The following is a 72,089-nucleotide window of genomic DNA, read 5'->3' on the forward strand; positions in this document are numbered from 1 at the left end:
TATGTCTGGAGGCTAATTTTGTAAGCTTTTCTCTCAGATTCATTATAATTACTCCTCCATCTACGTTCTTCCTGCTTACAAATAAGCTTTTGAGATCTAATCTCCTGTGAGTACCAGGGAGCAGAAGGATGTGCTCTATTAGGCCGCAAAATTTTAGTAGGAGCTAGGGTATCACAAGCTTGCTGCAGCCAACCTGTATAATTATGACATGCTATATACACATCTCCTAGGAACAAAAATGGGTGTGGCTCCCGTCAGCAAGGCTGAGCCAATAAACATGTAAAACTAAAGAGAATGCCAATGCTGACAAATATTTATAAAATTATAAAATATTTGTCAGCATTGGCATTCTCTTTAGTTTTACATATACACATCTCCTGGCTTAACGGCAGCGGAGGGGGACAACAACTTAATCAGAGAGTCTCCCTCCAAATTGTTCCACGCTCGCGTTCTTATCCTGTCTTTGTACCCTGTAGTTTTCTTAACAGGGTCATCTAGTAAAATTTCAAATTGGACAGCGGAATGATCCGACCAAGCCAGGGGAAGAAGACTCTGGAAATGTATATTACATTGGTTGGAAAAAATCCCATCCAGAGTGTGTCGTCCCCTGTGTGTTGGGCCCACGACCCGCTGCCTAAGATCTATAGACAGCATCAGTTCCTCCAAGGCCCTAGTGTCAGCATCCTCTGTGCGTTCCAAGTGAAAATTAAAATCGCCCAAAACCTTAAATGCATCAGAAAGCAGCCCCTCTTCCAATAGAGTACCCACGGAAGCCAGGAAAGCATTTCTAGTTCCAGGTGGCCTGTAAACTAAACAACCCTTAAAGGATTGGTGATGAGTTAACATAAGATTGAAAAATAGGGCTTCGCAGGTATCCATCATAGGAATAAGCTGAAAGGATGCTTTGATAGAGTGATGGAAAATCACCGCCAGGCCTCCGCCTTTCCTTAGTGGCCTATGCTGTGTGTAACAGAGAAAATCCGGGGGGTAGCATTCACAATATCTGGCCCAGCGACCGGATCGGTCCAGGTTTCCGTGACGAAAGCTACCTTAGCCTCAAGTTCTTCCATAAGTCTAGCACACTCGAGGCTATGCTTGACTAGAGATCTTGCGTTTAGCAAAATGCAAGTTAGGGAGAGATCCTTCTTGATTTCCGCCCTTCCCCCCCTCTCCCCCTTAATAGCAATGGGAAGGTTTAGAATCCTTGGGATACTGGACAGACATCCAGGGCAGTAGTCCGGGGCGGTTAATGGCAATGCCTTCGGTACAAGGCAGAGACAATTGAAGGAGCACCTCTCTTTCCTAAGCCTCAGCAAAGTAGAGGAAACATATCTTAGTGCTGGTCTGGTGGCCGGGTCGATACTGGCAGGGCTCCTGGTGCTGGGCGCTGGCCTGGCGCGGACAGGCGCAGACGGGCGCAGACGGGCGCAGAACGGCTTGCCTTGGGTGCGCCAGCTCGTGCTTAAATACGCTGTCAGGGATGCTAGACCGCTGACCTGCATACTTCTAAGATGGCGGCCCCGCTTATTGCTCAGCCTTCGTCCCCCGTGCCCCCGAGTCCACTGTATGATGAATAAAATCCAATACTGCTAAAAACAGCTTAAAAATAGTGCCCCACTAAAACCAATAGCAGCAATATGATAAAAATTAGGAACTGTGCAAAGTGCGATAGCGGCTCACAAATCACAGTAATCTGGGAACTCTGGAATGGGCTAACACCTTTTCTGGCTTTGATGTTATTTGTTTACAGGAAACATGGTGTATGACCTTTAAATATGTTGGGGGGGTTTCCCTCTCACTTCCTAGGTGCTATGCCTTCAAATGCTGGGTGGCAAAAGGAGGGCTACAAATTCTTATTTCTAGGAAGCTTCCAGTAACCAGCAGAAAGCTTTCTCTAGCAGGTCCACATTCACAGTTATTGGGGCTATCCATTAAAAGGGTCCTGATTTGGTCTTGGTCAACTTCTATAATAATGTATTTGACACCACACGTAGTGAGGTGGCTTATGCACTAGATTCTGGTCTGGATGTTTTTTATGATCCATACATACTAGCTTTGTATTATTGTGGGCAGGGAATTTTCATATTCAGTAGTGCCTTTTTCCAGCTAAATATGTATGTGGCAATACTAACTCGGACGGGGCCGGTTCCTCACATTTTTGCCATAATGAGTATGGGAGCTCTTTAAATTCGATTACTTCTATGCCCGATCTTCTGTTAATGGAGTGCTAACATGGTAATAATGGGGAACAAAGTAATTCCTTTATAAGTAGAAATTCTTCATCACTAATTGATCATGTGATGGTATCTGCTTCTGCTGGTCATCTGTGTGGTACCCCAAGGATTGCTCCCTCTGCAATGAGTGACCATGATTTATTCATGTTGTCTTTTTTCTTTTGGGGTAAAAAATGTGTAGTTTTCTCTACAGCCAATCCGACTAGGCCCGATAGCCATATTAAATGGGAAGGAATTGACCGAAATAGAATCCTTCAAGAATTAGTAAACAGGATCTTTGCTGATATTAGTTATTGCATGAAGGGTGATGTGACTCCCAACAGGTTGCTGACTAGTTTCAATCATATTACCTGTTCTATCAATTCAATTTGACACAGAAAGCGATGTCTTCCTGAGTCAGGAATAAGGGATGGTTTGACCACTCATGGATTAAGGCTTGTCATCAACTTAAAGTGGCATTACACCGCTACCCACAGAAAATACACTAATTAAATCCCTTCACCTTGAAAATATTGACGGACCCTTGTAGCATGAATAAAAATAAAGGCCAGCAACAAGCAGAAAGATCCAGAACAAAGGGCAGAAACAAGCAGAAAGAGACAAAATAAAGACGAGCAACGAGATGAAAGAGGCAAAAAAAGTGAGAAACCAGCAGAAAGAGGCTGAATAAATGTCAGAAATTAAGAGAATGGCCAAATAAAGGTCAGAAACAAGCAGAAAGAGGCAGAATTAATATCAGAAGTGTAAAAAAAGAGGCAGCAGAAGGATCAAAATCAATCAGAAAGAAGCAAAATAAAGGTGAGAAACGAGTAGAAAGATGCAGAATAATGGTCTGAAACGAGCAGAAAGAGACAGATACATGATGGCAAAAAGCAGAAAGAAGTAAAATACAGGTGAGCATAAAGAGGCAGAATAGAGGTCAGAAACGAACAGAAAGAGGCAAAATAGAAGTCAGAAACAAGCAGCAAGAGGCTGCATAAAGGTCAGACATGAGCAAAAAGAGGAAAAATAAAGATGAGAAACGAGCTGAAAGAGGCAGAATGATGGTGAGAAATTAGCCGAAAAAATGTCAGCAACGAGCAGAAAGAAGTAAAATAGAGGTCAGAAAAGAGCAGCAAAGGAAGAATAGAGGGCAGAAACTATCAGAAAAGGGCTAAATAAACATTAAAAATGGGCAGGAGGCAGAGTAAATGTCAGAACTGAGCAGAAAGAGGCAAAATAAAGGTCAGAAGGGAGCAGAAAGTGGCAAAATAAAAGTCAGAATCGAGCAGAAAAGGCAAAATAAAGTTGAGAATTGAGCAGAAAGAGGCAGAATAAAGGTCAGAAATTAGCAGAAAGAGGCAAAATAAAGGTCAGAAACAATCAGAAAGAGGCAAAATAAAGGGGAGGATGAGCATAAAGAGGTAAAATAGAGGTCAGACACATGCAGTAAGAGGCAGAATAAAGATCAGGAGTGAGCAAAAAGAGGAAAAATAAAGATGAGAAACGAGCTGAAAGAGGCAGAATGATGGTGAGAAATTAGCCGAAAAAATGTCAGCAACGAGCAGAAAGAAGTAAAATAGAGGTCAGAAAAGAGCAGCAAAGGAAGAATAGAGGGCAGAAACTATCAGAAAAAGGCTAAATAAACATTAAAAATGGCCAGAAGGCAGAGTAAATGTCAGAAATGAGCAGAAAGAGGCAAAATAAAGGTCAGAAGGGAGCAGAAAGTGGCAAAATAAAAGTCAGAATCGGGCAGAAAAGGCAAAATAAAGTTGGGAATTGAGCAGAAAGAGGCAGAATAAAGGTCAGAAATTAGCAGAAAGAGGCAAAATAAGGGTCAGAAACAATCAGAAAGAGGCAAAATAAAGGGGAGGATGAGCATAAAGAGGTAAAATAGAGGTCAGACACAGAATGAAAACAAATAACGATCAAAAAGAGGCAACATAGAGCAAGCAGAGAAACAAAAGAAAAACGTGCAGAAAATAAGCAGAGGAGACACAAAATTGAAGGCAACAGAGGGTAGCTGAATGCAGGCAGGTTGAACAAGAGGGCAATCACAGGGTAAGCTGGCATGAGGGCCTGCTCCCGTGTGCCCCCTACTTTTTTACAATGCACCCAATGACATACCCACTCACATATCTACTCACAGACCCACTCACACGTGCACCTACTGACAGACCCACTCATACACTCTCACACCCACTCATGTACTTGCACACACACTCATAGACCCACATACACACTCATGCACCCACTCACAGACCCACTCAGGGACTCACACACCCACTAACACACACAGACACTCATGTACCCATTCACATAACCATTTAATCACTCATTTACCAATTCACAGACCCACTGAGACTCACACATACTCTCACAGACCTAAAGATTCACATACACACTCACTAACTCATGCGCCCACTCATAGACCCACTCAGACACTCACATACCCACTCACACACCCACTCAGAGCCCCACTTAGAGACTCTCAAACACTCTCAGAAGCCCACTCAGAAACTCATCTACCCACTCACAGTTCCACTCAGACAGTCATGTTCAAATTCACAGTCCCACTCAAAGACTAATGAATCTACTCATATACCCACTCAGACACTCACACACCCACTCACAGATCCACTCGGAGACTCATGTACTCACTCAGAGCTCCACTTAGGCATACACACACCCATTCACACACTCACTCAGAGACTCATGCACCTAGTCACTGATCCAATTGGAGACTCATTCACCAACTCACAGACCCACTTAGACACTTAGGCACCCACTCATATTACCACTCAAAGACTCATGCATCAACTCACAGATACACTCAGAGCGTTACACACCCGCCTACAAACCCATACAGAACTCATGCAGCCACTCACGTACCCCACTCAGATTCTCATACACCCAGTCACAGTCCCACACAGAGTCATAAACCCACTCATAGTTCCACTTAAAGACTCATGCACCCACTCATAGACCGACTCAGAGACACATGCACTAGCTCACATACCCACTGAGACACTCACAAGCCCACCAACAGACCCGCTCAGAAAGTAATGCAGCCAGTCACACTCATAGACTCACAGATGAACTTACCCACCCCCTGACAGCCCCACTTAGACTAGGCCTGGGCGGTAAATTCCGTTCCGCTCGCGGAATTTGCGGAATTTGGGTAATTTTGCGTTCCGCGGAGAACGCGAAATTGCGCAAAATTCTGCATTCCGCGACTTCGCGAAATTCTTTGCTTGTTCGCGTTCTCAAGATGCGTGTTCACGAGATATTTCTCCCCGAGCACGCAAACAGCGATTGTGAACAGGAAAAAGCATCGCGAACAAGCAATTCCGCGTGTTCGCGGAATTTCTGCGTGTTCGCGGAGATTTTTTACCGTTTCGCAGAGATTTGCGTAACGCGATTACACAAATTCTGCCCGCCCCACACTCACCCAACCATTCACAGATCTACTCACTCATGCACCCACTCACTCACCTACTCAGAGGTTCATCCATCAACTGACAGACCATCAAACACACTCACACACCCACTCAAAGACCCAGTCAAAGACTTACACACTGACTCGTAGACCCACTCAGATGCTCAGATGCTCGTGCACCCACTCACAGACCTGCTGAGACACTCATACACCCACTCATAGATCCGCACAGATACTCCTACACCCACTTACACAGCCATGTACACACCCATACAGTCACTCCTACACCCACTCTCAAAGGTTGCAGGTTACAATTCGGATATAAAACAAAGGTTACAGGATGTTATAGCTAGTAAGAAAAAAAATGTTAACGTAGAAATCCACTGCATAAACCAAAGGATACAGGGATTTTATAGTTAGGCTCACATTTTACTCGTACAAAGCCAGTGAAATTCAGCAGTTATAGTTACCTGAGCTAACTATAATGTATGCCAGTGCAATGCACTGCTTATGCCCTCATACATCACTCATGACAACTAAAATGACATCACTGATGACATCATTGATTACATCATTCACAGACCCCACACATCTACTCATACCCCAATACAACCTCTTATACTCCACTCACACACCCACACAACCACTCACATACCTATTTACAAACCCATACAACTACTGCCATACACAGTCACATACTCATACAGCCACTTACACCACCACTCACTCATCCATACATTCACTATACAGCCATTCACAGACCCATACAGCTACTCACGCACCCACGAAACCACTCACACACCTTTAATGCCACTCATACACTTACTCACACACCCATACAACTACTCACATACCCATTCACACACCCACACAGTCACACACACAATCACTCACTCACCCATACAACCACTCATACACTCACTTACACACCCATACAACCACTCACATACCCATGCACACACACACAGCCACACACACAACCACTCACTCACCCATACAGTCACTCACACATCCATTCACTCATCCACAAGACAACTTATATACCCAATCTCACATCAATACAGTCACTCATGTGCTCACTCGCTCATTTAGACACCCAGTCATACAAATACTTACTGTGCAAAACAGTACACAACCACACACTTTACCTGTACACCCAGTCAAACAGCCACTCACTTACCCATGCATTTACTTACACAGCTAGTCAATCAATCAATCAATCAAAATAAGCTTTATTCGGAAAGTTAATTTCAATCCATAAAAGCATGTACAATGTAACAAAACATTTTTGAATACAAAAAACATAAGAGAAAATGTATAAAAACCTGTATATACGTACTATAGTTCCAGAAAGCTCATTTCCATGGTTCCGGTTTATATATATATAAAAAATGGTAACAAATGAGCCCAAAAAGATAATACTTCAAGAAAGAGATAGACGTTTCAAGGTACTGAAAAGCGGTAACAACAATACAGCTAATAAATATGCAGGTCATTATTTCGAATTAGTCTACCAGATTATTTGGTTATTAAAATTAGGTGAGACTGTGGATCAAGAACGATGAAACGTATGCCCCCTACTGCATTATTAGGATGCATTGGGGGATGAATCCAAAACAACGTTTGGAACTATGTCTTTGTATCAGTGGTACTATTTGTTCCTCTGTTCACCTCATGCCCAACTAAAAGCTATAACTTTGTTTGATCATATACATGCATAAACAGAGTGCGTGTATGCATAGTAAAAAGGAACATTTCATTTTCTATCAAAAACAATTAGATGTAATGTATAGACGATAAAGGTAATCCACCCAATAGGTATACAAGACAGTGTAACCAAGTTTAAATATCCATATGTAAAAAATGATAAAATAAGTTTGCAGCTTTAGAGCAAAAAAAGAAGAAACATTTGACCCCAACTGCGTTATTAAGATGCGTTGGGGAATGGATCCAAAACAACGTTTGGTAACAGATATCTATCGTTCTTCTAAAAGTTTGCTTTGTTCACAATAAGCATAAATCAATGCTATTTCTACATTTAATCAGATTTTTTTAAAAAGCGATAACGTTTTAATTTGTGCAATCATTATCGAGACATTGAAGAGCCAAGAATGCTGGTCGACATTGACGGATTCTCCATAATTTAAAAATTGGTTTTAACCATTTCTTTCTCAGTTCTTCATAAAATTTACAAAATAAAATAACGTGAATTGTTGTTTGCTCAGAAACGGAGTCACATGGGCAATGTGATAGTTCGTTTGACCAATTGTTGACGGTTGGAAAAGTCACCAGTCTATGAAAAACATTCAGTCGAAAGCGGGTGAGCACAAATCTATCGTATCTTTTGTCTGTTTTTTGTAGATACAGTTGCATGCCAAATGAAGTTGATATCAATAGATTATGACTCACTGACAATTTTGTGACTTCACTAGTTAGTCTCAGACTCTCCATGTGGTTCATGCAGCGTTTCTTAAAATCTTTCCTTGCGATTGCTAACATGGAAGAAGGATTATTAAAATATTCAGGATTACCAATATCTGTCATAAAGTCCTTCACATACTTGATCCATTTTATTTCGAGGCAGTAGTCCAGTTTGAGAACATCTTGGAGCACTAACTGATTAAAGTGGTTTATTTCTGACTTCCAAATGCGGTGCCACAAAGTTATAGGTTGAATTTTTATAATGTCCGTGATGTAGGGGACTCCCAACTCAGCGTGGCAAACAAAGGTGGATGTGGAAGCCGGAACCGCCAATAAATATCTAAAAAATGCATTTTCCACTTTCTGCAGTTCGGAAACATTCCGGTGTCCCCAGATCCCTGCCCCGTATGTTGCTACACCCATACATTTTGCGTTATATATTTTGATCATTTCCGATGGTGGTCTTTTTCCTAATTTTTGGGAAAAATTGACAAGGGCGGTAGTGGCTCTCATAAAAAGAAGTTTTCTTAGTGTAATTGCTTGATTCCATGAGCCCTTATCGTCTACAAGTATTCCCAAGTATGAGTAGGTAGATGTAGTAGCCAATTTATTCCCATTTAGGTAGATATCTTTACTCTTTTTGCTACCTTTGCCACAGTTCATCACAAAAGTTTTTGAAATATTAATGTTTAAATCAATGCCTTGCATATATTTATTATACAGTTCCAGTGCCTTCTGGAGAGCTATGGGCGTCCTAGCTAGAATCACAGCATCATCCGCATACAATAATGCTGGTATGCGTCTGGGGGTCAGAATATGTTGTACCTGGGGAACGTCCTGGGTTCCATCCAATAAGGCCTTCTCAAGTCCATTTGTGTACAGAGTAAAAAGGAATGGAGCCAGGACGCACCCCTGTCTTACCCCTCGAAGTACTTTAAATGATGAAGTACATTCTCCCGCTTTTCCAAATCGGACTCTCGCTGAGGCATTGCTGTAAAGGGCTTTCAAAAAATCTATTAGGGGTTCCTCTACTTTCATTTCCTTTAAAATATGCCACAATTTACCATGAGCAACGCAATCGAAGGCCGAAGAGAGGTCAACAAACGCAAGGTAAAGTTTTCCTCTCTTCGCCCTCGTATATTTGCCCAACAGAATGGCAAGGTTTAGTCCCTGGTCTATTGTCCCCAGGCCTTCTCTAAAACCAAACTGTAGATCGGACAGTATGTTCTTGTCTGTGGCCCAAGTTTGCAACCTCGTATGAAGGATCCTTCCTGCTACTTTTCCTAGTGAATCTAGAAGTGAAATTGGTCTGTAGCAGGAAGGATCCTGTCTATTGCCCTTTTTGTAGATAGGGACCATGATGGATTCCGTCCAGGTGTTAATGAGGCCCTGCGAGGGGGTTGCATTAAGAACGCGAGTCAAAATTGGGGCCCAAAGATCTGTGTTGTGTTTATAGATATCTACCGGGACCCCGTCGGGTCCAGGGGCCTTAGAGCCTTTACTTTCATTAAGTGCTACCAGGACTTCCTCGAGTGAAAAAAATAACTCGATAGTGTGAGGAATGGAGTATGCATGTAGAGATGGCGGTAATGCGGCTATGCTATTTATCGGGTCTGAGGAGCCAAAAATTCTTGTAAAATGATTCACCCATTGGGCCTCGTCTATCGCTATCTCTATAGAAGGAGAATTATCAGTTGAGAGAAACGGAGACCTAATTACTTTCCAAAATGCATTAGCATCGTTCTGGCTACACAGCTAGTCACTCGCCCGTAGTGCCATTCACTCAGCCACTCAGTTATCCATATAACCACTAACACACACAATCATCCGCCCATCGAGCCACTCACACAACCACCACAGTCACTGACACAGCCACTAACACACACACTCACCCACCCATACAGTCACTTACACAGTTACTCACTCACCCATGCAGCTGCCCACACACTCACCTATTCACCAATACAGCCACTCACAAACCCAATCACACGCCTATATAGGCACTCAGACACCCACTCCCACACTGATACAGATGGTCACAGTGCCACTCAGATGACATATATTAAAAACCGTATCACTCATTAGTAGTACAAAACAAATAGTAATTTAACTTAGGCAGTAGCTTAGTATAGATCTTTACTTTTATGAAACACTTACACTCACTGAATGATGTCATCAGTGATGTCATTTGAGATTTCATCAATGACGTCATCAGTGATGTTACTGACCATATCATGAGTGATGTAATATGTGAGGTCAAAAGCAGTGCATTACGGGGGCGTAAGCTGTAACTAGCTCAGGTAAATATAAGGGCTGCATTTCACTAGCTTTCTACGAGTGAAATCTGAGCCTAACTATACAGTCCCCGTAACCTTTGTTATTTCAGTGAATATAAAAATATATGTAATACACTTACTTGCAAAATACTTACTTTTTCGTTGTAAAAGCTTGTATGGTAAAGATGCATGCATTTTAAAATCTGTGTGGTAAAGGTATGTGTGGTTCCGATTACTTTGTAAATGCTGTTTCCAAATTTTTGCACATCTAGTTATTACTTTAATACAATGAAGAATGCCAAAAAAGCATTCATTGCTTCCAAGCATTAGGAATATTTTGTTGACACATTCCTCGAATAACAATATTGAATAATAACTGATTTAATTTATATATTTATTGGATTGCTTTGTGTAGCACCTTATCTTTCTCATATTCATTGGCAGGATGGGTGAACTTTTCCTCTAGATGAGAGAAGCATAGTATATGTAAATGAGGAAACTTACATCTAAATATTCAAAATATGTGAATTAATTGAAGATATTCCAGAACATTTGTGTAATTCAAAACGTACTTTAGTTTCTATTGCATTATCTTTTCAAAGATCTAGAATCAAGTATGACTTTACGTGGGATCTACACATTAGTGATGTCTCCATTGGAAGAAATGGAAAGAAACTTTACCCACGAAATCACTAACACACAAAATGGATCTTAGTGAGAACTGAGGTTCCAAGTTTAGCTCCTTTGATAAACTCCTTGACACACAGTAGTTGTGTGCTCTTGCTAACTAATCATGCAAAGGTATACAGAGTGACTTGTCTCCTGTGCTTAGGCACACACTTTAAATTTACAGAAATTGTGTAAAACAGAGATTGAAAAATTTGGATGGTGCTGACAACCCCAAAACGTCTGTCACTGTCTAATAGCTTCTGAACGTACTTTTACGTCTATCTTGAAGGAGGAGCTGGGAGTTTAATGTGTACTCACGTGTGTAAATTTACTCTGAACAAGATTGCTCCTTTTAGTGGTGCTTTATGTTTCTAATGTGCTAGTGGCTGTGCGATACTACGAGCGTGCTTTGTGATGTCAATACATGCCTCCACAAACAACAACAGTGTAGGGACATTTGCATGTTCAGCATAATGTCTTGGTTATATTCTACGGTGCTCTTGCAACGCGACCCTGCCAGGATACGAGTGACGGCCACGAGGCGTGCCCGGTTGTGTGCTGGCAATGCTTTGCATGTCTTACTCTCATCTGCCGTGCTTACGTATGATTGCAAGTTCCAGGCATCAAACTGGATTCGAGGTCTGGCATTTTTCTGACGCTCACAACAAGGCAGATTGGCTCATTTGCACACGTTCTGCGGAATCCTGGCAAATGATTCTGAACAAATACTGATTCTCTTTTCAGATGTGTATCTCTGAAATTGCGCCAGATGTGTTCCTCCATCCTTTCAGTTGTCTGAGGACATGAAAGCCTTGGAGGAGAGAGGGACAGATGTTCTTGTGGCATGCATAGCTTTGAGAATGTAATTATGTACATTTTTCGGTGAGCGTGAGCCCAGCCAATGTGGATATCGGAGATGCGCGCAGCAGGATATTAAAGCATTAATATATGACTTACAGGACTTACACTTGACGAGAGCATGATGAGGCAGTCTCCATAGATGTCATTGTAATGAGAGGGGGGTAGGGTGCGACGTTAATGAGTTAGTGCTTTCATAATAGTGACATTAAAAATCATCCATTGTCTGATGACACATCTTTGGAGCCGTTTCTCATCATTATTTCTACACTAATAAAACTCATGCAAGAAAACAAATTACCAATAAGCATTGGAAAGGCCAAAAAGTCTCACCTTTGGGACCTTTAGGCTTCGCCAATGGTTCTAGCCATGCTAAACATCATCCCTGACACTATGCAGCATGACTTTAAAATTAAAAAGGGTATAACAGCCCATGCTGCGTCATTTTGAAGGCACATACATGCATGAGGAATCGGCCCTGGAACAAAATGACCCAATCACTTTTTTCTTTGAGTTTGCGAATCCGAGAGGGGTCGGTAAACAAAAAGAAAAAAAGCAACACGGAGGGATGAGGATTAGTCGAATCTCAGAGGGCTGGGGTGACAATCGTAGAGTAAGGTGTCTAAGCAATGTGGGGCATGGTTGGGGAAGCAACACTGATGGAATAAGTGCGGGGAAATAAAACAGAGGACATGGATTGGGGTAGGAACATTGAGAGAAAGGAAGTTGAGGAACAAGTGAATCAATCAATCAAGCAATCAATCAATCAGGGTACTTGTAAAGCACGCTACTTACCCGTGAGGGTCTCAAGGCGCTGAGGGGGGGGGGGGTGCCGCTACTGAGGAGTCTTCTGAAGGCGAGTAGGTCTTGGGTCTGTCGTAGGTGGGTTGGGAGGGTGTTCCAGGTTTTGGTGGCGAGGTAAGAGAAGGATCTGCCGCCAGCGGTCGTACGTTGGATGAGGGGGACATCTGCGAGGACGAAGTTGGCGGAGCGGAGCTGGCAGGTGGGGGTGTAGAAGCTGAGTCTGCTGTTCAGGTAGGCTGGTCCGGCGTTGTGGAGTGCTTTGTGTGTGTGGGTGAGGAGCTTGAAGGTGATCCTCTTGTCGATGGGGAGCCAGTGCAGGTCTCTCAGGACGGGGGTGATGTGGCTGCGGCGGGGGGCGTTGACGATCAGTCGGGCGGAGGCGTTTTGGATGCGTTGTAGCCGCCGTTGGTGTTTGGCTGGGATTCCTGAGTAGAGTGCGTTGCCGTAGTCTAGTCTGCTGCTGACGAGGGCCTGTGTCACTGTTCTTCTTGTTTCGGTTGGGATCCATTTGTAGATCCGGCGGAGCATGCGTAGGGTGTCTTAGCAGGAGGAGGAGACGGCGTTGACTTGCTTGGACATGGAGAGGGAGGAGTCGAGGATGAATCCTAGGTTGCGTGCGTAGTCGGTTGGTGTCGGTGCTGTCCCCAGAGCGGTCGGCCACCAGGAGTCGTCCCAGGCTGAGGGGGTGGGTCCGAGGATGAGGACCTCCGTCTTGTCTGAGTTCAGTTTCAGACGGTTGCTCCTCATCCAGTCGGCGATGGCCTTCATGCCCTCGTGAATGTTGGTTTTGGCGGTGTGAGGGTCCTTGGTGAGGGAGAGGATGAGCTGGGTGTCGTCAGCGTAGGAGATGATGTTGAGGTTGTGGTGGCGGGCCACTTGTGCGAGGGGGGCCATGTAGATGTTGAACAGCGTCGGGCTGAGGGATGAGCCCTGGGGGTCGCCGCAGATGATGTCGGTGGCTTCTGACCGGAAAGGTGGGAGGCGGACGCTCTGAGTTCTGCCGGAGAGGAAGGATGAGGTCCAGTCAAGGGCCTTCTCTTGGATTCCGGCTTCTTGGAGGCGTGTCTTTAGGGTGCGGTGGCAGACCGTGTCGAATGCGGATGACAGGTCCAGGAGGATGAGGGCTGATGTTTCGCCGTTGTCCAGTTGGCGACTGATGTCGTCTGTGGCAGCGATGAGGGCTGTCTCGGTGCTGTGGTTACGTCTGAATCCGGATTGGGACGGGTCCAGGATGTTGTTGTCTTCGAGGTGGCGGGTCAGTTGAATGTTGACGATTTTCTTGATGACCTTTGGCGGGAACGGGAGCAGGGAGATGGGTCGGAAGTTCTTGAGGTCCTTGGGGTCCGCCTTGGGCTTTTTGAGGAGGGCGTTGATTTCGGCGTTCTTCCAGATTTCCGGAAATGTCGCTTTTTCGAAGGAGATGTTGATGACCTTCCGTAGCTGGGGTGCGATGGCTGCGTCTGCTTTGTTGAATGCGTGGTGTGGGCATAGGTCTGACGGAGATCCTGAGTGGATGGAGTTCATGATCTTGCGTGTCTCATCATCGTTGGTGTTGGCCCAGGAGGTCAGGCGGTTGGCGCTGTTGGTGATCGCGGGGCGGGTGGAGTCGTGCATCGTTGGTGCGGTCGTGGAGTTGAAGCTGTCGTGGATGTCAGCGATCTTGCGGTGGAAGAAGATGGCCAGTGAGTCGCACAGTTCTTGTGAGGGCGGGATGTCGTTGGCGCTGGCGTCGGGATTGGAGAGTTCTTTCACGATGCGGAAGAGCTCTTTGCTGTCGTGTGCGTTGTTATCCAGGCGGTCTTTGAAGGAGGATCTCTTGGCAAGTCTGATGAGGTGGTGATGTCTGCGGGTGGCGTCCTTGTGGGCTGCGTGGTTTTCTGGCGTTCGTTTGTGGAGCCATTTCTTCTCCAGCTTACGGCAGGCATGTTTGGAGGTCAGGAGCTCGTCGGTGAACCAGGTGGCTCTCCTGCTGGCATGGCTGTTGGATGGTCTCTTGAGTGGGGCGAGGGTGTTGGCGCAGTCGTCGATCCACTGTCTGAGGTTGCGGGCTGCGGCATCAGGGCAGGTGGGGTTGATAGGTGGGTTTGGGGCGAGGGTGGTGGTCAGCTGGTCTTCGGTGACTTTGTTCCAGCAGCGGCGTGGCAGCTGTTGGGTGCGGTGGTGTGTGACTGGTTTTTTGAAGGTGAAGTGGATGCAGCGGTGGTCGGTCCAGAGGGGTTCGGAGGTGTGGTCGAAGGCGACGTGGGTGCTTGTGGAGAAGACGGCGTCCAGCGTGTGGCCTGCGGCGTGGGTGGGTGCGGTGACGAGTTGTCTGAGGCCGAGGTTGGCGAGGTTTTCGTTCAGAGTGGTGGAGTTGGCGTCATTGTTGTTCTCGAGGTGGTAATTCAGGTCCTCGAGGAGGATGTAGTCCGTGGAGGCGAGTGCATGGGTGCTGGCAAGGTCGGCGATGGAGTCGCTGAACTGAGCCTAGGGTCCGGGGGGTCTGTAGATGAGTGTTCCTCTGAGGGTGGTGTTGGGGTCGGTGTGGATCCGGAAGTGCAGGTGTTCGGCGGTGTTGAGGGTGTTGTCTGCGTGGGTGGTGACCTTGAGGCTGGACTTGTAGACGATGGCTATTCCTCCTCCGATTCCATTGGCGCGGTCCCTGCGGGTGATCTTGTAGCCGTCCGGGATGGCTATGGCGATGTCTGGTGCCAAGGAGTCGTTCCACCAGGTCTCGGTGAGGAAGGCCACATCTGGGTCGGAGGTGTCGAGCAGGTCCCAGAGCTCGACGGCGTGTTTGCGTGCGGAGCGGGTGTTGAGTAGAATGCAGCGGAGGTGGTTGGGTCCAGTTCTTGGAGGTTTGGTGGGTCTGTCGCAGGTGAAGCTGCAGGTACGGCAGGAGAAGGGTCTGTGGGTCCGTTTCGGGGCGGCCTGGAAGCAGGTGTTGTGTCAGCCGGCGTTAAGTGCGTGGAGGGAGTCGGCGTCATATCTGAGTCTGGCGTCGTGGCGAGCGTGGGGTCCAGGGGTTCTGGCGCTGGGCCTGGTCCAGGCGCGGACGGGCTTGCCTTTGGCGTGCCTCCATAAGAGGGGCTGAGGGAGGGAGGGGCAGCTGGGATGCGGGAGCGGGGTGGCGAATGGGAAGCTCAGGGGGTGGAGCTGCAGGGGAGCAGCGGCGGGAAACCAGGCAATGAGGGGAGGGGGGTGGGAACCAAGGCAGCAAGGGGAAGGGGAGCGGGAAAAAAATGGGCAGGAATCGGCGATCGGGAGCGGGAATCAGAAATCTGGCAGCGGGCGAACCAGAGTGGCACTCAGGGGGGCAGCGCAGTGGCTGGGGAGCGACCTAGCAGGGCAAGGTATGCCCTGCAGTGGATGAAGAGAGTGAGTGAGTGAGATTTGGGAAAAGCTCAGCAGGGCAAGGTACGCTCTCCTCACCGCTGCACGGCCTCCATAAGAGGGGCTGAGGGAGGGAGGGGCAGCTGGGAGGCATGAGTGGGGTGGCGAATGGGATGCTCGGGGGCGGGGCTGCAGGGGAGCAGCGGCAGGAAACCAGGCAACGAGGGGAGGGGGCGGGAACCAAGGCAGCGATGGGAAGGGGAGCGGGAAAAAAACGGGCAGGAATCGGCGATAGGGAGCGGGAATCAGAAATCTGGCAGCGGACGAACAGAGCGGCACTCAGGGTGGCAGCGCAGTGGCTGGGGAGCGACCTAGCAGGGCAAGGTATGCCCTGCAGTGGATGAAGAGAGTGAGTGAGTGAGATTTGGGAAAAGCTCATGCGTGATAACGCAATGCAGGGGTCAGCACACAAGTGCGTCACAGAGCAGGGTGGGGTGACACACATGGCCATCAAATATAGCAGTTTGAGTGAGCACCATTGGAGAGAAGTAAATGAGGGTGACTGCTGAAAAACATGTTCACTCTGATAAAATGCTTAAACAAAAAGAAAGAAATAGTGCCTGAAAAGGGAACAGTGACAAGGGACAAGTAATGTGTCCATGCTCCAGGGGAGTTACAAACACAAGAAGTGGATGGAAAGCTCACACACATTAATGAATAACAAGCATTGGCATAGCCAATAGGTATCGCCTTTGGGACCTTATAAGTGTTTAGCCATGCAACAGTTGATGTTGTTGCACCAAAGATCTTGTGCTGCATAACTAAAAACGTATAAGGTCCCAAAAGCGAGACCTAGTAGCTATGCCAATGCTCTCTGCCCCCCAACACACTTTTTTTTTTAACTTTATTAAGCACAGCGCCGTCTTCATGGACACCACGCTATGCAATGCAATAGGTGTTGCTTTTGGTATTGTACAAAACAATGCCTTTTAATTGTTTTAAAGGCATTGCCATTTACAATGTCAATAGCTCAAAATAATGTCATTGTGAGTCCTATTACATTGCAAATGCTTGTTGTGTTTGAGGCCATTTCTTTGTGTTTCTTAACCCATTCCAATTTTAAAAACACATGTTGGCAAACGTAGAATGGCGCTTGCACATGTCCCCACATCATGGGTCCCCTGCATCCCTTTAAACTTTTACCCCAAAATCAAGGGCCTGGCAGAAAATGCGGGTACGAACGTTCCCACTGGCTTCACGCAACTGCCATGTAATGAAGCAGCGGCACTTTGAATATTATTGTGACAGCGGGACTTCTCTAAGGGACGCTCATCAATCACAGACATGCCCCTCCTTGAATCTTATCAAATAAACATATTTTGATGCCAGATGAATAACCAGCCAAAACAAAGAATGATCGTTGATCAACTCAGTAGACAAATGTGCTCCACCCCAAAGGAGGGCAGCATTGCGGAGAAACGAGAGGCTGATATACATAAACGGGACAGTTAACATAAGCAGGACATTAGCCAGTTTTCAGTATTTCACTAGTGTGAAAATTACGAAGTGAAAGCAGATCACTATCTGGGAGCAGTAGATACACTGATACACACAAGTACACAAGCGTGTGCATGAAAACGGGCTCACATGACCATCACGTGCTCAGCACACTCATGGACGCACTGACCATCTCACATGCTACCATCTTATCTCGGCCCATAAACGAACCGTCCAATAGTCTCTGCAGGTGAGGTTGCTTCATTTTGATACGTAATCAGCACTTGATTTCTCAGCAGAGTTTGTCGTTGGCAGTGGTTGCCAACTGGACACCTACCCATAACAAGCCTGTAGGTCTGCTCTTTTTGCGTTCTACCTCCTCGGCAGTAACTTCTTGCGGCTTGTAAATGCAACTGGTAAGTGTCGGTAAAATATTTTTGTTGTGCGCTACTTTAGTGCATGATACATTAGACTTTGCAAGGTTTTTTCTTTTTTCCACACGTGTTGGTTTATAGCGGCTTGGAAGGCGTTCTTGCCTTCAAACCGCCATCAGCAAATTTATCTTGTACCTGCGCTGTTTTGCCCCGGGATGTGTGATTTTAGACGAGAGTTTAACTAGTACGAAAACTATTTCATTTTGTTCAAGGTATTGTATTTATGGAGCGCTTACTAGTTACTACCTCTATGTGGAGTGCTGAAGCACTTAATTACTTGCACTTTGAAACAAGTGAGGTGGAGCGGTTTGCCAGATAGAGGGTGAAAAGAAATTATTTACGATTAGGGGGTGTTTGCAGGCGACAGACTAGATGGCAGAACAGGTCCGAGCCACAGTGGGGTTCAGAAGTTCCTGCATGAACATGCGTCTCGCCGTCTGTGCAGGGAGGAGGGGCTTGGGGTCTGTGCCAATGTTTTGTTAACTGTTTCTAGGGAAGGGGTGCGTCAGCTGAAAGCCGGAAGTGCGATTGTTCTTTTGCCTTCGATAGTTGTGACGTGAGCTTTCAGAGTAGACAGTGCAGCCTGATTTAAAATGGACTTCGAGGTAATATCTGGAAGGGAACCTTCAACCGTTCTCTGCATCATGTTTAGACCAGTTTTGAGTCACTGTTGACGATGAAAAACAAACATTGGCGGCGCAACTCGGCTGGGAGTTGTGTGCGCGCGTGCGCGCTAAAAACAAGCATTGGCCGCGCGACCCGGCCAGGAGATGAGTGCGCACGCAAAAATTAAATTAAACAAGCATTGGCCACGAAAGTCATCGTGATCACGATCGCTGTGAAAGCGAAAGTGATCGTGATGACGCAGAAAGGTGTTAATGAGTGCCGCTGGCTGGCCTAGCGCATGGTGGCTGCGCCCGTGCACGCTCACATGCACGCAAGCTCTAGGCCAGCCAGCAGCACTTAAAAAACTCACATACAAAATGTCTCTCCGAGCCAGCGCATGCGCTGGGCTCAGCGAAACCTAAAAAGCAAGTAAATAAGAGTGACAAGTCAGGAAAACCAATGGTAAATAATGAGTGGGGGGAGGGGCTCGAAGGCCACAGTAAGCAAACAATAGTCTTTCAAGAAACTAAGATGAAAAATGTGAGCCACTGGGAAGATTAAGCGAGCTATTGCCCAGAGTCAATGGTGCTGGGCTGATCTGCCACCAGCACCGGGGATCGAACCATGAGCCCCTGGGTTCCGGAGTCAGTTGCTCTGGCCGCTGTGCCACACTTCTTCCCAACATGGCAAGAGTGTGCCAAAGATCCCTCTGGGATATAACCTATTAATAAATCAACTAGACTATATGCAGCATATTTTAGCTGTCACTTTTGTGTTAACCAACTAATGGTAGCAGATATTTGTGTTAACCAATTAATGGTAGCAGATATTTACCTGGTTGCCAGGTAAATAGAGAATATCTGATGTTATTTACCAAGGTGCTGGAAAATAGCGGACATTATGCATCATTTGACCAGCAACTGTGTAAGTACGAAACAAATTTCATTCTGGGACCAGCTACCAACTAAATAACACAGATTTCTATTATATTTGGCTGGTGGCTGTGCAAACACCAAAGAAACTTGGGGCCTCATTTACAAAAAATGACGCAGTGCGGCGCCACAAACCATTTTGCTGTGATGCATCATTTTAAAAGTACAGGGATGCATTATGTTAACAACAATATGACACATCTGTGTGATTTCCCCTGTGCTGGCGCACAGCTGGCTGCCATGAGCCAGTGCAGGCACCCTTGAGTCATGTTGAAAGGGTGCCTGCATTGCGAGAATAACTGGTTTTGTGCAGGAAAGTAAACATCATTGATGGCATTTTCCTTTTTCTATGCATGCTGCACAATGCAGCATGCATAGAAAAAGGAAAAACAAGGAGAAAGAAAAGCATTTCTCCTTGTTGCACCACTCCTATGCCTCCTCTGGGGAGGAGTACGATTCTGATGCATTCTCAACTTTACAAAACTTTGTAAATCTCAGAATGTGTCAGGTTCCATTGATGTTATGTGGGAACACTCACAGCAACACCCATAGAACACCCATGTCATGCAGAGTAATGTACTATTTGGCTGGTAGCCAAGCAATTAGCAAATAAACTTCAGTATTTACGCGGCAGCAGACTAGATAGCGGGGTTAATGTACTATTTGTTTGGTGGCTGTTCAAAAAGCAAAGAAGATTCACTATTTATGCAGCTGCTGACAAGATAGCAGAATTAATGTACTATTTGAGCTGATGGCTAGATAGAAATGATCCTGTACTATTTGGCCAGCGACCGTGCAAACAATAAAGAGACTTTTTTTTTGTCTGGCTGCTGACTAAAATAGTAGAGATCATGGACTATTTCACCAGCAGTCATGCAAACATCTATGAAACATCCCTACTTACTTTGCGTCCATAGAACTAGCAGTGATTATGTAATATTTTCCCACAGTTGTTCAAATAGCAAATAAACTTGACTATTTACCTGGTCGCCGACTAAATAGTGGAGATTAGGTAAAATTTGGCCAATGGCTGTGCAAATAGCAAAGAAACGTCACTATTTACGCAGACCCTCACAAAATAGCTGTTGTTAAGTACCATTTACTGAAGAAACCTTGCAATTTATGCTGTTGCCGATTAAATAGCAAACATTCTGAACTACTGAGTCTGGTGGGAGATAACCATTGAAATTTCACTGGAGATTTGGTGCATCTGGCGACTACAGTAGTATTAAGTGAGTGGATGAAGAATGTTGTTGAAGAGTTAGGAGACTGCCACAGGGATGGTTCTTAATATGCTGGGGCACGATGCACATACCTTGAAGCCTTGGGCTCTTCATTCCTGTCTGAGTCTCTGCTATTTCTCTGCTCCCACCGGTCTTTGGTCATCCTTGTACATCTTTGCAATATCTTAATCTTTCTATGATAATCTTTTGTTTCACCTATACTTTTGTACAGTTTCTGACCTATGATTTCATATATCATACTTGGACTATCAGACTTTGTAGGAAGGGTGGGTGGTGGACACAGGATATGGCTAATCATGGCAGGCCAATTGATGGGCATCAAAGCTGATTCAGCATTTCATTCTTCCAAGATTGTTTAATTGAGCTTGGTAGTAACACTGGTAATGAAAATCATTACGTAACAGCTACTTAGTCGGAAGCCCTGTATATAGTGAATTTTCTCTGCTATTTACTTGGCAGTTGGTTAAATAGTAGAAATTGTTTATTGTTTAAAAAGCGGCCATGAAAATTGCAGAGAAACTTTGCTATTTATCCAGCTACTGGCTCCGATCTATATAGAGGTAAAGACGCTAATTTCCTGAACCTCCAACAGTCAGTGTTGTTTAAACATCTTTTTCAAATTACGCAGTTTGCATCTCAGGCGCAGGTACGCCTTGAATTCGGGATATTAAATCAGCACCATGCCAGACAAGCCGCCACAATAAAAACGTGCTGGAAACTAAGAGCAGCTCAAGAAGACACACTGATGGGTCACTGCTGGTCTGAAATTAACAATCAAACAAAAGGAAAAAAGGCTTGGAAAACAACACTGGAAGAATCATTGAAAAGTTTAGACATGCAAGAGACGTGGAACTCTAAACATACCTTTGCGGCCTTCAAAAAAATAGCCAATGGAGCTGCAAAACATAAATCCTGGATGGCCGATAAAGCAGCACTGGCAAAGAAAAAACACGGCTGGATGGTACTGGCCACGTGTGAGAGATGCGACCCGCAACCGTATATAGTTAATTATATACCACCATCCACGCAACAAATGCTACTACGGCTGGGAACCTATACCACAAAAGATCAGATCCCGGCATGGCAGCAATCATGGCCAACAGCGCTGTGCAGGCTTTGTGGTCTCTCTGAAGAAACCTTGATTCATGTCCTGTGCATCTGTCCCCTTCTGAGTAAATTGAGACGGTATTATCTCCTACAGATATTCCGCCTTTTTTAAATTAGAACATGCCGGTCGGCAGCATTGTTAGTATTGAACAGCCAACAATTGCAGAAAGCTAGTCTCCTTCTGCTGAAAAACGAAAAAAGAGGTGACCTATTGGGCAAAACCTAAAGACTTATTGGAATAAATGACTTTGAAAATAGACAATGAAAGTTGGACTTTATTTCTACAAAAAAGAAAAAAAAATAAAGGTCATCATTCCGTAAATGCTTTTTTAAATTATTTATTTAAATGGAATAAGCTCTTTTGAATTTTACTTGTTTGTAAAGGTTTTAGTTAACCATACACAATAAAATGTTACTTACGGCTTAATAATAGAGATTCTGCACTGCTTTCGAAGCTGCCGTGCAAATAGCAGAAAAACTTCACTATTTACCCAAACGCTGACTACATAGTAGAGATTCTGCCATATCTGGCCAACAGCCATTCAAATTACAAGGAAACTTCACTATTTACCTGGCCACTGATTAAATAGCTCTATCTGACAAGCAGTCAAGCAAACAGCATATAATGAAATTAAATGAAGATTTATAGAGCGCTGCAAATACCCTGGGATGTCTAGTTGCTACCTTCTGAGAAACAAAGTGAGATCATCTGAGACAGTGAAGAGGTGGGCTACTGATTGAATAGCCGAGTTTTCAGGCCTTTCCTTAATCTTAGCAAGTTTGATTCTTTCTTAAGGGTTAGGGGAAAGGAGTTCCATAGCCTAACTGTAATGGTGACAAAACTTCTCCTGCCCCATCTGACCTTTTTGAATCTTAGAACAACAAGGTTTACACTGGCGCCAGACTGGAGGGATCTTGGTGGGGTGCAGGGTTTGAAATAGTGAGAATGCTAAATAGGACCTTGGCCATGCAGGGACTTGAAGGCTATACACATGGCTTTAAATTGAATTAGTTTTGCTATAGGCAGCCAGTGTTGTTGCAACAAAGCTTTAGATGCTGACTTATACTTGGAAATGCCCAAAAGTAGTTGGGCTGCAGAGTTCTGTAAAATCTGCAGCTTGTTTATACAGCGTTTTTAGGTGCTGATAAAAAGTGCTTTATAGTAATAAGGTCTCAGAGAGATGAGTGCAGTGACTGCCTTTTTCTAGAGGTCTGAGGATATAAAAGAGAGAACCTTCCTTAGGATTTTGAGAATGAAGAAGAGGGAGGAGTGATAAATAATTTGTCCTTCAAATTAAAGCTTAGTATCAAATTTCACACGTAGATTTTTTGCTTTTACACTTGGAGAAGGAAGGGGCCTAATTGGTGCTGCCACCAATCGGCCGCCCAGAAGGAAGGGCTATTACCAAATAGTAATACCTCTGTTTTGGAAGAATTTAATTTTAAACAGTTGTTCAACATCCATTTACCAATTTGGTTTGCAAGCTGCTGATAAAATTATTTGCATGTCATCAGTGGATGACACCAGGGTGAATCCGTAGGAGTTGATCAATTTAGCAAGGGGGAGATCATAAAGGGTTTAAAAGGTAAGTCTCAATGATTATCCCTGGGGAAACCCACAAGGAAAGGAGAAAAGTGTAAGACAGAGTTGCCCAGGGTCACCGATTGAATTCAGTCAGTGAGGGAGGATGTTAGTAAAGCCAATGCTTTATCTTTAATCCCGATGGAAGCAAGACGGTCAGCCAGACGTTTGTGGTGTGACCTTATCACATGCAGCCAATAAATCCAATAGGATCAGGGCAGCATTTCTCCCACTCTCAAAGGCTTCTTTGAGTTCCTTTGTGGCAGTAATAAGGGTTACTTCTGTGCTGTAATAAGCCAAAAGATGAATTCAGATGGATTTAAGATTGAATTTTTAGTTATGAAGGTGGTATATTCTGAATGAAAGGCCCTCTCAAATAGGGGTAGGCGGAATTTGCCTAGTCGCGCTACGCAAAGCTCCGCAAAACGGTAAAAAATCTCTGCGAGCACGCAGAAATTCCGCGAACACGCACAATTGCTTGTTCCGCCCGTCCGCGATGCTTTTTTCCTGTTCACGAACGCTGTTTGGGTGCTCGGGGGGAAATATATCGCGAACAAGCAAAAAATTCCACGAAGCCGCTGATAGCGGAATTTTTGACAATTCCGCATTCTCCGCAGAACGCGAAATTACCCAAATTCCGCGAGTGGAACAGAATTCACCTCCCAGGCCTACTCTCAACTACCTTGGATGGAAATGGTAGTCTAGAGATAGGTCTGTAGCTAAGAGGATCACCAATGTCCAAGTTTTTTTTTTAAGAAGTGGGAGTATTGAGGCCTTCTTCTACTCCTTGGGAAAAGATCCAGAAGTCAACATCCAAATGAAAAGAGGAGAATGATAAGTGGCTATGATCTCTGGGGTTATATGTACATTTTTAGGGGGCAGGGATCTCATGGGGATCCTGATTTAACTAGAGTTAGTGATTTAAGATTCTGATCTTATCAAAGAGGAGAACGTTGAGAGGGTGTTTGCGGTTGTAGTGGCAGAGTCATCATTAAAGATGGTGCCTTCGGGTGCACTTAGCTGCTAGCTGGTGGCCACGGAAGAGTGATTGCCGGGTAATACAAAAGTATCATAGTCACATTTCACCTTGTCTTGAAAGGAGGTAGCCAAGATGTTACAAAATTGTTGGATTGTCATTGGGTTATTTGTTTCAGTGAATTTAGACAGTTTTTTAATTGTGTCAAATAGTTCTTTGGCAGAATAGGTAACAAGGGGGACCCGATAAAGGTAGCTTAGGACCACAGGTAATTATGTATTTTAAGAACAATGGTCCCTAGCATAATCTTGATTAAGGTAACAATTTCAACATATACTTCAATGAGACCTATGTGTATTCCTCCTATGTCCAGCCGGACAAAGGAACATTTATTCTTGAGTTTCACAAAGTTAGAAATTAGGATAATGAAGAATGATGAAACAGGGGCACAATCCTGTACCAAGTTTTCAACAAAGGGAAAGAAATTGAGATAAAAATGGAAAGAAATGGCAGGCAAAAGGCTTTGGGAGCAAACATGGGGGCTTACAATACAATAATGGACTTAAGTAAGCTCAGACCAACAGAAACCACAATACATTTTCACAATGGATACAATGTGGTGCTGTTATAGAAAGTCGACGTTTCGATCCCTAGCTCCTAGTACAGTGGGATCATCATCAGGACTCAAAATTACAAAAAAATTGCTTGGTATGAATACAATGCCTGTAGAAATGAACAAGGGAAGGAAGGGGAGAACAACACAATAGATCAGCATTTAATTAGCGACGTACAAAACAGTAACAGTTGTGCGGTCCTAGGACGTGCCTCATGCATTGAGTGAGGTTTTTGCGGCGTTTGGATGCTCTTGAACGAGTGAATGGTTTGTGATAGCGGTTGTGAGGGAAAAAGGAAAAAACGGAAAAAACGTCCTTGTAGAGTACATGCCAGAACTCATGAGGTGAATTGAGTGGTGAATGACCATCAAGGAAGTGGTAGCGTGCGAGGCAACGTTGGGCTCATGATGTCAAGTGATGGTGACACGCGGTTTAGAAACTGGTGCTACTTAGGTGAAAAGGTGCCTTGTGCTGGGCAAGGTGTCAAGGGATCGCAATTGCGGGGGTAACATTTACCTAAGAATTGGCGAGTGAAATTACTCGTGGTAGCGTCAGGGCGGTATTGCGCAGAGCGGTCAATGGCTCCAAGGAGGCACTGTAGGAGGGAGGGAGGACGTTAGAGAAAGAAGCATCCATGGGGAGGTGCCTGAAGTTAAGGGTCACCGGCTTACCTTGGGAACACCTTAGATTGTGTTCCAATCGGGGATTCAGACAGGTTCTTCCGCATTGAATGCGGGAAGTGGGTGGCAGCAATGGTGGCGTAATCAGGTTAGAATGAGCTGGAATTAGAGGGAGGCTCGTTTAAGGGGTTGGCCTCTGAATTGCGGTGAGGGGCGAGAACTAATCAACCGCTGTCAAGGGCAGGTTTGGGCAGGCTTACCTTGAGAATTTGAGCTCAATTGGAAAATATTCAATCCGCGTTTAAAATGGAGCACGGGCGGCAGCGACAGTGGCTGTCCGTGTGTTGTAACGAGCTGGATGGGAAGAAAAGAGCTCGTTAGTGGGAAGCAGGGGTGGAGACTGATCTTGGGCGAAGCTGGGGGTTGGGAGCTTACCTCAATGGAGTCTCGGCACAGCGGTGAAGAACATCCGTGGCGGCCTGCAATGGGGACTGGACTGAAAGGCGCTGGTGAAGTTTAAGGCACCGAAAGAGTGTGAAAATGAAAGAAGGACTGTGCCTGTAGAGGAAAGGTCGGCGCAAGTGCGGGGGCCATTTTGGAGTGGGGAACCAAGACTGTGTGATGCGTTCCCGGTTGTGCATATTGTGATGAGCATTGGATAGGTGAACATACATACTGTTGAAGGTGAAACATTTACAAGAAAATGCAGGGTGCTGCCCAGTCAGTGGGGCTAGTAATTAAACATTAGATAAGGATTAGGAAGGCAAATCAATGTTTTTGTAAGTTTTTAAAGTTTTTAAAGCAGCGTTGTCCAATCCTCCGTCCTATTCAAGCCATTTCGCATTGAGTCATAGGTAATGATTGATTTCAGTTTCTCTCTGTTCAGTAGCTGGGCCATATTGCCTCCACGCTGTGGTAGTTTCAGGACTTTCAGAACTGTCCAACGAATTTCATCTTCATTGTGATTGGCCTCTGCAAAGTGGTCGACAAGAGGCGCATTAGGAGTCCTGCACCGGATTCGGCTTCTGTGTTGGCAAATTCTTGTTTTTACTCTTTGCGTGGTTTGGCCAATATAGATTTTTTGGCATGGGCATTTGATGAGGTAAATTACATTCGCTGTATTGCAGTTGGAAAAAGAATGGCTAAGTGAAGTGATGTTATTAAAAGTGAAACTTTTGCCTTCAATGGTAAAAGCACAAACATTACAACCTCTACATTTGAAATGACCAATGATAGGGGAAAGGCCCCAAGCAACATCGAGAGTGGTAGCATTGACAGGAGGAGGTAGAGAAGCTCGGATCAGGTGATCCTTCAGATTTTTGTTCTTTTTGAATGCAAACAAAGGTTTATCCATTACTAGATTTCCTACATTCAAGATTGACCAATGATGGAGTATCATCTTCCTCAGTTTGTTTGAAACTGGAGAGAATGTTGTGACACAGGCTATTCTTTGTGTTTCTTTTTTGAGTTTGGGGGTCAGAAGTATTTCCCTTGGACAATACCACGCACGTTTAGAAGCGTTTTTCACAATTTTCTTAGGGTAACCTCTAGCTTTCAATTTTAAAGAAAGATACTTTGCCTCTCTAAAATAGTCAGCTTTGCAAGAGCAGTTTCTCCTTATTCTGAGGAATTGGGAGTAGGGCAATGAGTCCCTAAGGGCCCTGGGGTGATTGCTAGTGTAGTTCAGTAGAGTATTTCGCTCGGTAGGTTTGCGGTATAGACATGTGAGTAATTCGCCTTCCAGGAGGAAAATTGTAAGGTCTAAAAAGGCAATGGAATTTTTGTCAGTCCTGATAGTAAAGGAAAGACCTGAACAGTTGTTGTTCATCCAATGTACAAAACAGAGTAAAACTTCTGCGTTATGTTTCCAAATGATGAAGATATCGTCTATGTATCTTCGCCAGAAGCCAATGCAAGGAAAGAAAGGATTTGAGTCAGTGAGGATGACATTTGTTTCGAGTTGGTCCATGAACAACACTGCTAGATTAGGGGCAAAAATTGCGCCCATAGAGGTGCCTTTGATTTGTTGGTAGAAGGTGTTGTCAAACATGAAGAAATTACGTGTAAGGCAAAGTTCAAGGAGTTGCAAGATGAAGGAACTGGGGACAGCGTCTTGAATGTAGGAAATCTAGTAATAGATAAACCTTTGTTTGCATTCAAAAAGAACAAAAATCTGAAGGATCACCTGATCCGAGCTTCTCTACCTCCTCCTGTCAATGCTACCACTCTCGATGTTGCTTGGGGCCTTTCCCCTATCATTGGTCATTTCAAATGTAGAGGTTGTAATGTTTGTGCTTTTACCATTGAAGGCAAAAGTTTCACTTTTAATAACATCACTTCACTTAGCCATTCTTTTTCCAACTGCAATACAGCGAATGTAATTTACCTCATCAAATGCCCATGCCAAAAAATCTATATTGGCCAAACCACGCAAAGAGTAAAAACAAGAATTTGCCAACACAGAAGCCGAATCCGGTGCAGGACTCCTAATGCGCCTCTTGTCGACCACTTTGCAGAGGCCAATCACAATGAAGATGAAATTCGTTGGACAGTTCTGAAAGTCCTGAAACTACCACAGCATGGAGGCAATATGGCCCAGCTACTGAACAGAGAGAAACTGAAATCAATCATTACCTATGACTCAATGCGAAATGGCTTGAATAGGACGGAGGATTGGACAACGCTGCTTTAAAAACTTTAAAAACTTACAAAAACATTGATTTGCCTTCCTAATCCTCTTCGAACTTATACTCTGGATACATCAATATTGTATATACAGCTAACCAAAGTGTTTGAACACAATTTTCTTTGAATACCTCCCTCAGTAACTGGTAACTTGTTCGCTGTGCAAAAGTTTTGGATTGGTTATCTCATACTCCAAACCTATCATTTAAATGTTGCCTTAATGGTTCCTTGTAAACCGTGGATTATCTAATGTTTAATTACTAGCCCCACTGACTGGGCAGCACCCTGCATTTTCTTGTAAATGTTTCACCTTCAACAGTATGTATGTTCACCTATCCAATGCTCATCACAATATGCACAACCGGGAACGCATCACACAGTCTTGGTTCCCCACTCCAAAATGGCCCCCGCACTTGCGCCGACCTTTCCTCTACAGGCACAGTCCTTCTTTCATTTTCACACTCTTTCGGTGCCTTAAACTTCACCAGCGCCTTTCAGTCCAGTCCCCATTGCAGGCCGCCACGGATGTTCTTCACCGCTGTGCCGAGACTCCATTGAGGTAAGCTCCCAACCCCCAGCTTCGCCCAAGATCAGTCTCCACCCCTGCTTCCCACTAACGAGCTCTTTTCTTCCCATCCAGCTCGTTACAACACACGGACAGCCACTGTCGCTGCCGCCCACGCTCCATTTTAAACGCGGATTGAATATTTTCCAATTGAGCCCAAATTCTCAAGGTAAGCCTGCCCCAAACCTGCCCTTGACAACGGTTGATTAGTTCTCGCCCCTCACCGCAATTCAGAGGCCAACCCCTTAAACGAGCCTCCCTCTAATTCCAGCTCATTCTAACCTGATTACGCCACCGTTGCTGCCACCCACTTCCCGCATTCAACGCGGAAGAACTTGTCTGAATCCCCGATTGGAACACAATCTAAGGTGTTCCCAAGGTAAGCCGGCAACCCTTAACTTCAGGCACCTCCCCATGGATGCTTCTTTCTCTAACGCCGTCCCTCCCTCCTACAGTGCCTCCTTGGAGCCATCGACCGCTCTTCGCAATACCGCCCTGACGCTACCACGAGTAATTTCACTCGCCAATTCTTACGTAAATGTTACCCACGAAATTGCGATCCCTTGACGCCTTGCCCAGCACAAGGCACCTTTTCACCTAAGTAGCACCAGCTTCTAAACCGCGTGTCACCATCAATTGACATCATGAGCCCAACGTTGCCTCGCACGCTACCACTTCCTTGATGGTCATTCACCAAACGATCACAGCCTCGCACTCAATTCACCTCATGAGTTCTGGCATGTACTTTACAAGGACGTTTTTTCCGTTTTTTCCTTTTTCCCTCACAACCGCTATCACAAACCATTAACTCGTTCAAGAGCATCCAAACGCCGCAAAAACCTCACTCAATGCATGACGCACGTTCTAGGACCGCACAACTGTTACTGTTTTGTACGTCTCTAATTAAATGCTGATCTATTGTGTTGTTCTCCCCTTCCTTCCGTTGTTCATTTCTACAGGCATTGTATTCATACCAGGCAATTTTTTTGTAATTTTGAGTCCTGATGATGATCCCACTGTACTAGGAGCTAGGGATCGAAACGTCGACTTTCTATAACAGCACCACATTGTATCCATTGTGAAAATGTATTGTGGTTTCTGTTGGTCTGAGCTTACTTAAGTCCATTATTGTATTGTAAGCCCCCATGTTTGCTCCCAAAGCCTTTTGCCTGCCATTTCTTTCCATTTTTATCTCACTTTCTTTCCCTTTGTTGAAAACTTGGTACAGGATTGTGCCCCTGTTTCATCATTCTTCATTATCCTAATTTCTAACTTTGTGAAACTCAAGAATAAATGTTCCTTTGTCCGGCTAGACATAGGAGGAATACACATAGGTCTCATTGAAATCTATGTTGAAATTGTTACCTTAATAAATAGTTCTTTGGGGCAGCCTTTCGTAGCTTTAATTGTTGCTGTGAAGTATTGAGTTTTCTCTGTTATAATTATCTTTTTATGAGTTTATAAGTTTGCATGGAAGCTTTGTTTTTGTCATTATCATCGTCGTCATATTCCAGCCTCCATTTCCTTTCAAGCCTATAACATATTTGTTTCTGATATCTAAGTGTGTCACTTAACCATGGCTCAGGTGGAGTAGATTTTGAGTGAAAATGGTTATTTATTGGAGCTAGTTGATTTATTGTGGTCTCTAGCCATGAGTGTTAGTTGGAGATATCAAGGTCAAGGTTTAACTAGACATCGGACATTGACTGGCTTGTAATCCAGCTTTGTACTCTGGCATCTGTGGGGAGTTATGTGGTGTGAGGGGATGTGGCCACAGGCGCTGCTAAGCACAAGTGCTAAGAAAGTGAGAGCAAAGAATATTCAAATAGGGGTCCAACTGCCCCGGCTACGCCCCGCAAGCTCTCTTGAGTGATGTAGCTATTGTAAAAAGAAATTGAGTTAAAACAATCATGTGAAGCTAAAAACACATAAAAGTAAAGTGACATCCCCAAAATTAATTAAGTTTACTTGCAGAGGTGACTTATGATAAAGATGATTAAAACTAGACTTGTAAAACTGACACTCTTCAACAACTATGTACTTGTTCTTACTCACAAAGCCATGGGAATGTACCAGGGCCAGATATAGCATTAAAAATGCTAATTGTTATCAGAACACCTTTGTTTGATGCAGCAAATCACTGCATTCTGGAATTATTAATTCTGGTTCAGTTCAATTAAACAAATCAGTCTAAAACCTGAAAACAATGATTTGTAAAAGCACAGATCAGAACTAGAAATGCTGTATCCCAGACACACTGCACCATCTAATATTTAGGATGACCTTTAATCAGAAACAATTGCATAGGGCGTATTATGAAGTAGCCAACAAAGTGTAATTTAGATGCTTATTCAAATCTCATGAAGGAAGGAAGAATAACTATGGACCTGAATAGGAGTTGGAGGTATGGAGTTAACTCTAGGCCTGGGTAGAAATCTCTGCTCCGTTCGAGGATTTTGCTGAGTTTTCTGAACTCTACAGAGCTCTGTTCATGGAGCAGAGTTTTTTTCTCACTCGACAAAGTTAAGTTGGTGAGCGAGGAAGAGGAAAATCCAACGCTAGACCACCTCCCAGTGGGAATTCTCAATCCGAGTAGTCACGGACGGTTGCAACCGCTTGCATTGAGAAAACATCCATTTGCGTTGAGGAAGCTGGGTAGAAATTGTAACTGAACAGCAGAAAGAAGCATAACCCTCTTGAACTGCACATGGTACTGTTCACGCTCATTTTCCAGTGTGATTTGAAACACCCGGTGCTAGAAATTAGTGCAAATGGTGTGGCCTAGCGCATGTCGCCACTTGCGGAGCTCTGCACAGTACAGGTGAGTTTTTTTGTCACTTCACAGAGTTTCATGTTGTAAGACCCCATGTCCAAGCCTAGTCCTGGTAACTCTTTCAAGATGGCAGTGGAAATATCTTTGTAATCCTGAGGGGCCTACGCCCACCAAATTTAGAGTTGTCCAACTTCCATGTAGAGCATTTTCTACATTGACATGAACTGCTGTTATGGAGGCTCCTGTCTATGCAAGAAACGTTTGAAAAATACCATAAGCACATGATGGCCAGCCAGCAAACTTTTCAAAAGATTTTTGTTTTTAAAAATATTCTGGCCATGGTTGTGCTAATCTTATTTTTCATATTCCTGGTCCTTCTCGATATTATGTGCCCATTGGCCCTGATCATCATGGTCCTGATCCTTATAGCTTGCACTGCATGGATCCATCGGGCCTCACATATTTTGGCCATCCTAGCCTTTGCTCTCCTGACTTGGGTTGTCCTGCTCCTCCTTGATCTGTTACTTGTCCTCTTAGTCCTACTGATTTTCCTGGCCATAGTCCTCCTATTCCTTGCCCTCATGGTTCTGCAATAACATGCCCTGCCCACCACAGATCATCCTGGCCTTACCTAGTTCTGATGTTCCTAGACCTTTAGTTCAAGCAGTCTTCAAACTTCCTTGCTCTGTACTTTCTGGTCCGTCTTGTCATTGTTACCATGTACTCCTATGCCTAGTCCTTTTGATCATGCTCCTAGTACTGGACCTTTTCACCCCCGTCACCCGATTTCTCGTCCATCAGTCCTCCAGGTCCTGCTCCCTGGGAATATCAAGTCTCCTGGTTTGCCTGTTACCAATCCTTCTGCTCTTGGTTCCATGCAGTCTTAGTTCTGGTACTCCCTTGTCTGGTTAGCCTATATCAGGTCTTCTGGTGCTGATTCCACTGGCCATGGTTTCACTAGCCCCCAAAGTCCCTCGGTCCTCCTACCACATCCTAGCTCTACTAATTATCCTGGTATGCCTTTTCCACCTTGCTCTTGTCCATCTGACCCTTGTCTACTCTATCCTTGTCTTCCTAGTAATGGTCAACTTGGGTCTGGTCTTCCTCATCCTTCTGACACTGGTCCTCAGTTCATGCAGTCCTTGTCAATCCTGTTTAGAATACCTAGACACTGACCCGCATGGATGTTTTGATCCTGGTCCTGCTGGATATAGACTGCCTGGCCTTTTATATCCCTGGTCATTCAATCTGGTATCTCCAGATCCTGATAGCCCTCCTACTTTCTAGTTATGGTCTTCCTGGGCCTGGTCCATTTGCTTTTGGCTCCTTGGTCCTCCTTGATTTGATCTCTGCAGTCCTGGCCCCCCTAACTTTGGCCCTTCTTTCCAGTGGTCTACTAGTATTAATTCTCTTTGGTCTGTCTGCTTCGGTCAGCTACTCTTGGCCCTGGTCGTTTTTGTCACTCTGGTCATGGTCGATGGCTTCAGGCCCTCCTAGCCCTCCTTATCATTATGATCTAGGGCCTTCTGTTCCTTTTACCACTGGTCCCTGAGGTACTTCTGTTCCTTCAGGCCCTAGTCCACTGAGTCCAGCTCCCTCAGTTGTACATCCTTCTTGCCCTCCTGATTCTTCCCACCCTGGTCAGAGTACCCCAGGTTTTGTTGTTTCTTTGCCTGTTCCTCATTGTCTATTTGTTCCTGGTCCCATCTGGCACTGTTAACCATGGTGCTCATAGATTAGGTCTTCCTGGGCCTGGTTCTTCTTTTCCAAGTCATCCTGGCTCTGGTCATCGTTGCCCTCCTGGTGGTCCACCTCCTGGGCCGTGTTCTTCTAATTGTAATCATCTTCTTCCAAATGGTATTACTCCATCCTTACCCAACCCCCTCCAAAATGATTTTAGCCAGATGTACGCTCCAAGACTGTCACTCAGAAGTTTTCTTTTCTTTTTTTAGGCTTCTGTCAAGGACTGAAATGACGACTCATTAGAGACAGGACCTTGCCCACCTAAAGCACTGCTTAGCAAATACAAAATTGAAATTATCATTCCTAAGATACATTTTGTAGGTGACTAAAATGTTTGTGTGGTTGAGGGGCCTCTCATGACATAAGTATCAATGCTTGAAACCCACTCTGTTAGGTGATAATGGTATGAAAAAGTGTTTATTCAGTGTAAACAGAGTGAACTACTCCTGTGAATTACCCAGATGCATTACTTACCTGTCTTCTGCTTTCACCTCCTCATTCCGAAGAAGACCCTTTACTGTGTGTCACTCAATTTACCCACAAGTGTTCCAAAGCATTGTGCCATGAAGCACCAATTGTTTACTGAACGTGTCCCTTCCTTTGGGACCCAGGTACCAGCTGCATTCCCTGTTTTCTGCTACTTGCTAACTTCTGCTGTGTTGCCAGGTCTGAAATACTAAGCAAGCCCAATCCTCCCTAAAAAGAAGCCTAAAGCTAGCATATTGGCTTCCATGCGAAGTTCCAAAATACCCATACTCAGAATTCATTAAAAGGAGAATCATGAACATTAAAAGAATTATATGTTCTCATGAGTGAAGAAAACTGTTATGTAACATGCTTTAAAACCGTACACGCTATTCTTTGCAGACAGACAAATATTTCTAGACTGCAGTGAAAAATATGTGTGCCATATTCTGCAACAGAAGTTTGATTCCTACATTTCTCATCTGATTATTGAAATAACTTGTTTTATTAAAAATGGATTTTATAGTTTTTTTCTTCTGTGTACAGTTTAGCTTAATTCATGCATTTACTCCTGTACACACTGTTGTACATTTCTATATTCATGTACTTACAAATGCTTCAGAAATGCTGCATCCTCATTACTAGGGGTGGGCGGAATATGCGAAATTCACTTTCGCAAACTATCGCGAAAATGTTAAAAATCTCTGCAAACACGTGGAAATATTAATAATAATAATAATAATAATAATAATACTTTATTGCTTAGTTAAAATAACCTTTGCAATCCACTTCATTATACAATAACATAAACCCAAATAGATTGGCAACGTTTTTTGTGTAAAAAAAAAAAAAAAATGATTTAATTAATTACTTTAAGAGGTTGCGATATTACCATAAGACTGTACTGATTCTTAAAATGACATTCTGTGCAATCAATAAAGTGCATTAAGTGACTAAAAGTGCAGCCTTTCAGGTTCGGAGTCCATTCTCCTTTCGCTCTTGCTAAAACATTTTCAAAATTCTATAAAAAAATTTTTTGCAAAGTTTTGGTGTGGGGTGCTTTCAAGTTCATTTAACCTCGCCCCTCAAGAACAGCCACCCAGCTAAGTCCATGATGATGATTTCAATTTTTTGACCCTTTCGTTATTCTTTTGTCGGCCTGCTCCATGAACCTGACTAAGGCGTAATATAGCTCCGGGTTATGTGAGTTGAAACTTGCTAAAACTGCGGCTCTGCAGGATCTGATTTCCATTTTGGAAATATTGCGTAGACACGGATGTTTTTTCCCGCCTGTTCGCGGTATTTTCTGCGTGATCGCGGCTCGCCAACTTACCCATGCGGTTGCTCACGGGCGCGGCCATCTTGTTTTCACTTGTCCCGCCCGCTCGTGTTCGATATGATGTGCCCGCGTCCTCACGCTCTCGTTCGCGGTGGAGAATGACGTGTTCGAGATCTGAATCATCTCATACTCTCGCGATGCATGATCACGAGAAGAAAGACGTGATGGCGCGACAAATGACGTGATCGCGCAACCAATGACGTTAATGCGGGCACGAACTGTCGCGAGACAGCGCAAATGGCTACCAACAATCCAACATCTCATGGAGTTCGGGAAAACTTGTCGCTGAACGCGGGGATTCAAGTAAGGTGATCGCGCGCACGTGATAATGTATTTTTTTACAGCGCGAGCAAGAAATTAATTTCCGGTAAGATGCGGATTGCGGAAATTTTGACATTTTCGCGCTCTCCGCGGAATGCAAAAATGTCAAATTATCGCAATTTCCACAAGCAGAACGGAATTTTCGCCCAGGCCTACTCATTACTAGACGGCCAACACCCTACCATTGTCTGGAGACCCTATTTTGTTCATGGCTGCCTAAATGAAGACCTCCTTCATACTATTTATCTGACCACGGCCCATTGTCGACCTGATGGTGAATTTAGAAAATTATCGGTTATCCGCGCTGTGTATCGCGGGTTGGGGCGGTATTCGGGCAAGCACGTCATCGATGTCCCGTGTATCTCACATGTAGTATACTGCAATTTGACTGCGCTGGTCGTGGCATCGTGGCAATGTTTGGCGCGTCACCGGTGGCAGGCAGGGTTCGATCCCAATGCCTATTGGTATTTTACAAAAAAAAAAATCAAACCAGAATTACTGCAGAGGACAGTTTGGCGTTGAAACAAAGGGTATACCCAAAGATCACTGGGACCTGGGTGTAAAGCAGTATAAACAAATGGTCCCAGAGCATATATGCTTATATAGCAATGTCAAAAACAACATCAAAGAAGAATAAACAATTAAGTAATGCTGAAGTGTTATTTCCAGTTCGGGCTGGACTGTTCCCATGAGGCACAGGGTCAGACTGATTTGCATATGGCCATGTCAGAACTGGGGTGGCAGAGTGGGCTAAAGAACGGTGATGGATCAAACCCAGATCTGTTGACTGGGTGTGAGTGTTTGATTAGTTCTGATGCTCCGTCCATCACCACCCCCTTTTGTACCGCTTTGTTCGCCATAAGTTGGCAGGGTATGCTCAGACGTGAGTCCCTTGCTCACTTTGCCACTGGATTCAAGCAAGCCTGGCTGAAGATGGCTGAAATGCCAGAAACCAGTCCTAGGAAGCTTGTTTCCGGTCCAGGGAAGGCATGGCTTGGCAGTTCGGGCTGGACTGTTCCCATGAGGCACAGGGTCAGACTGATTTGCATATGGCCATGTCAGAACTGGGGTGGCAGAGTGGGCTAAAGAACGGTGATGGATCAAACCCAGATCTGTTGACTGGGTGTGAGTGTTTGATTGGTTCTGATGCTCTGTCCATCACCACCCCCTTTTGTACCGAAGTGTTATTTAATCTTACTTAGCAATTGGTCATTTGTGAATTAAATCAGCAATAAACAAGCAACATACGACAAAGAATTGAAGGTGCCCAGGATAGGGAGGGAGGTGAATTAGAGTGAGGTAGTAGGGCAAGTGACATATAGCATTTGACAATATCACAATTAAATTGTTGGGCATATTACTCTATGCCACGCAATCAAAAAGGAGTTCATTCATTAGAAATACAATCATTTACACAACCATGTACTTTTGAACAAACACAGTGCAAATTGCACTATTGATGGTACTGGTGTAAGTTGTATGTCGACGTTTCGACCCCTTAACCCAGGTAGGTTGATTGAGTCCTTACTGACGGGGTCTTCATCAGGACAAAAGTGACGGTGTAAACGGGGGGGGCACCTAGAGAAATATTAGAAAAGGGGTATTACATCATGTCCCAAGACAGCAATTACCTGGACAAGAAAGGGATGAATCACTATATTTACCGTGTTGAAAGGTTAGAACCTAGTAGGTACTGGCTTTGCGTAGACGACACTAGGGCTTCAAGGCTCCAAAGAGGGTGGAAGTGAAAGGCACCTGAAACAATAAGGTGTCAATGCGGGGGTGATCCGAAAGCAAATTAACTTGATTCTCAAATCCAAATCTAAATAAATTCAACTTACTTAGTCAAGATTAATTATCGCACCATTCTGGAGACATTAATTAATGCTGCATCGCTAGCCGTGGCAATACCATCGGTGGGAGTAGTGAAATGAATCACAGTTAACGTTGGCCTCTATATATAAAAAACACAACAAAAAAAGAAGGGAACGAATATATGAGAAATTTAAAAACGGAGGACATTCAGCGTACAGGTTAAAGAACCAAAATCTAGGAACATCAGGTTAGTTTAAAACCCACTAAGGAGTAATAGGCAAAATGCATAGAGCAGGACCAATCAACTGCATCTAGGTCTATAGGAAGACATCATATGAAAAAGTCGGGAGGAGAACCGCTAACGCACATTGTCTACAAAGAGGAAATTATATCCACGACTCAAGGGGAAAGAAACTCGTCCAAATGGACTCGCGGGGTCACATAAACATGTCCAAATGGATCAAAAGGTACGGGGTAATCACCGTAACCTTGAACTTGGTGGCAAAAAACTAACTAACACAGCCACAATAAATCAGCGACTGCTGGCATGGAGAATAATTAAACAAGCGAGCCGGAATAACAGAATATCCGTGTTCGCATACGAAAAGCCAGCGTGGAGGTCAAATTTCGGCACGAACTCCGGAGGGGCAGAAGAGGGAACAAAGGGAGATAATCTTACCCTGAATCACAGCAAGCTCATTTCTTCAAAAAATGAATGAAAGGAAGCTGCTGCAGCATGAACCCTTCATTTATGTTGTTGCGCGAGGACGCCCTACGCCACATGACGTCCCGCGTGGAGCAGCAGCTAGATGCTTGCAGTGGCACCGTAAAAAGTGTATTAGAAAAAAGACACCGGATTGGTGTGTTCGTTAAAACGGTATTGAAAAGGGGAAATGACCGTATAGTCGAATTGAGTACTACATGTTATTAGTTGTATTTTAAATAGGAGTAACAACTGGGGCAATCTTTATAAAAGGTATTAGAGGTCGAAAAACTCATGTTGTTGCAATGAACAGTACATGTTTCAGTTATAGTCAGAGGACAGTTTGGCAGCTTTTCAGGGTTTTGGACGAGCGCGATGCAAGCCGCGGCCCGCTTCAATTTGGAAGGAGGACTGCTTTTATTTGTGGGCGAAGCCTGGGACTCACGTCCCGCAACAGCTGCCGTTGGCAGGTCCAAGGCTCTCTGACGCCAGGGGGCCGCTGCGGTCATTAAGATCGGTCGCATGACCGGCGGTCCCGAGATGGAGGCATTTTGCCTACAGGGGCGGGGCTTCAGCACCTTTGGTAGTTTAGTGAACGGTGCAGGTCCTATGCTTTGTGACGCTGGGGTGCCTGAATGTGTAATGTAAATACAGTGCGCATGTAAAGCGCTCCAATACTTTCGGGTCGAGTTCGCGCTATATAAATATGCAACACAGCATGGCCGGCCGTCATGCGGGGGCGTCATCATGTCAGGGCAGTGTCCTGCCACCATTTTTTCGGTATTTGGCCTGAATTACGGGGGCTTAGCGTGCACCATTTTTGACTTGGGGAACTACCCTGGTGGGAGTGGAGTCCTCTACTTTAGGAGTTAAGCACGTGAATAGGGTGTTCGTTGGGTGAAGGGTGTCAAGTCCCACCAAAAAAAATAAAAAATAAAAATAAATGGAATGATGATGAATGCCATGTTTTAATATAGTACACATTATTTAGTTGCAGATGGTCCAGATGGGGGTATATATACAAAAATGAATAAAAAAATATTATAAATAATATAAATAAATATATATTTATCGACGAGTAGTGGCACGCAGGACGCGGTTTTCATGCATCATGCTTTTTATTTTGATGTAAGATATGTTGCTTTCTTTCTTATTAGTATGTCCAAGCATGGTGCCGAAGCGCGCTCGCGCAAATGCAGAATAACCTGCATCACAGGAGGATTGAACTCTGGAAGACAGCGAAGCGGCACGGCATGGAGGCGGCGCTGTCGAAGTTGGCAGGCGAAACGGACCATCGGTCACAAGATGGGTTACGGAAGCGACAGAGGAAGGTCCCAGCTCGTTATAGAGAGGGGCAACAGGTAGACACCGGCCCGCAGCCTGCAGCAACAGCCGCAGGGGGTGATTCAATTCCTCAAAGCATGGCCGCTCCCAGTGTGGATCAGGCAGCGCAGGGGCCTGTGATGAACATGAATGTGGGTGCTGTGGGACAGTATTTTGGCAATTTCAACAACAGCGGTGGCAAAAGCATTGTCGCAGGTGGGCGGGGCGCCAGTGGTAGCGCAAGCATCCGGGAGCACCGTTCTTCAGCCTCCTGTGATAGCCGGCGGGACGCTGGTGCTGCCCCCACAGGTGCCAGGCACATACTCCGGATTGCAAGAGGAGTTACAAGTGGCAGGAAGTGTGCCTGCACTCCAGGTTCCAGAATTGCCGAGGGGGGCAATGGAGTCAATTCCACCGGGGCAGGTATCACTCCCGGGAGTTCTCAGTACAGTGGCTTCGCAGGTGTTGGCACAGCCCAAGGGGATACCAGTAACAGGGGGCACAGGCGTGGTGCAGCCTCCCTCCACGCTACCAACAGTGGGGGCGGGTATGGTCCAATCGCCTCCGTAGTGTCCCCTTTGATATTTGGATCATCGTCCCTAGTGTTGACCCCTTCTTCAGCAATTTCATGGCATGTTCCAGCTGAGATGCGAGAAAAAATCCACAAAAAGGAATTTGTGAATGTTTTTGTTTTGATCAATGCGGGGGTGGTCCCCAGTAGGCTAAGAACAGGCAAGGTAGCTGATTCGAAGCTGAAGACGGTATGGGTAGAGCGGTCCCTGCGAAACTGGGTGACGGGGTTTGCCATTTATGCGTCCATTCTTACGGACAAAACTCCTTCATTGGCCCCACAATTATTTGGGTACATGTCGCTCATACATGGGGTGGCCTCTGAGTTTACAGGCTCAGCTTGGATGCAGTATGACACTAAGTTTATTTGGCACGCAGAGTTCCAGATGTCACAGACACCGGGGAGGGCGGTTCAGTCCTTTCGATTCAACAAAAACTTGGGAGACAAAAAAGTGGCCTGCTGGCACTATAACAGGAAAGAGTGTAGCAAAGTGGTGGCATGTAGGTTTATGCACCTTTGCACCTTCTGCGGAGCGCAAGGACGTCCAGTGTTCAAATGTTTCAAAAAGCTTGGCAAGCGCGGGGAACAAGCAACCCCCAAAGGTCGATTGCCGCCCAACTGATGGTGCGAAGCTCCCCACGCCAATTCGCCTGCATGTTCTCGCACATCTCCTCAGCCGTTATACGAACAGCAGGGATGCTCATATGTTGTACTATAGTTTCAGGGATGGCTTCCACATTCCTTCACACACCCCTCCAACATCAGTCCCTCCAAGAAATCAGTTGTCTGTTCTGCAGCACCAGGAGTTGGTCCGTGACAAAATCATGAAGGAGGTGCATGCTGGGAGGGTTGCGGGTCCTTTTAGTTCCCTGCCATGGGCGTCTCTGGTATGTTCACCACTGGGTGTGGTGCCTAAGAAAGAGCCAGGCAAGTTCCGACTGATTCACAACCTTTCTTATTCCGCTGGCCTGTCTGTCAATGATGGGTTGGATCCCGTTCTTTGCGCAGTCCGATACACTACCTTTGATGCTACTGTGGCAAAACTACATATATTAGGCAAGGGGGCCTTGATGGCGAAGTCTGACATACAGTCAGCCTTCCGCCTTTTGCCCGTTCACCCTGAGGACACTCATTTGCTTGGTTTCACTTTTGAGGGCCAATACTTCGTGGATCTATGCATGCCAAGACTAAACGTATGTACGAAAAAGCTTAGGAGGTGTACACCGCATCATTCAGTTCAGACATGGACATAGACAGATTTTCCCCGGAAGGGGTGCTGGGTTTTCTGGTGTGGCAGAAGGAAGGGGGAGGTCGCTGTCATTAGTGCGCCAGCATTTGTCCACGATTGCTTTCTTTGCTGGGCTGTGGGCAGTCAGAGATCCCACCAAAGACTTTAGGGTAAGGAAGGCCATCAGGGTTTGGGGGCGTATGGCACTGGGTGCACCAGACTGTAGGCGTCCCATCAACATGGAGAGGCTGGGAAGACTTTTATGGGTTTTACACCAGGTGTGTCAGTCTGAGTATGAGACTAAGTTATTCAGTATCGCCTACGTGCAGGCTTTCTTTGGGGCTCTTCGTATTTCTGAGTTAGTGCCACAGTCAGCAATGGTTGAAGGAAGGCTAAGTGTAACGGATGTCCGCTTTGAAACAATGGCTCTTTATATCAGGATTCGTAGGCCTAAAACACATCAGTTAGGGAAAGGCATTTGAGTAAAATTGCTTGCAGCGCACGATACAGTGGTATGTCCTGTGGCACTGGCACAGGATTATTTCAAGGGGCGCCCGATGGTGGCCTCGATCAGGTTCCTGGTACATCAGGATGGGACACCAATGAGGCGATATCAATTTACTAAAGTGTGTAGGCGAGCGTTAGCCTGCCTGGGGGAGAATGCCTCCCAGTTTTCTTCCCATTCCTTTCGGAAAGGGGTGGCCACCACAGCGGCAGCACTTGGCCTACCATCAGAAGCAATTAAAAGGGTGGGTCGATGGCAATCAGCATGTTTTCAGTGGTATGTGAGGCCGGATCTCATGTAGTTGGAGAGAGACGCCCGGGGACACAACAATTTGTGGGCAACAGCAATTCTCTCTTTCTTGCCGTTGATGCCAGTAGCCCGGTACACACATGTTGGTGTGGGCATTCCTTGATTCGCAGAGTGGAGCAGCAATTCCATGGGTCCAGTCTGGAGGAATCACAAAATGCTGCGGGGTTTATGCACCATTGGTTGGGGGTCTAAAATTGCAGGATATTTTTGGTCATTTTGAACAGGCGTTAAGATCTGGAGCATTTCCCCAACCTGACATAATAGTCATCCACGCTGGTGGAAATTATGTGGCGGGTGCGCAAGGCTTTGTTTTCAGTCATGGCTAAGTTTCAACAATGCATACCAAAGGCAACAATATTGTGGTCAGAAGTGATTCCGCGAACAATCTGGGCCGGTGGGGTTTCGGTCAATGCCATGAACGAATCGGTAAAGAAGCTGAACCACTCCATAGATAGCATTTTAGCGAAGTTCTCCATGGGCACTATTAGGCATCAATTGCTAGATCCCGGGATGAGAGAGTTGTTCCACAAGGACGGGGTGCATCTGTCCGGCAAGGGAATGGCGATCTTTATCCATACTGTACTGGGGGCTATTTTTGAGCACAGTCAGCGCACATGAGAGGGGGGAGGGCGAGTGCGCCTGGAACCTTCTCACCCTGTGGCGGAGCACTGACAGTTAACACAAAAAGGGGCATGCACAGCAATGGAGGTTCAGCGACTGGATGGACCCCAAGAGGGGGTACGATAGAACTGCCATTGGATAGGCGGGGAAGGGACTGACCTGTTGGTGGTCCTGGACTCTACTGCCGAGGGTAGGCGCAGGGATGGGACTGACCTGCCAGTGGTCCTGCCTCTACTGCCCTATCCCGAAACATATGGACTGTGTGGACTATTTAGAGGATGCCTGTTATCAGGTACCTCGGTGGGACGGTGCGCTATGCGGTTCCCTGTATTTCAAGTAATGCACTGTTTGCTGTAGTGCGTTGGGGCCTGCCGGAACAAGGTGCGCAGCTGAGTGGATCGGCCGAGTCGGCCAACAAATGTAAGTACATGTGTATGGCTAAGCTGAAATCAATTACAATGTTATGTCTAATTTCCTTACTGCCTTTGACATATGGAGGTTGCAAAGTCTAAGATATTCTTGGGCTCAGCGTGCCCTGAAGAGTGTAAGAAGTGTGGGAGAATGAGTGTTTCATTGTGCGCGTACTATGACCAGGCACCCCCCTCATTTAGAGGAGGGGCACGCTTAGTCGTGCCATGAAACCGAAGCTTAGTGGAGGGGCTAGTTGGGATGGTCCTTCTTCCCGATGACGTAGGGGGCACGATTGGAAACTGAAACTTAATGTTAGTCGGTTATATAAGGCGGCGCCCCTGGGGTCTCCTCCTCTTTGTGTCCTGGGACCCCGGGGAAGCTGCAAGAATGTTTGAAGCCACCCTCCCACCCGGCAGAGGAGCACGGTGTAGCGCGGAGGAGCACTGTCGGTTAACACAAAAAGGGGCATGCGCAGCAATGGAGGTTCAGCAACCGGATGGACCCCAAGAGGGGGTACGATAGAACTGTACATTGGATAGGCGGGGAGGGGACTGACCTGCTGGTGGTCCTGGACTCTACTGCCGAGGGTAGGCGCAGGGATGGGACTGACCTGCCGGTGGTCCTGCCTCTACTGCCCTATCCCGCAACATATGGACTGTGTGGACTGTGTGGACTATTTGGAAATCTAAGCGCACTGAATTCCTTGCAAACTTCATGCTGGAATACTTGAAGGCTGGAACGATCCCCATTGGACTAAGGGTCCGGAATATCCCTGATCTTTTTATCGAAATTAAACAATTCCTGGAGAAATGGGCCTTAATATCCAATAGGTGCTCCAGGGATTGGATGATGTTGATTATTGAGACCGCGAGAGAAGATATAGCCATCCTCAATAGGGAAATAGAAGAACTTGAGGAGAAATTGAAAAAAGACAACCAGGTCAAAATGGGCAAGAGAAAATTAGAAGAGATCTGTTTAGAACTAGATTCTTTCTCTGATTATCTTCTCAAGAGAAAAACAGATAAGCTCAGGAACGATATTCGGCTATTTACACAAGAGCGTGCATATCCATTCCTGGCTACTAATTTTTATACTACCTCAGAAGACTATGCTCCCCAGAGTGGCACCCCTAGATGGGGCAATAGATGTGTTACGACCTTCTCAGATACTACGGACTCTGATGGTGAGGGTTCTAGCAATTATGACTCCAATTATAACCCCAATTATCAGCCTAGACAGGAATCCTTTGAAAGATCTGCAATGCTGAATTGTTTATAGGCAACCGCAGGGGGAGCTTCCGTCCCAGAACACGGACCCCACAACAGAGGAACTTTCATCAGGGTCAGGGTCAGCCACAAATGTATATCCAGACACGCCACCATCAATACTGGAAAACATAAGAAATATCCCTGTGTTTAACCTGTCTACTACCAATATTGACATGGAAGCTTTGACTCTTTTATCTAGGGGCCTTTCCTTCGTCCCACTATTAATTTCAATACATTTGAATTTTTGAAAGAGAATGTTATTCGTATTTTTGCTTTCTTTGGGACACTTGAATTTCCTCTTGTGTCCATTAGTTTCTAGAGCATAGGGCGTATTACTAGGGGCGTTCTCATTTAATCTGAACTCTTAACCTGGGAACTGAACTAGTTTGTTTATCATTATAAGATGGCCGCCGCGTATACTCGGAAAGCTATGCTTCCTGTAGTTCATTTTCTATTATGCTATTCTGACGGTTTTGAGCCTCCCATTGGCCCGTCGGGGTCCGGAAAGTGTTGATAGTGCCCTCCCTTCTTCTCCCGAAGCTCTTTGCTCTATGATGGCGTTCCCGCTGTGAGCCAGAAAAATATCTCCTGACAAAAGTTACCCCTATATCCAGGTAAAATGGATTAAGCGTGCGGGAATAAAATTGTATCAGCCCTTTCATGGTTCCCTGCGAAATGGCTCCACTAGGTTCGCGCTTTATCTATTTATGTGTTGTGGTGACTTAGAAGCTTTTTCCCCTCTGAGTCTTTGATTTGCTAGGCGAATGTTGTCACCCTTTTCGCCAGCTTGTCGATATCCTTATGTGGCACGCCCTTGATAAATCTGTTTTATCCCCTATGTCCATAGAGTGTATGCTTTTTCCCCCAATATCTTTTATTGCCAGGCGGTCCTTTATGTATCCCCCCGTTAGTCGTGACTAAGTAGATTCCATGTTGAGGATGCCATGTTTTGTAACAGCAGCGGCATTGAATATGCCTCTTCCCTGATGGCATATGTGGCACGCCCCTGATAAATCTGGTTTGCCCCCTATGTCCACTAACTATGCCCCTTTCCTGATGGCATTGTATCTCCTTCTGTGCCACCTAGGTATCACAATTGTTTGTCTTGGAGACCGGTACCAAGCCCCAATCTCCGACCATATCTCCTTGTGCGGCAGTCCCGACTATCCCATCTCCGTCATGGACTCTTACTGTTCTCAATCATTGGTCAGGACCTAATTGGATATTGTTTGGTAGGTTCACTCAATTCCACGATATTATATATGTGCATTTTGTGTTTATGTTGTGGGTTTCAACCATATTTGTTCTCTTTTTCTCTTGAAACTATATTATTCTACTTGTTATCACAGATATATATTAAAGGTTACCCATCCATCCCGGAGCCTATGAAATATTTGGAAAAAATTTGTTTTTTTCCACCTGTTTGACTAGCAGGTATTTAATGGAAGTGCTTAAGAGAATGTTTTCTTGCACATTACGTTGCAGTGGATGAAACTGTGTGATATGCACTCCTTTAAATGTTCAAAAACTTCCACTGGGGTTCTTTTCTTTCAAATCTTAATCCCTTCCGTGGTCATTCTTTCTCGGTGATCTAATGGTGTGAGAGTTGAGCTCTGCCTATAACTTATCTGTAGTCGCAGCTTGAGTTTAGCTCACCTTCCTCTTTTCTTACCTTATTCTGGTGGTGCACCCTATTCCATTTTACCTTATGATGCTTATTATATGCTTGAACATTTGTTCTCACACCAGTGGTAAATTCTGAGTTACTATAAAACTTTAATTAAAAAAAAAAAAGTATTGACGTTTCAAATTCATATCACAATGTATATTGAAATTGTATATTTTTTTTCGTGATTTTAGGTGTGCCTGTCCCACACCACCTGTCCATCTTCGTCCTGATGAAGGTGTAGCCCCGGCTGGGGCTAGACACCGAAACGCGCGTTGGCGTTTTTATTGTTGTTGGGTAGTTGGATTATCACTACCCATATTCTCTGGATGATAACTGTGAATCTGTCATCCAATCATCATGTGGCAGCTCTACCATCTTGATGTATTTTGTTGATGTGAAAAAAATTGTTTTGTGTTGTATATATGATGATGTTATTCGGAATGTGTGACAGTATGACTGTGTTTTGTGATTGAGGCATGTAGGACATGGCTATTGTATTAATCTGATTTTGAATATCGCTTTGCAATGTATGTATTTGCGAATAATTGATAAAATGGTTTTTATACTTAGAAAAAAAAAAAAGATACATTATTTTGATTAAATTATCATATTGTTGGATCATTCTGATATTTGTCTCTGTCTGCACCGGTGTGTGTTTATAAGTATTAGGACCCTTCCCAAGGGCCTCTTTGAATATTTTTGGCAGGTAATCTCTTGTTGTTAGTTGTACTTATCTCCCCTGCTATACCTGCCTTCATTACTTAACAGGGGTCCCCCTTCTTAGTAGTTGACTATTTGGAGGATGCCTGCGGTCAGGTACCTCGGTGGGCCGGTGCATTATGCGGTGCCCTGTATTTCAAGTAATGCAATGTTTGCTGTAGTGCGTTGGGGCCTGCTGGCACAAGGTGCGCAGCTGAGTGGATCGGCCGAGTCGGCCAACAAATTTAAGTAATGTGTATGGCTAAGCTGAAATCGATTACAATGTTATGCCTAATGTCCTTACTGCCTTTGACATATGGAGGTTGCAAAGTCTGTTGCTGCAAATTTGATATTTATCGATTAATGTTTACTCGTTTTGCCCCGTAGTAGTTGTGTAGATTCATATGATTTGACAACATAACTGATTCTGGATATTCTTGGGCTCAGCGGGCCCTGAAGAGTGTAAGAAGTGTAGGAGACTGAGTGTTTCATTGTACGTGCACTATAGCAATTGCTATTTGTGTTCTATTGCACTTAGTGCTACTATTTAGCGCAAAATGTATCCTCAGATACATTTTTGGGCTAAGAAATTGTGCTAAATGAATACTTACACCTCACATGTTAGACAAGCATATTCTCATGGAATTCGTAGGTGATTCCTTGTGATTACAGTAGGAGGAAATACACGAGTTATGCCCACACCTATTATAATGTGTTTGGTGTGGAAAATTCTGAGGAGTGCACATCAACATCAGATTCACTTGCCTGCAAACCAGAACCACTTCTCCTTGATTGTGATCAGACCTTTCAGCCTGTAGAATCATGCAAAACACTGAATACTCAAATGTAAGGTGGTACTTCACAAAGCTATCGATTCATGTTATTTTAGTATACATGTGCACATTTTTACGAATGTAAACACTTCTTCTAGAGTGAAAAGAGCAGTGTTTTATTTGTAAAATGATTTAATTGCATAATGATTTTCAAATAAATGTCCTATTCCTGCAGCAGGGTGTAAGCGTTGGTTCAAAAATTCCCTGAACGTTTACGCATGCCCAGAGGGCATTTGTTTGCCAGTATTAACAAACCTTTCCCTAAACCATTTCCGCCATGGTAAAAGTCAGTCATTTACTCCTGTCAAGCTCAACGGTATGTTATTTCCAGGACGGATAGCAAAAGGCAGGTAAATCTAGAAAATGATTTTGTCCATAGGGAAAAGGAAAAAAAGACTTCAAATGAGCAACTATTTACTTGTATATTTGCTCTTGCAGAATATTTAATCATGCTTATATGGAACTTACAATAGGATTTCAGGAAGAGCTCTGAGAGAAATGTGGCAGTCACAGTTTCAGAGGAGCACACTGAAACTTTTGGGGATTTCCTAAAAATCATACATTGGCTCCAAACATAAGATGGAATCTATGGGACTACAGGTATATTTTTTATGATTCAGGAGCACAAAGCACACAACGTAGCTAGAGCCTTTTTATTTAGTAAACACAGGCATTTACAATTGTTGTAGTGGTGTTAATGTTATTGATGTAGTAGCAGGGCCCGACTGGCCATAGCGGGCATCAGGAGGTTGGAAGGGTGGGGGCCGGTTTTGCAGAATTGGTGGCTGTTTTGTTGTTATTGGGGGTCGGTTTTGCAGCGGTGCTCCAATATTGGCACCCAGTACCAAAAAAAGCAGTGCTTCATAGTTGCACCCCAGCTGGTCTGGTCTTACAAACCAGCCAGAGCTGCTTTGAGTTCCCAGTCTAGACTTGGGTTGTAGTAATAAAGTTGGTGGCAGTAATGGTAGATTCTTTTGTATTGCTTTGTATATTGTCTTTTAGAGTACTCTGTGGTAATATTGATGATTGTCTAGTGCCTAGAAACTGGGTATTTTACTGCTATGAGTTTTGAAAGCGAAATAAATAAATAATGGTGTTCATCGTAATGATGGTGGTAATTATGTGGGCGGCGTATGGTGGTAGTGCTAATTGTAATGGTGGAATGTGAGGAGGTGGTGAATAGAGTGAGTGAAAACTAGCAGCGAAATGTGAAGAACAGATCTGTGTTTACTGAGGAGCATGACAAAAACATTAAAAAAGCCTGGTGCATTAAAAAATCAAATATTGGCAAAGCCAACAGATCTTGCTGAGCTGTTGGATGTTCTTACTGCATTCATGAGAATGCATCAAGATTCAAATGTATGCATGGTTGGCAATCTTGATATGGGTTTTCTGTTAAAGAAAACCCATTGCATGAAGACCACAGATGCACATTCATGCATCGTGATGCATGCGCACATGTGTGTCATAATGCATACATGCATGCACAGACTACATGGTTCTGGCGGCTTTTTTTAATGTATCTATCTAAAATGGCTAACAACCATGTTAGCCTGGAAATGTAAAATGACATAAAAAAAGTTAAACAACTCGGATTAAGTGCAGAAAAGGGAGTGATAGGCTTGCAGCGCTATGCTGGTGACAGGCCCTAGTAAAATGAAAAATATATAAAAATACATGTTATCATGAGATGAGTTTTGTGACAGGAAGAGTGGGGGAAAACATTGAGGAGCAGAGGATTGGGGAGTTGAAAGAGGCATCAGTCAGGCAGCAACGTACATTTGCTGGGCACACTTAAGACATAAAAACAAATAGAAATGTTTGAAAAATCGAGGGGCGCAAGATGAGAAATGGTAGAGGGCTGGAAGCAGCAGAGAGGTGTAAGAAAGAGCTCACATCACACAGATAAAAAAAAGTGAGAACAAGGAAACACATGCATTTACATGGACTGCTTAAACCAAAATAAAAAGATGTATAGAACAAGGAAACACATACTCCCATAAAGGGATTAAGCCTAAATAATAAACTAGTTCTCTCAATTGTGCAGGGGAAGCATACACATCATCCAATTAGACCAAATGTTCTGGGTGGGACAAATCCAAGAAATTATAGAAACCGCTGTAAAAGACAACAGAGCCATACTATCATGAGATAGCAGCTGACCTAAAATCATTCTAAGTGAAATGTGTGTGTTGAAAACAAAAGGGATTGCTTTAGGTGTGCAATGAATTTACAAAAAAATGTTTGAATTGATCAAATAGCACTTGCAAAGCGCATGGCTACTTTATTGAGTGTCCTGATGCTACAGGTTCGTTCACCACTGATCTCACGAGAGAGGAGCAAGATTAAAAGGTGCAGTTACATAACCAGGTTTTTAGGCCATATTTAAAAGAACCAGCATCCTGAGTAGCACGAAGATGCAAGGGAAGAGCATTCCAGCCTACAGCAGCCAACGCAGAGAAAGAGGTACCTCCCCATCTCTTGCGATTAATGCATTAACATAGTCCAGTCAAGATGTTATGAGGGCATGGACCACCATCTTCTGAAAAGAAGCCAGGAACAGGAACAAAAACTTCCTCAGGACTAGAAGACTGCCAAAACAAGTCCCAGGTACACTCTCCACCTGAGGTTTAAATGACAGATTAACATCAAACTTCACTTTGAGATACTGAACTACTTTGGCCAGAGAAGATGGATCTGAACCAGGCCATACCTCACCACCCACAAAGGGAATGGGATACAAAAACCAGCACTCCTGTCTTACGCTTGTTGCTGTGGAGATTACTCCAGCACATTCACTGAAACACTGCTGACAGACATGCTTCAAATCTATTCTCAGCGATATAGATGTTCCCGTCCCAAGTTAGAAGGATCTGTGTATTATTGGTGTAAAAGATGACCTGCACTACAAAAGATTCCACCAGGGCTGCAGCGGAGAATATACAGACATTAAACAATGTTGGATTCTGTAAGACCTGGGGTCTCCAGGCCCTATGGGGCGGTAACGTGACACGAGCGGTCGGGCCACCAAAGGTCTGTGTGTAAAGCAACCATACAACACGCACCTCACATGGGACAAGGAACACACACAATAAGTGACGCCACACGGTAGGAGTTAGGTAAATACTCAAGTTTATCCAAGCAGAGCACGTTAGATGCAGTTCATGGGGTAGCAGTACATTTCATAAGCTGGTAATACCACAAATGACATTCAGTATACTTCAGTACTGCCTGAGGTACAATTACCCTTCACCTGGAGGTACATGCGCGCTTCGCTTTCCTGTAGCGCCTTAGGGAGGTGACGATGGCGCTAGGCGTGCTAACTGGTGACGACCTCAGAACGGGGCATCTAGCATAGGGCTACTCGTAATAGATGTCATTTAGCATTTCATTATGGAGCATGAATAACAGCGCGCTACTCGTAATCAATAGCACGTAGTACTTCAACATGGGCGTAAATAACAGCGCGCTACTCGTAATCAACATCACGTGGTACTTCAATATGGAACATGACTAACAGAGCGCTACTCGTAATCACCAATACGTAGCACTTCAATATGGCACATGGATAACAGAGCGCTACTCGTAATCACCAACACGTAGCACTTCAATATGGCACATGAATAACAGAGCGCTACTCGTAATCACCAACACGTAGCACTTAAATATGGCACATGAATAACAGAGCGCTACTCGTAATCACCAACACGTAGCACTTCAATACAACACATGGATAACAGAGCGCTACCTGTAATGGTGGGCGCTGAGTACTTCAATGTGGGGTAGGACAGTCAATGCGCCTCACGGAGCTTTTAGCAGGAAGCGCCCGGGAAGGGAGGAGCGAGTCTCTCGGCTCCGGTGCAGTTCGTAGGGCACCTCGCTTCAGAGCAGTCACAGGGACACAAGGAGAGGATCCCTCGGCGGGGTCTCTCCGTCGCGCTGGCAGGGGGAACTCCCACGGAGAGGGGACCCGGGCTGAGGGTGCGGTGCGGTTCCCGACCAGTAGGGGGCGCACCAGGGGCAATCCCAGCTTCCGGGCTTACCTCGTTCTCGGCGTCCGACGGCGTCCGCTCCAGCGACGATGGGGGAACTCGGCCCCAGGCCTCGCGCACCTTCTCTCACAGCTGCGACGGCAGCGGCGGGGCCCCAGGCTTCTCACGGGCCTCGCGACTCTGCAGGGCACTTCTTCCGGCCTCCGGGCCACGGTGGTGAGCACGCTGGCTTCCACGTCACAGGGGGGGCTCAAGTTAAGGTTGGGGACTCCGCACTCAGCGGATCACGCTGCCGGGGGTCCCAGGCCAGGTCAGGGAGCGCAGGGGTCACAGCGCTAATACCTGGTCGATCCCCGGTGGCTCTCCAACCTGCTTTGCATACGGCTTCAGGGGTCAGTCTGGACACGCAGTCCCAGTGCTTGGCATATAAGTTTAAGAGTTCAATCTGGACACGCAGTCTCAGTGCTTGGCATATAAGTTTGAGAGTTCAATCTGGACACGCAGTCTCAGTGCTTGGTATATAAGTTCTGTTCTCAGATGTTAGATAGAGTCTTGTTGGCGCAGATGTATCTGGCGCCCTTAAAGGGTTCTGTTACAGGGGGGTAGGGATGGAGAGGGCGACTAGATCCTTCCTAGTCAGGCTGGCAGAGAGTCTCTAGGTCCTCCTACTGCTGGGCAAGATCAGTGGGTTTCACAGGGTCCCTCACTCACTTAAGAGGCAGCACCTAAATCCTGTCACTCTCAGAGGCATAAGTCCCTGGCTAGGCCCTACCGCCTACACTCCTGGTGGATTCTTCCAGCTCTGCTTCACCCCAATGGCCAACTCACCACAAAAGTTTCCCTCCCACTCTTAAGTAGCCCTAGGTCAGGTGACCTCTAGCCAAGGCGGCAAAAGAAAAACCACACCTCCCTTCTAGAAGGTTCCAGCACTTTCCAGGAGCTTCCCCACTCTACCTATGGGACAAAAAGGTGGGCTGGAGTCGCAACATTGTTGTGGGGTTCCAGCCAGCTCCTGGCAGCTAGGGTGCTACTATGAAAGACCACTCTGCAGTAGCAGGGGCCTGTGGCAGCCATCTTGGGAGAAGGGAGCACCTGCACTTTAACACTGATTGGCAATGAAAAGGCGCCGGGAGACCTAGTCCAACATAAAAATGAGGGTGGAAAAAATGAGGCACGATACAAAAATAGAAGGGGAGACCACCCTAGGGCTGACAGGTCCAACAGATTCAGAGCAGATCCTTGAGGCACCCCAAACTTAAGGGATTTGGAGTCAGATGCACATGGAGGCTTCCACACAGACTGACATCTGCTTGATGAAAAAGAGCCTAGCCAGGCCAACGTGGTACCGCCTAACTGGATGCCCCGCAAGCGCCTCATAAGGAAAGCATGTCAAATACTGCCTTAAGGTCCAGTAAAAATAAAGCCGCTTTCTTAGCCTTGTCCATGGCCAATTTAATTGCATCAAAAACCTCGCAAGAGTGAATACAGTGCTGTATCCAAGGAGAAAACAGGATTGTAAAGGATGCAGCTACTGATTTGCATTGAAATAACTGGAAAAGTGAGATAACTGGAAAGTTGGACATTAATCAATTTTTCGAGGATCTTTCAAAATGGTGGCAACATAGAAAATGGCCTATAGTAAGCCAAGACCGAATTGTCTACCGAAGGTTTTCTTAGAAGTGGGATTAGCTTTGCTCTCTTACAAACAACTAGGAAGACTAGCCTACCGCAGTGAGCTATTTAACAGAGTTTTCAAGATGGGGTTAATAACCACGGCGTTAGCAGCCAAAATCTGAGGGGATAGGTGTTGTCAGAAGAACCAGACTTACACGCTTTGAGAGCTGTCTCGGAGGCCTCCGGTGAAATGGCAGTAAACTCCAGCAAAAAGCAGGAGAGTGATGTTGAAATTATTGAGGACTGACCCTCAGACCAACGAAACTCACTACTATTAGTAGCTGCTGGTACATTATGGCCTTCTAGCCCAACTGAGTCAACCCAGTTGCTAGTTCCCACTGCCTATAAGGTCTCTGCAATGCCCAGAATATTATTATCAAATAAGTCAGAAAGTCGATAAAGTTTTAAGGAGACTTCCAAGGGCTGGGAAAGGGCGGAGGGACTAACAAACTTCTTTGTGATTTAAAAAACCTCTTTAGGTTTGTTGTTAGACCTGGCAATTTCATTAGCAAAATATTCCTTTTGAGCCTTTTTTATTCCTCAATGGTAAATTAAGAGCTCTCTTCTATACCACTCGTTGTCCTCTGGTAAATAAATCGTGTGCCAGAATATTTCAAGGTTTTTACAGTGCTGCTCCATTAATCTAAGCTCCTCTCCTCATCAAACCGGGGGGCTTAGGGACACCTCAGACCACCAGACCCTGACTTAATGGGTGCCTCCCGGTCAGCCATGTTACCAAGGCAGGCATTAACTGACAAAGCATCTGCTTCAATCCTGCCTGATAACACTGGGATGCTTTTATTAAGAATAGCTGTTATTTCCTCTGTATTAGCCTTGGCACATTTACGATGAGTCAAAGAGGGATTCAGCCCTCTACATCTGGTGTCTTGCTCCAGTAAAAGTGGATTGTCGAGTGATCTAACCAGGTGTTACTCAAAACCTCTGCAAACTTGATACAATCAGTAGAAAAAACACGATCAGTCAGGTGACCTGCAGAGTGGGTAGGTTAGTTCACAAATTGCCTTCAAGTCTAAGCGGACATAATGTCCAGGAGGAGTCAGGCATGTTGATCCTCTCTCCTGTCCAAAATGAATGTTTATGTCTCCCAACACAGAGAAGTTGGAATAATATGAAAGAGATTGGACAGACAATCATCTTGTGAGGACACAAATTCGGTAGCATGACCGGGGCAAATTAGCACTCCAGCCAAGGACTTATTTACAGAAGGAGGAAGGCAGAAGCCCAAAGATTTGGTTCCCTGGAGCTCAGGAATATCAAAATAAGTAAACCTCATGGAGTGTTTTGTAATTATAGCGACTCCCCCACCTCTCTGTGAGTGTAGGTTTCAGATATAAAATAATTCTAATAAGTTGCCTGCAAGTACTTCATTCAATGCTGTGTGATACACCAAAAAAACAATAGCATGAGGTGAGAGGCAAATGCTCCTCTGAGCGAAGCCAATGCCCACTCTCAATATATTTTAAAGAACTGCTAGCAACACCCTTACTGGACAACTGTACTGTCAAGCCAGACCTAAGAAAAGGTGGACTTCAAGCAGAGGTGTCAAGGGTGGTGTAAGTGATAATACCTTACTGGATAGTCTTGTTGCTGTTCTAGAAACTCTTGTGCCACGCATTAGTTGCAATTCCTTGTAGATGTCCCTTTCGGATGTGCTTTTTCAGGTGTTCTCCAAAGAGGTTTTTGGATTTGTATTGGAATGGAGTAATCACTTTTCTTTTAGAGTTATGTGCTCTACCCAGCCCCCTTGTTTGGATCCCTAGCACCAAGATGTCTGATGGTTTTAAAAAGTGCTAATTTAATATGGTGCACATTTGTTTTACTCTGTTCTTAACATCGGTTTTAGTTCTTGATAACGTATGAATTATAATGTTTTCACCCTTTGTTTTTCATATATATTTGTTGTTACCCTTTGTACTTCTTTTATCGTTTCTTATCATAATTCTGTACCTTGCTTTTTATTTGTGTCAATAAAGCTCTCTAAACACAAGATGTCTGATGGTGTCCTTTGTGCTGTACAAATGCATCAATAAACGACTGCACGCATAATTAAAATTAAATTGGTAAGATTAAGCATTATGAATGCAGATTTGCATTGGGAGATAACGCTTAGCAGACAAGTTGTACTAAGGAACTTGGCAGTCCAATAACGTCACCCTCTCTGACATATAAAGGTGCCACGTACACTCCACTGTGAGAATTCATTTAAGGTCATGGGGTCGTGCAGTACGTCTTAAAGTATGTCGTACTCGATGGCTTAAACAATGTAAAGTATGTAGGAGAATGCTGTTTTTGTGGTCATGCAATCTAGTGTGACAAATCATTCCACAGACGTCATAATATCAATTGAGAACAGCTCACTACAAGGAGTTATAGTTATCATTTAATAGGCTGTGAAAGAGAATGTCTTACTACAAACATTTTATTTAGATTTGGAGTCCGATATAAGTGCCAGGAGAACATTCGTGTTGTATAATAAGAACATTTTAAAGCGCCGCGGGCAAACTTGGCGTGCACATGCCTTCATAACATATTCTGAAAGAAACTATTTTCTCTTGGAGCGTGAATGACCTACTAGTAAAAAAACAAAGCTGTCAAAATAACAAACAGATAGCGTGACTATTACAGGCGCGCTTTTCCCCAGATAAATGTGCAAAGAAAACACATCAAATGAGTAACTGTATCTTCAATGGAAATTGGAATATGAAATAGCTTGTGCCCCAGAGAAACTGCAGCGACAAAGTTTGACCTGAATACTGATTGCCATCAGTATTAAACGTTTGTATACAGCTTAGTGCGTAAGTGACACAAATTGAATCCTACTGATAGTTTAACTTGCCCCTTTACCAATCTTAGGGATAGTACTACCCGGTGGTGCCTAGACAGTTCATTTTAAAGGTAGAAGAAAGAGCATGTGTTACGAGGCCACACAATGCCTTAGTGCCATTATGTTTGTGAGCAGTAATTTGACTATGCCCGTGCACCAGTGAGTAAAAATTAGGACCCAAAGTGGCTTATTTACAAGCCCCTTGCACTGCCCGTGCGTCACTTTTAATATGTTAAAAAGTCACATACCGGCAGTGCAAGAGGCTTGCACATAAGCCCCAAAATCTTTTGAGCAATCATTCCCTGGTGAATTTAGGGGCATATTCACAAAGAAAGTGGAGAAGCGTGTTGTTAAGCCAAGAAGGCTAATGACACAATCCATCACTTTAGTAATGCAGGGCTGCATTTACCCCTCTACTGGAGCTAAATTTAGCTGCCTAGCACCAACACAGGCACTAGTGCAAGGGTGTGTTGAGGGGACTTATTGTTTATAAACAATCTGTAATGGTGATTTGAAACTTCTATGTGTAATGCTTAATGCATTTTTTTAATGATTTTGTTTATGTGCAGGAATGGACACCTTTCTGCACATAAACAATGAAAGGTGTTTTGCTGTTTCCATGTGTGCTGCACAGCGCAGAACAAATGGAAACAATAAAAACAAGGAGAAATTAAACATTTCTCCTTGTTTCACTAAGACCAGGTTATCCCTGGTCTTAATTTCGGAGCTGCCCCATATTTAAACCACGCATGTAAATATGGGGCAGCGTAAAAATCAATGGGTGTTGCGGAGGAACACACCTATTGCCCCTCTCCTTTCATAATTAGTATAGCATGAAAGGGTGCCTAATTTACAAGGCAGCTTTAAGCCGCGTTAGGTGGCTTAACACTGCCTAGTAAATAAGGCAAAGCCCTTATCACCACTATGTCTTTAAAAGTGACGTTGTTGTGGCAATAGGGGCTTGAAAATATGCCCCTTAGTGCCCCAGTAATCCTCCCAGACTTATTGATACCTAGAGTAGCAGCGCTACCGGGGGATTCAAGTAGGACCCTGTATGTTCCCCTGAAAGTAAGAATTTTATGGGGAAGTGGTAATTCCGTGTCTGAATCACCTTGTAATTCATCCTTTCTCCTCAGATTTTCACGTAGCTTTTTAAGATACTTTCAATGGCAAAGTCTAAGCTATGTTCCAGCAGATTTTATACTTGCGATGTGTCCAGAAGCTGCTGTTAGCACCTCATCGGAATTAAGAAGCAACTCATAATAAGGGCCTAACTTTACAAAGATGCCAAGACCTGAACTGATAGATATAGCAAAAAGAAATTCCGTTAAAAAAAAACCAAGTTATTGTTTGTATTTCTTTAATATAAGTTTGTTAAAGATAACTGAATAAAAATAAATCCTTTTTCAGGTTACAGAATTCCATATAATTCACTTTTTGTAGGGGTAATACAGGAATTAATTAAAGGGTATGCTATCTATGGGGGAGACAGAAACATTTTTGTAAGAAATCAAACAAAAATATTTAATTAATCAATTGATAAAAAATAAAGGAAGAGAGAGATAAACACATAGGTCAATTACATAGCCAGTGTCACCATTGAAACTATAACTCATTAACTCAATGTAGCCCTTATGACCGCACAAAATGTATACCAATAAATAGCAATACCTAAAAGCAACATGTAACTAAACAGAAACACAGAAACAAACCAATTAATTACATTACATTCATAGTCATCTTCGTCAAAGTGATAAGGGAAATGTGATATGTAATTTCCTCTATAAGATGATTTACAACATTTGTAATTGCATCTGTTTCATTAAGGGTGAGGTCATGAGCGTTTCATTTGAGGAGAAAGTTATGGTTTCGATGGCTGTTGTGTAAATTATAGATTCTGATCCTAACCATTGCTTTTCAATTTCATTGGTTATGGTTTTAATTTGTAACTATCATTTCTAATCCAAAAAAGACAAATAGGTGCCGATCACGATCCTGTACAAACCGGGTACGAATCGTCGGACGGAGCATTTTCTCCGTCCGACGCGTACCCGGTCGTCAAAACTTACAAACATGGAATTACGATTCGCACGGAAACTCCATTTCCGTACAAATCGTACAAAACCCCGACCGACGAAAATAAACGTACAAATGCGATCCGGGAAAGCGCCGACGTGACGTCGGGATGCACGCAGCCTGCCATTCACGAACCAGGAATTACGATTCGCACCGACGTCATCCCGCACGGTGAATATTTTCCGGCTGCCAAAAACTGCCGGGAAATCAGGACGACGCGAACAAGGAGTATTGGTACGCGACGGACAGACAGGACGACGCGAACAAGGAGTACCCGTACGCGACGGACAGACATGGACACGAACCTACGTGTCATCCCGGCCCTCATAGCAGTCGACCTCCTCTACAGGTTACGACGCAGACGCCGCAGAAGGTCAGAACAACAAAGGGAGGGGAGAAAGGGGGGGGTGGCAGGACCAGGGCAGGCCACAAAAGCCCCACCAAAGTCACACAGCACACATGCCCTGGACATACCTGACCCTCAGGCCCTGGTCACTACGAGGGGGTAGGGGCGTGTCCAGCTAAGCCAGCGACCGCCACAACGGAAGTTCTTGACGACGCGAACCGGCAACACAACCAGACAGGTACGTCCCGTACCCACGCCTTAAGAGCGTGGGTACGAGTCATACCACGCCCACACCTACGTCACCCCGACAATGGCGGGACGGCTCGTACCCACGTGGCAAAGGCCTGGGTACGGCCCGCACAAGCATCACATAGCGTGGGGACGGATATGTACGGACCGTACCCTCACCCGCGTACGCATGGAGCGTACGTCCCACCCCAACAGTGTAAGTACGACCCGTACCCTCACCCGCATATGCAAGGAGCGTACCCCCATGCCAACATTGTACGTACGACACATCCCCCCACCCGCATATGCATGGAGCATACCCCCCACCCCAACAGTGTAAGTACGACCCGTACCCCCATGGAGCGAACCCACACACGTGTATGGACAAAGCGTACATATTGTTAAATAGGAGGGGTGTGTGCCAATCACTCCCAGCAGTGCCCAGAGTCAGGAGGGGTGTGTGCCTATCACTCACAGCAGTGCCCAGAGACAGGAGGGGTGTGTGCAGAGGCCTCCCAGCAGTGCCCAGACACAGGAGGGGTGTGTGCAGAGTGCTCCCAGCAGAGAATGTTATTCGTATTTTTGCTTTCTTTGGGACACTTGAATTTCCTCTTGTGTCCATTAGTTTCTAGAGCATAGGGCGTATTACTAGGGGCGTTCTCATTTAATCTGAACTCTTAACCTGGGAACTGAACTAGTTTGTTTATCATTATAAGATGGCCGCCGCGTATACTCGGAAAGCTATGCTTCCTGTAGTTCATTTTCTATTATGCTATTCTGACGGTTTTGAGCCTCCCATTGGCCCGTCGGGGTCCGGAAAGTGTTGATAGTGCCCTCCCTTCTTCTCCCGAAGCTCTTTGCTCTATGATGGCGTTCCCGCTGTGAGCCAGAAAAATATCTCCTGACAAAAGTTACCCCTATATCCAGGTAAAATGGATTAAGCGTGCGGGAATAAAATTGTATCAGCCCTTTCATGGTTCCCTGCGAAATGGCTCCACTAGGTTCGCGCTTTATCTATTTATGTGTTGTGGTGACTTAGAAGCTTTTTCCCCTCTGAGTCTTTGATTTGCTAGGCGAATGTTGTCACCCTTTTCGCCAGCTTGTCGATATCCTTATGTGGCACGCCCTTGATAAATCTGTTTTATCCCCTATGTCCATAGAGTGTATGCTTTTTCCCCCAATATCTTTTATTGCCAGGCGGTCCTTTATGTATCCCCCCGTTAGTCGTGACTAAGTAGATTCCATGTTGAGGATGCCATGTTTTGTAACAGCAGCGGCATTGAATATGCCTCTTCCCTGATGGCATATGTGGCACGCCCCTGATAAATCTGGTTTGCCCCCTATGTCCACTAACTATGCCCCTTTCCTGATGGCATTGTATCTCCTTCTGTGCCACCTAGGTATCACAATTGTTTGTCTTGGAGACCGGTACCAAGCCCCAATCTCCGACCATATCTCCTTGTGCGGCAGTCCCGACTATCCCATCTCCGTCATGGACTCTTACTGTTCTCAATCATTGGTCAGGACCTAATTGGATATTGTTTGGTAGGTTCACTCAATTCCACGATATTATATATGTGCATTTTGTGTTTATGTTGTGGGTTTCAACCATATTTGTTCTCTTTTTCTCTTGAAACTATATTATTCTACTTGTTATCACAGATATATATTAAAGGTTACCCATCCATCCCGGAGCCTATGAAATATTTGGAAAAAATTTGTTTTTTTCCACCTGTTTTACTAGCAGGTATTTAATGGAAGTGCTTAAGAGAATGTTTTCTTGCACATTACGTTGCAGTGGATGAAACTGTGTGATATGCACTCCTTTAAATGTTCAAAAACTTCCACTGGGGTTCTTTTCTTTCAAATCTTAATCCCTTCCGTGGTCATTCTTTCTCGGTGATCTAATGGTGTGAGAGTTGAGCTCTGCCTATAACTTATCTGTAGTCGCAGCTTGAGTTTAGCTCACCTTCCTCTTTTCTTACCTTATTCTGGTGGTGCACCCTATTCCATTTTACCTTATGATGCTTATTATATGCTTGAACATTTGTTCTCACACCAGTGGTAAATTCTGAGTTACTATAAAACTTTAATTAAAAAAAAAAAAGTATTGACGTTTCAAATTCATATCACAATGTATATTGAAATTGTATATTTTTTTTCGTGATTTTAGGTGTGCCTGTCCCACACCACCTGTCCATCTTCGTCCTGATGAAGGTGTAGCCCCGGCTGGGGCTAGACACCGAAACGCGCGTTGGCGTTTTTATTGTTGTTGGGTAGTTGGATTATCACTACCCATATTCTCTGGATGATAACTGTGAATCTGTCATCCAATCATCATGTGGCAGCTCTACCATCTTGATGTATTTTGTTGATGTGAAAAAAATTGTTTTGTGTTGTATATATGATGATGTTATTCGGAATGTGTGACAGTATGACTGTGTTTTGTGATTGAGGCATGTAGGACATGGCTATTGTATTAATCTGATTTTGAATATCGCTTTGCAATGTATGTATTTGCGAATAATTGATAAAATGGTTTTTATACTTAGAAAAAAAAAAAAGATACATTATTTTGATTAAATTATCATATTGTTGGATCATTCTGATATTTGTCTCTGTCTGCACCGGTGTGTGTTTATAAGTATTAGGACCCTTCCCAAGGGCCTCTTTGAATATTTTTGGCAGGTAATCTCTTGTTGTTAGTTGTACTTATCTCCCCTGCTATACCTGCCTTCATTACTTAACAGGGGTCCCCCTTCTTAGTAGTTGACTATTTGGAGGATGCCTGCGGTCAGGTACCTCGGTGGGCCGGTGCATTATGCGGTGCCCTGTATTTCAAGTAATGCAATGTTTGCTGTAGTGCGTTGGGGCCTGCTGGCACAAGGTGCGCAGCTGAGTGGATCGGCCGAGTCGGCCAACAAATTTAAGTAATGTGTATGGCTAAGCTGAAATCGATTACAATGTTATGCCTAATGTCCTTACTGCCTTTGACATATGGAGGTTGCAAAGTCTGTTGCTGCAAATTTGATATTTATCGATTAATGTTTACTCGTTTTGCCCCGTAGTAGTTGTGTAGATTCATATGATTTGACAACATAACTGATTCTGGATATTCTTGGGCTCAGCGGGCCCTGAAGAGTGTAAGAAGTGTAGGAGACTGAGTGTTTCATTGTACGTGCACTATAGCAATTGCTATTTGTGTTCTATTGCACTTAGTGCTACTATTTAGCGCAAAATGTATCCTCAGATACATTTTTGGGCTAAGAAATTGTGCTAAATGAATACTTACACCTCACATGTTAGACAAGCATATTCTCATGGAATTCGTAGGTGATTCCTTGTGATTACAGTAGGAGGAAATACACGAGTTATGCCCACACCTATTATAATGTGTTTGGTGTGGAAAATTCTGAGGAGTGCACATCAACATCAGATTCACTTGCCTGCAAACCAGAACCACTTCTCCTTGATTGTGATCAGACCTTTCAGCCTGTAGAATCATGCAAAACACTGAATACTCAAATGTAAGGTGGTACTTCACAAAGCTATCGATTCATGTTATTTTAGTATACATGTGCACATTTTTACGAATGTAAACACTTCTTCTAGAGTGAAAAGAGCAGTGTTTTATTTGTAAAATGATTTAATTGCATAATGATTTTCAAATAAATGTCCTATTCCTGCAGCAGGGTGTAAGCGTTGGTTCAAAAATTCCCTGAACGTTTACGCATGCCCAGAGGGCATTTGTTTGCCAGTATTAACAAACCTTTCCCTAAACCATTTCCGCCATGGTAAAAGTCAGTCATTTACTCCTGTCAAGCTCAACGGTATGTTATTTCCAGGACGGATAGCAAAAGGCAGGTAAATCTAGAAAATGATTTTGTCCATAGGGAAAAGGAAAAAAAGACTTCAAATGAGCAACTATTTACTTGTATATTTGCTCTTGCAGAATATTTAATCATGCTTATATGGAACTTACAATAGGATTTCAGGAAGAGCTCTGAGAGAAATGTGGCAGTCACAGTTTCAGAGGAGCACACTGAAACTTTTGGGGATTTCCTAAAAATCATACATTGGCTCCAAACATAAGATGGAATCTATGGGACTACAGGTATATTTTTTATGATTCAGGAGCACAAAGCACACAACGTAGCTAGAGCCTTTTTATTTAGTAAACACAGGCATTTACAATTGTTGTAGTGGTGTTAATGTTATTGATGTAGTAGCAGGGCCCGACTGGCCATAGCGGGCATCAGGAGGTTGGAAGGGTGGGGGCCGGTTTTGCAGAATTGGTGGCTGTTTTGTTGTTATTGGGGGTCGGTTTTGCAGCGGTGCTCCAATATTGGCACCCAGTACCAAAAAAAGCAGTGCTTCATAGTTGCACCCCAGCTGGTCTGGTCTTACAAACCAGCCAGAGCTGCTTTGAGTTCCCAGTCTAGACTTGGGTTGTAGTAATAAAGTTGGTGGCAGTAATGGTAGATTCTTTTGTATTGCTTTGTATATTGTCTTTTAGAGTACTCTGTGGTAATATTGATGATTGTCTAGTGCCTAGAAACTGGGTATTTTACTGCTATGAGTTTTGAAAGCGAAATAAATAAATAATGGTGTTCATCGTAATGATGGTGGTAATTATGTGGGCGGCGTATGGTGGTAGTGCTAATTGTAATGGTGGAATGTGAGGAGGTGGTGAATAGAGTGAGTGAAAACTAGCAGCGAAATGTGAAGAACAGATCTGTGTTTACTGAGGAGCATGACAAAAACATTAAAAAAGCCTGGTGCATTAAAAAATCAAATATTGGCAAAGCCAACAGATCTTGCTGAGCTGTTGGATGTTCTTACTGCATTCATGAGAATGCATCAAGATTCAAATGTATGCATGGTTGGCAATCTTGATATGGGTTTTCTGTTAAAGAAAACCCATTGCATGAAGACCACAGATGCACATTCATGCATCGTGATGCATGCGCACATGTGTGTCATAATGCATACATGCATGCACAGACTACATGGTTCTGGCGGCTTTTTTTAATGTATCTATCTAAAATGGCTAACAACCATGTTAGCCTGGAAATGTAAAATGACATAAAAAAAGTTAAACAACTCGGATTAAGTGCAGAAAAGGGAGTGATAGGCTTGCAGCGCTATGCTGGTGACAGGCCCTAGTAAAATGAAAAATATATAAAAATACATGTTATCATGAGATGAGTTTTGTGACAGGAAGAGTGGGGGAAAACATTGAGGAGCAGAGGATTGGGGAGTTGAAAGAGGCATCAGTCAGGCAGCAACGTACATTTGCTGGGCACACTTAAGACATAAAAACAAATAGAAATGTTTGAAAAATCGAGGGGCGCAAGATGAGAAATGGTAGAGGGCTGGAAGCAGCAGAGAGGTGTAAGAAAGAGCTCACATCACACAGATAAAAAAAAGTGAGAACAAGGAAACACATGCATTTACATGGACTGCTTAAACCAAAATAAAAAGATGTATAGAACAAGGAAACACATACTCCCATAAAGGGATTAAGCCTAAATAATAAACTAGTTCTCTCAATTGTGCAGGGGAAGCATACACATCATCCAATTAGACCAAATGTTCTGGGTGGGACAAATCCAAGAAATTATAGAAACCGCTGTAAAAGACAACAGAGCCATACTATCATGAGATAGCAGCTGACCTAAAATCATTCTAAGTGAAATGTGTGTGTTGAAAACAAAAGGGATTGCTTTAGGTGTGCAATGAATTTACAAAAAAATGTTTGAATTGATCAAATAGCACTTGCAAAGCGCATGGCTACTTTATTGAGTGTCCTGATGCTACAGGTTCGTTCACCACTGATCTCACGAGAGAGGAGCAAGATTAAAAGGTGCAGTTACATAACCAGGTTTTTAGGCCATATTTAAAAGAACCAGCATCCTGAGTAGCACGAAGATGCAAGGGAAGAGCATTCCAGCCTACAGCAGCCAACGCAGAGAAAGAGGTACCTCCCCATCTCTTGCGATTAATGCATTAACATAGTCCAGTCAAGATGTTATGAGGGCATGGACCACCATCTTCTGAAAAGAAGCCAGGAACAGGAACAAAAACTTCCTCAGGACTAGAAGACTGCCAAAACAAGTCCCAGGTACACTCTCCACCTGAGGTTTAAATGACAGATTAACATCAAACTTCACTTTGAGATACTGAACTACTTTGGCCAGAGAAGATGGATCTGAACCAGGCCATACCTCACCACCCACAAAGGGAATGGGATACAAAAACCAGCACTCCTGTCTTACGCTTGTTGCTGTGGAGATTACTCCAGCACATTCACTGAAACACTGCTGACAGACATGCTTCAAATCTATTCTCAGCGATATAGATGTTCCCGTCCCAAGTTAGAAGGATCTGTGTATTATTGGTGTAAAAGATGACCTGCACTACAAAAGATTCCACCAGGGCTGCAGCGGAGAATATACAGACATTAAACAATGTTGGATTCTGTAAGACCTGGGGTCTCCAGGCCCTATGGGGCGGTAACGTGACACGAGCGGTCGGGCCACCAAAGGTCTGTGTGTAAAGCAACCATACAACACGCACCTCACATGGGACAAGGAACACACACAATAAGTGACGCCACACGGTAGGAGTTAGGTAAATACTCAAGTTTATCCAAGCAGAGCACGTTAGATGCAGTTCATGGGGTAGCAGTACATTTCATAAGCTGGTAATACCACAAATGACATTCAGTATACTTCAGTACTGCCTGAGGTACAATTACCCTTCACCTGGAGGTACATGCGCGCTTCGCTTTCCTGTAGCGCCTTAGGGAGGTGACGATGGCGCTAGGCGTGCTAACTGGTGACGACCTCAGAACGGGGCATCTAGCATAGGGCTACTCGTAATAGATGTCATTTAGCATTTCATTATGGAGCATGAATAACAGCGCGCTACTCGTAATCAATAGCACGTAGTACTTCAACATGGGCGTAAATAACAGCGCGCTACTCGTAATCAACATCACGTGGTACTTCAATATGGAACATGACTAACAGAGCGCTACTCGTAATCACCAATACGTAGCACTTCAATATGGCACATGGATAACAGAGCGCTACTCGTAATCACCAACACGTAGCACTTCAATATGGCACATGAATAACAGAGCGCTACTCGTAATCACCAACACGTAGCACTTAAATATGGCACATGAATAACAGAGCGCTACTCGTAATCACCAACACGTAGCACTTCAATACAACACATGGATAACAGAGCGCTACCTGTAATGGTGGGCGCTGAGTACTTCAATGTGGGGTAGGACAGTCAATGCGCCTCACGGAGCTTTTAGCAGGAAGCGCCCGGGAAGGGAGGAGCGAGTCTCTCGGCTCCGGTGCAGTTCGTAGGGCACCTCGCTTCAGAGCAGTCACAGGGACACAAGGAGAGGATCCCTCGGCGGGGTCTCTCCGTCGCGCTGGCAGGGGGAACTCCCACGGAGAGGGGACCCGGGCTGAGGGTGCGGTGCGGTTCCCGACCAGTAGGGGGCGCACCAGGGGCAATCCCAGCTTCCGGGCTTACCTCGTTCTCGGCGTCCGACGGCGTCCGCTCCAGCGACGATGGGGGAACTCGGCCCCAGGCCTCGCGCACCTTCTCTCACAGCTGCGACGGCAGCGGCGGGGCCCCAGGCTTCTCACGGGCCTCGCGACTCTGCAGGGCACTTCTTCCGGCCTCCGGGCCACGGTGGTGAGCACGCTGGCTTCCACGTCACAGGGGGGGCTCAAGTTAAGGTTGGGGACTCCGCACTCAGCGGATCACGCTGCCGGGGGTCCCAGGCCAGGTCAGGGAGCGCAGGGGTCACAGCGCTAATACCTGGTCGATCCCCGGTGGCTCTCCAACCTGCTTTGCATACGGCTTCAGGGGTCAGTCTGGACACGCAGTCCCAGTGCTTGGCATATAAGTTTAAGAGTTCAATCTGGACACGCAGTCTCAGTGCTTGGCATATAAGTTTGAGAGTTCAATCTGGACACGCAGTCTCAGTGCTTGGTATATAAGTTCTGTTCTCAGATGTTAGATAGAGTCTTGTTGGCGCAGATGTATCTGGCGCCCTTAAAGGGTTCTGTTACAGGGGGGTAGGGATGGAGAGGGCGACTAGATCCTTCCTAGTCAGGCTGGCAGAGAGTCTCTAGGTCCTCCTACTGCTGGGCAAGATCAGTGGGTTTCACAGGGTCCCTCACTCACTTAAGAGGCAGCACCTAAATCCTGTCACTCTCAGAGGCATAAGTCCCTGGCTAGGCCCTACCGCCTACACTCCTGGTGGATTCTTCCAGCTCTGCTTCACCCCAATGGCCAACTCACCACAAAAGTTTCCCTCCCACTCTTAAGTAGCCCTAGGTCAGGTGACCTCTAGCCAAGGCGGCAAAAGAAAAACCACACCTCCCTTCTAGAAGGTTCCAGCACTTTCCAGGAGCTTCCCCACTCTACCTATGGGACAAAAAGGTGGGCTGGAGTCGCAACATTGTTGTGGGGTTCCAGCCAGCTCCTGGCAGCTAGGGTGCTACTATGAAAGACCACTCTGCAGTAGCAGGGGCCTGTGGCAGCCATCTTGGGAGAAGGGAGCACCTGCACTTTAACACTGATTGGCAATGAAAAGGCGCCGGGAGACCTAGTCCAACATAAAAATGAGGGTGGAAAAAATGAGGCACGATACAAAAATAGAAGGGGAGACCACCCTAGGGCTGACAGGTCCAACAGATTCAGAGCAGATCCTTGAGGCACCCCAAACTTAAGGGATTTGGAGTCAGATGCACATGGAGGCTTCCACACAGACTGACATCTGCTTGATGAAAAAGAGCCTAGCCAGGCCAACGTGGTACCGCCTAACTGGATGCCCCGCAAGCGCCTCATAAGGAAAGCATGTCAAATACTGCCTTAAGGTCCAGTAAAAATAAAGCCGCTTTCTTAGCCTTGTCCATGGCCAATTTAATTGCATCAAAAACCTCGCAAGAGTGAATACAGTGCTGTATCCAAGGAGAAAACAGGATTGTAAAGGATGCAGCTACTGATTTGCATTGAAATAACTGGAAAAGTGAGATAACTGGAAAGTTGGACATTAATCAATTTTTCGAGGATCTTTCAAAATGGTGGCAACATAGAAAATGGCCTATAGTAAGCCAAGACCGAATTGTCTACCGAAGGTTTTCTTAGAAGTGGGATTAGCTTTGCTCTCTTACAAACAACTAGGAAGACTAGCCTACCGCAGTGAGCTATTTAACAGAGTTTTCAAGATGGGGTTAATAACCACGGCGTTAGCAGCCAAAATCTGAGGGGATAGGTGTTGTCAGAAGAACCAGACTTACACGCTTTGAGAGCTGTCTCGGAGGCCTCCGGTGAAATGGCAGTAAACTCCAGCAAAAAGCAGGAGAGTGATGTTGAAATTATTGAGGACTGACCCTCAGACCAACGAAACTCACTACTATTAGTAGCTGCTGGTACATTATGGCCTTCTAGCCCAACTGAGTCAACCCAGTTGCTAGTTCCCACTGCCTATAAGGTCTCTGCAATGCCCAGAATATTATTATCAAATAAGTCAGAAAGTCGATAAAGTTTTAAGGAGACTTCCAAGGGCTGGGAAAGGGCGGAGGGACTAACAAACTTCTTTGTGATTTAAAAAACCTCTTTAGGTTTGTTGTTAGACCTGGCAATTTCATTAGCAAAATATTCCTTTTGAGCCTTTTTTATTCCTCAATGGTAAATTAAGAGCTCTCTTCTATACCACTCGTTGTCCTCTGGTAAATAAATCGTGTGCCAGAATATTTCAAGGTTTTTACAGTGCTGCTCCATTAATCTAAGCTCCTCTCCTCATCAAACCGGGGGGCTTAGGGACACCTCAGACCACCAGACCCTGACTTAATGGGTGCCTCCCGGTCAGCCATGTTACCAAGGCAGGCATTAACTGACAAAGCATCTGCTTCAATCCTGCCTGATAACACTGGGATGCTTTTATTAAGAATAGCTGTTATTTCCTCTGTATTAGCCTTGGCACATTTACGATGAGTCAAAGAGGGATTCAGCCCTCTACATCTGGTGTCTTGCTCCAGTAAAAGTGGATTGTCGAGTGATCTAACCAGGTGTTACTCAAAACCTCTGCAAACTTGATACAATCAGTAGAAAAAACACGATCAGTCAGGTGACCTGCAGAGTGGGTAGGTTAGTTCACAAATTGCCTTCAAGTCTAAGCGGACATAATGTCCAGGAGGAGTCAGGCATGTTGATCCTCTCTCCTGTCCAAAATGAATGTTTATGTCTCCCAACACAGAGAAGTTGGAATAATATGAAAGAGATTGGACAGACAATCATCTTGTGAGGACACAAATTCGGTAGCATGACCGGGGCAAATTAGCACTCCAGCCAAGGACTTATTTACAGAAGGAGGAAGGCAGAAGCCCAAAGATTTGGTTCCCTGGAGCTCAGGAATATCAAAATAAGTAAACCTCATGGAGTGTTTTGTAATTATAGCGACTCCCCCACCTCTCTGTGAGTGTAGGTTTCAGATATAAAATAATTCTAATAAGTTGCCTGCAAGTACTTCATTCAATGCTGTGTGATACACCAAAAAAACAATAGCATGAGGTGAGAGGCAAATGCTCCTCTGAGCGAAGCCAATGCCCACTCTCAATATATTTTAAAGAACTGCTAGCAACACCCTTACTGGACAACTGTACTGTCAAGCCAGACCTAAGAAAAGGTGGACTTCAAGCAGAGGTGTCAAGGGTGGTGTAAGTGATAATACCTTACTGGATAGTCTTGTTGCTGTTCTAGAAACTCTTGTGCCACGCATTAGTTGCAATTCCTTGTAGATGTCCCTTTCGGATGTGCTTTTTCAGGTGTTCTCCAAAGAGGTTTTTGGATTTGTATTGGAATGGAGTAATCACTTTTCTTTTAGAGTTATGTGCTCTACCCAGCCCCCTTGTTTGGATCCCTAGCACCAAGATGTCTGATGGTTTTAAAAAGTGCTAATTTAATATGGTGCACATTTGTTTTACTCTGTTCTTAACATCGGTTTTAGTTCTTGATAACGTATGAATTATAATGTTTTCACCCTTTGTTTTTCATATATATTTGTTGTTACCCTTTGTACTTCTTTTATCGTTTCTTATCATAATTCTGTACCTTGCTTTTTATTTGTGTCAATAAAGCTCTCTAAACACAAGATGTCTGATGGTGTCCTTTGTGCTGTACAAATGCATCAATAAACGACTGCACGCATAATTAAAATTAAATTGGTAAGATTAAGCATTATGAATGCAGATTTGCATTGGGAGATAACGCTTAGCAGACAAGTTGTACTAAGGAACTTGGCAGTCCAATAACGTCACCCTCTCTGACATATAAAGGTGCCACGTACACTCCACTGTGAGAATTCATTTAAGGTCATGGGGTCGTGCAGTACGTCTTAAAGTATGTCGTACTCGATGGCTTAAACAATGTAAAGTATGTAGGAGAATGCTGTTTTTGTGGTCATGCAATCTAGTGTGACAAATCATTCCACAGACGTCATAATATCAATTGAGAACAGCTCACTACAAGGAGTTATAGTTATCATTTAATAGGCTGTGAAAGAGAATGTCTTACTACAAACATTTTATTTAGATTTGGAGTCCGATATAAGTGCCAGGAGAACATTCGTGTTGTATAATAAGAACATTTTAAAGCGCCGCGGGCAAACTTGGCGTGCACATGCCTTCATAACATATTCTGAAAGAAACTATTTTCTCTTGGAGCGTGAATGACCTACTAGTAAAAAAACAAAGCTGTCAAAATAACAAACAGATAGCGTGACTATTACAGGCGCGCTTTTCCCCAGATAAATGTGCAAAGAAAACACATCAAATGAGTAACTGTATCTTCAATGGAAATTGGAATATGAAATAGCTTGTGCCCCAGAGAAACTGCAGCGACAAAGTTTGACCTGAATACTGATTGCCATCAGTATTAAACGTTTGTATACAGCTTAGTGCGTAAGTGACACAAATTGAATCCTACTGATAGTTTAACTTGCCCCTTTACCAATCTTAGGGATAGTACTACCCGGTGGTGCCTAGACAGTTCATTTTAAAGGTAGAAGAAAGAGCATGTGTTACGAGGCCACACAATGCCTTAGTGCCATTATGTTTGTGAGCAGTAATTTGACTATGCCCGTGCACCAGTGAGTAAAAATTAGGACCCAAAGTGGCTTATTTACAAGCCCCTTGCACTGCCCGTGCGTCACTTTTAATATGTTAAAAAGTCACATACCGGCAGTGCAAGAGGCTTGCACATAAGCCCCAAAATCTTTTGAGCAATCATTCCCTGGTGAATTTAGGGGCATATTCACAAAGAAAGTGGAGAAGCGTGTTGTTAAGCCAAGAAGGCTAATGACACAATCCATCACTTTAGTAATGCAGGGCTGCATTTACCCCTCTACTGGAGCTAAATTTAGCTGCCTAGCACCAACACAGGCACTAGTGTAAGGGTGTGTTGAGGGGACTTATTGTTTATAAACAATCTGTAATGGTGATTTGAAACTTCTATGTGTAATGCTTAATGCATTTTTTTAATGATTTTGTTTATGTGCAGGAATGGACACCTTTCTGCACATAAACAATGAAAGGTGTTTTGCTGTTTCCATGTGTGCTGCACAGCGCAGAACAAATGGAAACAATAAAAACAAGGAGAAATTAAACATTTCTCCTTGTTTCACTAAGACCAGGTTATCCCTGGTCTTAATTTCGGAGCTGCCCCATATTTAAACCACGCATGTAAATATGGGGCAGCGTAAAAATCAATGGGTGTTGCGGAGGAACACACCTATTGCCCCTCTCCTTTCATAATTAGTATAGCATGAAAGGGTGCCTAATTTACAAGGCAGCTTTAAGCCGCGTTAGGTGGCTTAACACTGCCTAGTAAATAAGGCAAAGCCCTTATCACCACTATGTCTTTAAAAGTGACGTTGTTGTGGCAATAGGGGCTTGAAAATATGCCCCTTAGTGCCCCAGTAATCCTCCCAGACTTATTGATACCTAGAGTAGCAGCGCTACCGGGGGATTCAAGTAGGACCCTGTATGTTCCCCTGAAAGTAAGAATTTTATGGGGAAGTGGTAATTCCGTGTCTGAATCACCTTGTAATTCATCCTTTCTCCTCAGATTTTCACGTAGCTTTTTAAGATACTTTCAATGGCAAAGTCTAAGCTATGTTCCAGCAGATTTTATACTTGCGATGTGTCCAGAAGCTGCTGTTAGCACCTCATCGGAATTAAGAAGCAACTCATAATAAGGGCCTAACTTTACAAAGATGCCAAGACCTGAACTGATAGATATAGCAAAAAGAAATTCCGTTAAAAAAAAACCAAGTTATTGTTTGTATTTCTTTAATATAAGTTTGTTAAAGATAACTGAATAAAAATAAATCCTTTTTCAGGTTACAGAATTCCATATAATTCACTTTTTGTAGGGGTAATACA

This window comes from Triturus cristatus, chromosome 2_1 (genome assembly GCF_964204655.1).
Source record: "Triturus cristatus chromosome 2_1, aTriCri1.1, whole genome shotgun sequence".
Classification (NCBI taxonomy): domain Eukaryota; kingdom Metazoa; phylum Chordata; class Amphibia; order Caudata; family Salamandridae; genus Triturus; species Triturus cristatus.